The following is a 60948-nucleotide window of genomic DNA, read 5'->3' on the forward strand; positions in this document are numbered from 1 at the left end:
ATAGTGCAACCAGACGAAAATGGCAGAACTAGCTAATATTACGGAAGATGAGAACCAGAAAACATTCGAAGAACAGTCCTGCTCGTCAGAATTTACTGAAGGGGTACATGGTGAGCTGATCTTTCTTTCAGCTATAAATGTCTTTTTTTCTGTTGCTGCATTTCTTGGGAACACTCTGATCCTAGTTGCCCTACACAAAGAATCTTCACTTCATCCGCCGTCCAAACTCCTGTATCGTAACTTAGCGGTCACTGATCTCTGTGTTGGCATCATTGTGGAGCCTCTGAAAGTCGCTTCTTGGATTTCGATGGTGAACAAAAAATGGAGGATTTGCTATTACGTAAGCTTAACAAATTCTCTCTCAGCCTTACTTCTGTGTACGGTGTCTTTATTTACACTAACTGCGTTAAGCTTGGACAGACTTCTCGCTCTTTTTCTTGGACTTAGATACAGACAGGTTGTAACTTTGAGGAGTATCTATATAACTGAAGTTATTCTGTGGATTTTGGCCATTATCTTCACATTTATCTACGTTTGGATTCCTTTTTTTCGCTTATGGCTTTTTAGAACAGTACTGCCTATCTGTCTGGTTACCTCGGTGTTTTCTTACACAATTATTTTAGTTACTCTTCGTCATAACCAAAATCAAGTACAAAACCACATTGGTCAAAGGCAACCGAGCCAAGCCGTTGCCCTTAACACAGCTCGATACAGAAAGGCAGTGTACAGTGCACTGTGGGTGCAGGTGGCATTAGTTGTTTGTTATTTGCCGTCCTTTATAACCGCTGTAGTTCTAGCATCTCAAAGAGGAAAAAGGATGTCTTCATCGGTCTGGCTTGCTTGGCAATTTACGGCTACTTTAATTTATCTAAACTCGCCGTTAAACCCGTTGCTATACTACTGGGAGATCAGAGAGGTAAGGCAAGCTGTGAAAGAAACATTAGGGCAATTTTTTCGCTTATCGAGTTAGTTTGCCATGCTTTTACCTAAATCAATGCTACATTATTACATTTCGCTTGTATTTTCAAGCGCTTTCTGGGACATTTTTTCTCAAAGTTTCCTTAGAATAAGATTGTAATGGGAAAAAAGATCCTTGTACCGTGTTTGGATGTAATAATGATCGCCTTTTTATAGTTAAGTATTAGAAATATGGTCTTTCACTGTATATTTCTCGGCATAAAAGGCGATCATTATTACTCCTGAGTAGGAAATGTCGGAATCTGGCTCAGACCTATTCAAAGCCAGCTGAGAGTCCGATCCAGGGCGATGATCCTACGGGATCAGTCTCAGTTTGAGACGAAAACGAACTCGCTTTCGGCCAGAAGTCTGCTAATGTGGCGCGTAAACTACCCAGGGTTGTTCAAAACTCCCTAAGGGGAGCTAATAAACAAAACGTCTCTGAGACACCACCACCAAAGAGGCCTAGTAATGGTTCGTCGAACGAAGCTCTTGACCTTCATGAAACTTCCGCCGCGAAAGAGTCGGAAAACTTGGGCTCTGTTCGGCTTGCATTGCATAGGAGGCTTTCCAGTCGCGCGCTCTCAGAACTACACGAGCTGTGCTTTGAGCGTTCACGCTGCCCGATGAAGTTTCTTTGAGACATTCGAAACTACAGCCTCTTTCTATGACTGAGGATCGTGCAAATCCCTTTCAGGCAGCTCTGCAGGATGCGAAAAAGGAATCTTCCCGAGCTTGTAAAGTAACGGTTTCAAACGAAGTTTTTCTCCGCTGCCGCGTCCAACTGGAAGTACTCTTTGTCGACATGCGGTCAACAGCTTGAAGATATTTTAGCTATCTACTTCCGAACTCCACTGGAGGAGAAGAACCATAAGGAACTTTTTAAACAGTTTCCAAAACCTAATGTGCCAACTGTGTCAGTCCCAGAGGTTGATAACTGACTCATTTTGGTTGGGGGTTGGGGGGGGGCTGTAAAACGGTCACGATTATCTTCAGTTCAGACTGTCTTCAGTCTGTCTTCAGTTGTAGCTTTTCAACAGTCCTGCAAATGATAGCGCTTAATCTTTTATTTTCCGTTTTTCATCATCAAAAATGCAAAATAGCTTTGCTTTTTTTTCTGCTATTAGTTTTAAAAAACCAATCAGTCAATTACTCAAGAGGATATTTAAAAATAAATCTGTCTTAGTGGTCAGATCAAGATTGAGCTAATAATTCATCAACTGTGAAAAATGTCTTCTAAAATAGCCAGTCCGTACATGATACTTTTTCACTGCCAAAAATGATTGGCGACCAAATTAAAGACATCCAGACTTCAACCATTAAAACCAACTTGTCCACTGAGAAAACAAACAACTTTGAGAGCAAAGAAGAATAGTCAATTTTAGCAAGAGAGGATAAAGGGGACAGAGAAGGCATCCCCCATACACACCCTATTCCATAGGTAATTCGTCTCGAGTTATTTTTGAGACCACAGATCCCAAGGGGGATTAGACCCATCACATAGCGCCAATGTGTTCCGCGTGGATGACCCACGCTCAGAGCCACGCGTCCTTCACGAATTGACGCAGAAAAAAATGGCGGAAGACGCGGAGAGCGATATTTCCATTCGTTTTGTTGACGAAAATGACTAAAGAGAGATTTCTGCTAAAGCTGTCTCAGCGAAACGGAAATTAAAAAAGAATCACCCTTCCTCTCTTGTATAGAGCTAACAGTACAGCAGAGAAATCCTTAACACACTGAACATTCTCTCAGGATCATTTATAATTTACAGTTTGAAGAGAGCGATTTCTGGTTTGATATTTATTCTTTTATTAGCCTTTTATCATTCAACAAAAACAACACTTGGCGTCCTACTTGCTTTATTGAACAAACGACCGGTTTCAATAGACCGGCGAAATTTCTCATTTTATTAAAGCACTGAGGTTACGACAACTTCGAGTTAAACTAATTTCTCGGGTTGTCAAAGAGTCCAGCAACTCCCTTTTCCCAGGTGAGCGCTGACCCATTTCGCTTCAATATTCAGAAATGCTCTCGATCTCTTTACGCTTTCATTGCCTTTCGCCCGACATGTTTTGCACGGCTTTAGTCATGCGAAACCTCCACGAAAAATCCACGCAGCGCGCGAGGTAACTTTGTCCCGCTTCTAAAAATAACTCGAGACGAATTACCTATGGAATAGGGTGTGTATGAGGTATGCCTTCTCTGTCCCCTTTATCCTCTCTTGATTTTAAGTATCAAACTGAATGAGAACACTTTGTAGAAGGTTTCTTTTCGACTAACTCTCCCAGTCTTTCGCTTCCACGCTAGCGCGAGTGGATGCCCTTTGTTTCCGCACTGGTACCAGTGCTATAATATGAACTGTTCGTGATAAGCTAGGATAAGACTTTTAGCTTATAATGATACATGACGATTTTGTATGTTTGCAAATTGGAAAGAGAAGGATTATTTCAAAGTGTTGTGATAACGTGTCCTATGGCCTTTCTTCAAGATATAAATAGCATTGTTGTTCGTACAGGGAAATATCCTTCCTCTTTAGATAACAAAACTGTCTCAATATTAAATTAAAGTAAGCTGTGTCCGAAAACAGATTGGCTTTATTTGAGCAGTATTATTGGATAAGGCAAAACGACGTTGCCTTATTTCAATTGTTTTATTAAATTATATTTCTCCAGGTTGGTACTGACAACTAAATTAAATTTGCCCAGTGTGCGCGTGCCAGTGGTAGGAACTACATGTAACCAATTTAGCAATTTAATTACTACTGTAGGTAAAATTGTTTAAGTTATATACATGTATTAGCTGAGTCTAAAATGAGTTTCAAGTACAAAGAAAACCTTTTTAAAAAAAAACAACAAGAAGTTACTCAGATAGATGGATTATTCAGTCTTGTTAACTAAAGAAAGAAACACCCATTTGTGAATAGAAGAGATTTCATTACCTTGGCTGGTTACGTTCGCTAAACACGGGGATCATTTCGAGAAATATCTGTGCAAATTCTAAAATCGTTCTTTCTACTATCAATACAGACATTGCCGGAAAGGATGACAGGCACACAGAGTTTCTAAATTGTCATTTCTTCGGAAATAACGGATAAATTCTTGATTACAACAACAGCAAACCGTTAAGCTTAGTTTGCCAAAGGAGAAGAGCACTGATCTCAGGCTCTTCAGACTAAATTTTTCCAGCGTCTGAGAATAAGAGACCGCACAGACGGTGGTGGCTGCAAAAAAGCACGCATAACTCTATACTGACACAAATTATGTTTCAGAGATTGTTATACAAGGCAGTTTATCAACACGGTACATACTAAAGGGAACGTTTTTTGCCGATTGTCGGTCGTACTGACTTCTTGATGCACTGAGTGAGTCACTAGTAGAAAAAATTGTGGCTTGTCTTAGTTTCAACTAGTCTTCAGATTCTTATGTAATAAAAGTAAAGTTTGAAATGTTTAACCTTTCTATAGTTATTAATTAGTTGATAGTTTTTGGACTTTTCTGCTAAATATGACTAAACAATGAGTGAGATACTTGATTTGACAGCATGACATGATTTGGCCCGCAAAGAAACATACAAAGTGAGGAAATTAAAGCTTCTTTCCGACGGCGCCATAAATTATATCAAGAGCTTTATCTGTCTGACTAGAAATTTTTTAAAAGAAACGGCAATGAAAATGACAGGAAGTTCTCCTCGAAGGAGATAACTAATGATTTTTTTTCCTTATCCAAGCTAAAACTTTTTTCACCCATCTGGAGGCAGTCACATTCATTTCGCATTCATTTCTTTCCATTCAGTCTACGCCGACTGAATGGAAAGAAACTCCTGGTACCGAGAAATATACATGTAGCCTGCGAATGGCAGACGTTTTTCCTCGCTTATCGCCGCTGAGGGAAGTTTCGCGAGGAGGAAGGTCTGCGACTCAGCGACAGAAATTCCATACTGATGACCCAAATCTGTCCCGAATCAGGTCAAAAGCGCTAATTGGTCGACGGAGTAGATTCATTGTTCTAGCTATTGCTTACAAATGGCAGACAAAAGGCAAAGGGCCACAAAGGTCAAATGTAAACGCGACGAATCTCTAACAAAACCGTCAATATTTGTGGAGAATGGTCCAGTCTCTAGAAGAAGCATTTGAGTTTTACTGGAGCTCATTCGCAGATGAACACAACACTTTTCCAAAATCAACCAGGAGAAACGTAAAATTGAACAAATTTGCATTTGGAACCCCATGACTACCGGATTTATTGTGTAAACATTGATTTACGTCATCAGTGTGGAATTTCTGTCGCTGAGTCGCAGACGTTCCTCCTCGCGAAACGTCCCTCAGCGGCGATGAACGAGAAGAAACGTCTGCCGTTCGCAGGCTACGAGAAATACAAAGGTAAGTAAAAAACGTAATAGCAGCATTAAGTTGCCATGGCTACTGACTCCAATGTTAATAAAGCATGGATCATAACAAATTTTCCTCTTTATATAGCAGCCAGGTGTTTATATATAAGGGCCGTTTTGTTATATCAAAAAAGACACTCTTTATTGCCCAAGAAGGGATTTCGCCCAGAAGGCGAAATCCCGAAGAGGCACTCTAGTAACTCGCGCGTATATTAAGGAAGATACTTACACTTGAAATGTATATATACACTCATACAGTCAATATAGAAAAAATCTCGATTTGCTTGAAGAGGGGCCGCAAGGAATCGGTAGGTAATGATGACGTTTCTATTGTTTGCGCCCGCAAGTACGAAATGGTTAGGATGACGTAAAGACAGAAAAACCCGAAGGGACCGCTCAGGTAGATTTTGTGACATTTATTGTGCAGTCATACTTCGATACTCTTTTGCATTACGCAGTGACATTCTATGGAGCAGTTGTTTTGAAAGTTATGGACAAAAAGACACTCCTTAAGCGCAGATGAGGTTGTAAGGTGCGTTTAACTGTGTGTATATAGAAACACTTGGAGAGTGCCAGACACGAGTTCACAAATCTTTGATTTACCGTATTTATTCGATTAACCGCCCTGGGCGCTTATTAAATTTTTGGACCTTCAGAGTGGGCGCTTATTCGAGTCTGGGCGCTTATTAAATTTTCACCATTTTCAGCAAGTGAAGTATGTTTATTTTGCAACAAAACAATAAATGCTAATAACAAAACGCGAAGAAGTAACATAGCAAGGTTTCTGTAAAATACTCTGAAGAAAACTCCGCCCTCTGGGAAATCTCTTATTAGAATTTATTCTCTCAAGTGGGTGGGGTGGAGGTGAGCACTTATTTGAGTTTAATTGGGAGGAGGAGGGGTTGGGCGCTAATTCGAGGTTGGGCGATTATTCGAATAAATACGGTATGTTGGAAACCTTGGCAGACACTCTTTTTCTCTCTTTGACCGGAATAAGACTCAGCCCCAAACAAGCAAGACGAGTGAACAACGGCTAGCTTATCACCAGCAGAACGATGGAAGATTACAGAAATTTGCCAGCAATCAAATTCTGTGCTGACTTATCACGCCCTGCTCACAGATGTCCTTCTGTTATAAAGTTTCAAATAAGACTAGAATGCGCGCGCGTGAATCGATCAAACGTCTTTTTAATTTCTAAGGCTTACTTTCCGGCAAATAAAATGAACTGAATGTAAAAAGTGAAAGACAAATGGCGAAAAATTCAACTTCTAATTAAACTGAGAATGTTTTGATCAAAGCTATGTAAATCGAGCTGAAACTGTGCATGGCACCTTGCGTTTCCTGTATTTATCTCACCTATTGTATGGAATATGTGTGCAAATCTTCATTATGAATTGGTATATTTCAAAGAGCTACACAGCAAGCAAGAATACTATTAATTTTACCGACAATATACAGAACGGGGGCAGCTGTAGTGTCAACTATTACTAGTATTTCAGAAAAAATAATGGTGAAACTTTTGAACGTGGATACGTAACAACATAACCCTTTCCTTCTCGCAAAACTTACATGATTTTACAAATTTTTAAGCTCTGCTCTGTTCTTCAACGTTGCCACTCCAGCTGTTAGTGGAACAGTGCAGAATTCAGCTCTTTTGTTTTGTTAAACAGGTTGATCGGTATAAAAACAATTTGAATCAGTAAACAAAGAAACATTTATCACTTAGCAGGTTAGTTGATTGACAAACTTACCTATAACAAAATTAATAAATACACACAGGGGAAAAGTGCGAACTCGCAGGTGGTTAGTTCATCGTGCAACCAGACGAAAATGGCAGAACTAACTAATTTTACAGAAGATGAGAACCAGAAAACGTTCGAAGAACAGTCCTGCTCGTCAGAATTTACTGAAGGGGTACATGGTGAGCTGATCTTTCTTTCAGCTATAAATGTCTTTTTTTCTGTTGCTGCATTTCTTGGGAACACTCTGATCCTAGTTGCCCTACACAAAGAATCTTCACTTCATCCGCCGTCCAAACTCCTATATCGTAACCTAGCGGTCACTGATCTCTGTGTTGCTATCGTTGTGGAGCCTCTGAAAGTCGCTTCTTTGATTTCGATGGTGAACAAAAAATGGAGGATTTGCTATTACGTAAGCTTAACAGATTCTCTCTTAGCCTTACTTCTGTGTACGGTGTCTTTATTTACACTAACTGCGTTAAGCTTGGACAGACTTCTCGCTCTTTTGCTTGGACTCAGATACAGACAAGTTGTAACTTTGAGGAGTATATATATAACTGAAGTTGTTGTGTGGATTTTTTCCATCATCTTCACATTTATCAACGTTTGGATTCCTTTTGTTCGCTTATGGCTTTTTAGAACAGTACTGCCTATCTGTCTGGTTACCTCGGTGTTTTCTTACACAATTATTTTAGTTACTCTTCGTCATAGCCAAAATCAAGTACAAAACCACATTGGTCAAAGGCAACCGAGCCAAGCCGTTGCCCTTAACACAGCTCGATACAGAAAGGCAGTGTACAGTGCACTGTGGGTGCAGGTGGCATTAGTTGTTTGTTATTTGCCGTTCTTTATAACCGCTGTAGTTCTAGCATCTCAAAGAGGAAGAAGGATGTCTTCATCGGACTGGCTTACTTGGCAATTTACGGGTGCTTTAATATATCTAAACTCGTCGTTAAACCCGTTGTTATACTACTGGAAGATCAGAGAGGTAAGGCAAGCTGTGAAAGAAACATTAAGGCAATTTTTTCGCTCATCGAGTTAGTTTGCCATGATTTTGCCTGTAAATTAATGCTACATTAAAAGTATTGATTTGTGCTTCCCTTGACGAATGAACACTCCCAAAGTCTTAAAGTGACTTACAACATATTCATTTTTTGGTGATTTTCGTCTTCCATGAATGAATTGTGGAATTTGATAAAGTAAATTGGTTAAATAGAAAGCAGAGTGAAAAAAAAACCGTTCATAAAAAGGAGATTTTTCATTCCTTTTGCATGTTCTTAATTAGTCCACAGAATGATAGTAGGTGTTATTTGTAAGTTAAAGACACGTTGTTTTAACAATAATAGAAAATGATTTTTTTTGTCTGACAATGTAGTCACTTGTGATAAAAATTCCATTGCAGGTTGCTCTCCGAATTCACTAATCGGTCTGGCCTAGATAATAACATAAAATAAAGCCATTTTAAAAGCATTTCCTAAAAAGGAAAACATCGTCCCAAATAAGAAATATGACCCCATAAGCCCATAGGTGGTCACATCCACGCCCGTCATATTTCGCTTTGTAAAGCGGTGGAGGACGTGTTGCTTTGTTCTCGGGCTATTTCTTGTCATTAGACGGGCTTACTCCTGAGCAGAAAATGTCGGAATCTGGCTCAGACTATTCAGAACCAGCTGAGAGTCCGATCCAGGGCGATGATCCGACGGGATCAGTGTCAGTTTGAAACGAAAACGACCTCGCTTTCGGCAACGAAGAAGAGTCTGCTGATGTGGCGCGTAAACGACCCGGGGCTGTCCAAACTCCCTAAGGGGAGCTAATGAACAAAATGTCTCTGAGACACCACCACCAAAGAGACCTAGTAATGGTTCTTCGAACGAAGCACTTGCCCTTCATGAAACTTCCGCCGCGAAAGAGTCGGAAAACTTGGGCTCTGTTCGGCTTGCATTGCATAGGAGGCTTTCCAGTCGCGCGCTCTCAGAACTACACGAGCTGTGCTTTGAGCGTTCACGCTGCCCGATGAAGTTTCTTTGAGACATTCGAAACTACAGCCTCTTTCTATTACTGAGGATCGTGCAAATCCGTTTCAGGCAGCTCTGCAGGATGCGAAAAAGGAATCTTACCGAGCTTGTAAAGTAACGGTTTCAAACGAAGTTCCTCCACTGCCGCGTCCAACTCGAAGTACTCTTTGTCGACACGCGGTCAACAGCTTGAAGATATTTTAGATATCTACTTCCGAACTTCACTAGAGGACAAGAACCATAAAGAACTTTTTAAATAGTTTCCAAAACCTAATGTGCCAGCTGTGTCAGTCCCAGAGGTTGATCACTGACTCATTTTGGTTGGGGGGGGCTGTAAAACGGTCACGATTATCTTCAGTTCAGACTGTCTTCAGTCTGTCTGCAATTATAGCTTTTCAACAGTCCTGCAAATGATCGCGCTTAATCTTTTATTTTCCGTTTTTCATCATCAAAAATGATGTTTCCGCACTGGTACCAGTGCTATAATATGAACTGTTCGTGATAAGCTAGGATAAGACTTTTAGCTTATAATGATACATGACGTTTTAGTATGTTTGCAAATTGGAAAGAGAAGGATTATTTCAAAGTGTTGTGATAACGTGTCCTATGGCCTTTCTTCAAGATATAAATAGCATTGTTGTTCCTAAAGAGAAATATCCTTCCTCTATAGATAACAAAACTGTCTCAATATTAAATTAAAGTAAGCTGTGTCCGAAAACAGATTGGCTTTATTTGAGCAATATTATTGGATGAGGCAAAACAACGTCGTCTTATTTTAACTGTTTTATTAAATTATATTTCTCTAGGTTGGTACCGACAACTAAATTAAACTTTGCTTAGCGTGCGCGTGCCAGTGGTAGGAAATGAGTAACTATAGCCACATGTAACCAATTTAGCAATTTAATTATTACTGTAAGTAAAATTGTTTAAGTTATATACATGTATTAGCTGAGTCTAAAATGAGTTTCAAGAACAAAGAAAACCTTAGAAAAAACAACAACAACAAGAACTTACTCAGATAGATGGATTATTCAGTCTTGTTAACTAAAGAAAGAAACAGATGTTACCCCATTTGTGAATAGAAGAGATTTCATCACCTTGGCTGGTTACGTTTGCTAAACACGGGGATCATTTTGAGAAATATCTGTGCAAATTCTAAAATCGTTCTTTCTACTATCAATACAGACATTGCCGGAAAGGATGACAGGCACACAGAGTTTCTAAATTGTCATTTCTTCGGAAGTAACGGATAAATTCTTGATTACAACAACAGGAAAGGACTATTAATAATCTTCGTCCGATGTTTCAGAGATTGTTATACAAGGCAGTTTATCAACACGGTACTTAAGAGAAAGTTTTTTTGCCGATTGTCGGTCGTACTGACTTCTTGATGCACTGAGTGAGTCACTTGTAGAAAAAATTGTGGCCTGTCTCAGTTTCAACTAACCTTCAGATTGTTATGTAATAAAAGTAAAGTTTGAAATGTTAATCTTTCTGTAGTTATCAGTTAGTTGATAGATTTGGACTTTTCTGCTAAGTATGACTAAACAGTGAGTGAGATACTCGATTTGAAAGCATGACATGATTTGGCCTGCAAAGAAACATAAAAGTGACAAAATTAAAGTTTCTTTCCGGCGGCGCCATAAATTATATCAAGAGCTTTATCTGTCTGACAAGAAATTTTTTAAAAGAAACGGCAATTACAATGACAGGAAGTCTTCCTCGAAGGAGATATTTAAATATTTTTTTCCTTTTAAATCCACCCTAAAACTTTGTTCACCCATCTGGAGGCAGTCGCCGGTGGAATTGATCCTCTAGATCAAGGTGTCTGCCTTGAAAGGTGAACATAACCACTCGACGCCTTCTAAAAACATTTCAGCGTTTAGAAATTAAATGAATCATATCTTTGACGTACGTAAATTCAAGAGACATTTGCAGTACCAAACACAAGTGTTCCATTTAAGAAAAAAATACCGGGTAAGTCCTTTTAAAATCATCTAGCTAAAAGCACTTGCAAAAAAAAACTTGCGTGTCTGTCCGTGAAACTTTCTTGTCAGTGAATCCAAATCCAAAGAAACGGTGCATTCGTTTATATAAGGGCCGTCCTGTTATGAAAAAAGGCATTCCTTATATTTTGGCAAAAATAATGGTGAAACTTTGGACGTGGATTCCTTTGAGTATATACCTAATTCATATAGCTTCATCTCGTTTTAATTTGGTTCTTATTTCTCTTAATCGAAACGAAGTTTCATGACACTTACCTTTTATAACAGTCCCAAATTATACAACCAACACACCTTGACGCGTTGCCCTGAACACAGCTCGATACAGAAAGGCAGTGTTCAGTGCACTGTGGGTGCAGCTATTATATTGTTTGTTTGTAATGTACCTTATTATCGCCGTAGTTCCAGAACATTATTTTTATATAGGCAATTGCTTCCGTGTCACGTGGTAGGCTCTCGGCCAATGAAAAGAAAAATTTGCTTCGAATGATAATGATGAAAGATCAGCTAGCAAGATGACAACAAATATGGTGAAAAAGCGTGTGCGTGAAAGAAGTAAATTGCAACCTTATCCCCTAGGGCTTTCCCTTAAAAAATGGAAGGGACCTTGCCTAGTCCCTAGGCCTCATTATTCCGCGCGGCCAAAGCGTTTCGGTTCACGTGCATACGTTACCGAAGTGAATTGACCGAGAAGGCCTGAGAAAACGCCATACAAGGACTAGGCAAGTAGAGGCCATGGTTTGAAAGTCCTGCATTGGGTTGAGGTTGGGTTAATTGATATCAAACTGAGGTTTGGTGCCGAGCCTTGTGCCGCACATTTATATATAAGTAACAAGGCTACAAATTGACGTCATTTAATTTGCTGCCTCGTACACTGCAGTTGTCGTCGGTACTTTAGTCATCTAAAATCTCCAAAAATGAAAGTAAAAATACGAATAAAAAACTGCGCTTTATGAATTTTTATTTACTTGCCAAAAAAAATATTAACATAAATAACAGTTAGGTGTTTATAAGGGCCGTTCTATTATGAGAAAAAAATGACACCCCTTATAATTTAATATTAAAAGTCGACATCAAGTCCAAGTTCTGAGAACTAGCCTTTCTTCCTCGGAAAACTTACTTATGATTGTAAAACTTATTCTGCAGCTCTACTCTGTTCTTCAATGCTGCTCCAGCTTCTAAGAACTGGCTCTTCTGTTGTCGTTCACCAGGTTGATCGATGGTCTATTCCTTGTGGATGAACGAAAATACGATGATGTCATACATTATAAAGCAGGGGCACCCAACGGCAAGTTTCGGGAAATATCTGTTCGGAAGACGATTCGAGATCTAGAATTTTCGGAGCATTTGTTGTAAAATTTCTTGCTTGCCTGCCTCTCCTAGGATTTTCGTACATCTACGAAATGGTATAATTACCCACTTTTAACGATTTTTGACCCTAAAAAAGACCACCTAGAATTTTCGGGAGCCTTTTCCTAGCTGAAATTTTCGAAAAGGTAAGTTTTTATCCCTATAATTTTCGGATCACAAAACTTTCATCTAGGAAATCTGAACAGATGAAAAGTTTTTAGGGTATAAAAATATGCCTATATCTACCGTTTGAATACTAAAATACGTTCAATAATGCTATGTTAAGTGGTTTTCAACTATATCCTCGTTGGGTGCCCCTGATAAAGCGCACGCTTTGTAAGCAACGCCATTTGAAAAGCGATTTGAACACACTACGTTTGGCTGTTTAATTTTTCGAACGGAGGAAAACATTTCCGTTTTCCAAAATATTCGGATACGTGTAGACTAGGCCAATATTTGCACTAAGAAAAGCACGCTTGGGTAATTGATGGAAATTAAATTATTGAAAAAATGCGTCGATTCGTTCTGTCACGCTGATTTTGTCCCAGTTTGGAGTATGTTTAAAAGTCATGATGATTGATCAAATAGACTACATGCTCTTTGGAAAGAGATTAATTTTGAAAGATGAACAGTTAAGCTACTTGTAACTCTTGAAATGCAAAAAAAAAAACAGTTGCACCAACAGAAAAACACAACCAATTTTACTGACTTACGGGACAGCTGAACGGTAAATCTCCTCTTACTAGTTTAGATATTATCAAATCTAGCTCAGTTGTTCTCTGATGTTCGTGTACCATTACTAGCGGTATCTATTTTAGTTACCCTTTCAAGAATTTGCAAGTCACTTCAAGCCCACAAAATATTACTGTCTTCACTTACGTCTGCAGAATCCGCAAAGCTTAACGAATCCTCCAACCACGAGTATAAGCCTATTATTGAAAACATACGGCGGTATTCAAATGCGTACTTGACTGATCATCCTTGATATTTTAACAAGACTTTACCACAGTTGATCCAATTTAAGGAATCACAAACGATTCGTCCATCACGTACGCACAATTTTGTGGTATGCTCTTCCCAAATTATTTTATTCATAATAGCCTTCATAGAGGGATAAACTTCAACCACGGGCGCGACAGTGGTACATAGGTGCGGGTCCTTATACGGATTCCTCACTAAAGCACAGACCTACGTATCCGCATTACAGAGGTGTTTGTATTATGTTGGTACAGGTGCGGATGTAGGAATGGTATAAGGTTTCGTATCCTCTCTACCGACGGAGCCGTCAGAGAGAGGTTTCGGTAAGCACGAGTCGATTAGTGTTGCAGTCCGTTGTTATTGTAAAACGAGGATATTTTTCATTAATAAAGGATTAAATTAACTGCAAAAACCATGGACGAAGATCCTGCTAGTTGCAAACGTTGGATCTCTAGAAAAGAGATCAAATCGGCCAAAATATAACGAACCAAGAACGAGAAGTCCAAAGACTACTGCAAAGCTGATTTAAAACAACGTGTATTGTTTTTTATAACAGTATTTCGGTATGGCCAGCCGAAATATTGTTATAAAAAACAATACACGTTGTTTTAAATCAGCTTTGCAGTAGTCTTTGGACTTCTCGTTCTTGATATTTTTCATCCCTTTTTTGCTATTCATTCCTGTGCCTTTGGCCATAGCAACAATCAATGCAACCGCCAAAAGAGTGGTTTCGTCAACCATCGACACCACTACGTGCACGTGCAATTTGTTACCGTCCCGTTCTGTGTCAGCTCCTGAGAGTGGGGGTTGCTCCCATATGAAAGTAATGGGGATGCAAATTTTGATCTCACTTAGAGTGATAATTTTAACCCCTAAACGCATCGCTCAAGGTTGTGTGTAGAGAAAGAACTCAACTTTTAAAAATAAATGCCTTCATATTGTGTAGGAGTATCGTCACGTCAAGCTGGTCTCCTTTGGGATCTAACTCAAAATCTCTGATGAGCATCCCCGGCTCATCCAAATGGGAGTGCCCCCCTCCCCCCTCCCACCCCGGCCTCAGCTCACCTTCTCACAAAAAAAAAGACAGTTAAAGTACAGACAAACACGTGAAGGTTTGTCCTGACTGAGAAAACAAAAACTTGCATATTTATCAAAAACCTCCAACTTTAACTTTAAACTACGATTGAAGCATTTTCATCGTAGTTCAGGTTTTCCATCTTTAAAAGCATCAGCTAAAGAGACCAGACTTCATTCAAGACTTCTAATTCTATCATTCTAATGACCCATGAATGTTTAAAAATAAAAGGTCATTCAATTTCAAGTCTTTTGTTTTCACTTTCTGGCGTAAGATTCAATCATTTGGTTTCAATCGTCTTTCATATTTGAAATTTAAAGGTTGAGAATGACATTTTGAATGGAAGACCTTTAAGTATAATATTGGGTTTTCTTGCATTGCTGTATCATTTCCGTGTGACGTTTAGGTAGAGGGACTTCACTTTATTACGCACAGATTGCGTCTAATCGAGTTTAAAACGACCCTGCTTCCGGAGAAAGAAGCGAGATTTGTTCCTTTATTTTTTGATTGACCTCGTATCCTCTAATTATAGCAAGCGCTAATCATTTGTGATCTCGGCACAAACTTCTAACAGACTATAATGAAGCTTTCATAATCATAGACTTGAACTGAAGACTGATCATGCTTTAACTTCATCATCAGTCAAAAAGCACCATCTAACGGAATCGGGTTTGTATAACCAAGAAAACGTTACGAAAGTTCAGCAAGTTACGCTGCTACGCTAGCCGTCTCTTGAAAAGCATGGACGCTGTTTTTGTAGATGCGTGAAAAAAATCGACGATAATCGGGACTCCCACGGATATCACATTAAGGGTACGGGTAAGGGCACTGTGCCTACTGACGGTTAACTATCAAGATCGAACTAGGAGTCAGCAGGCGTCAGACACGCCGCTATCTCACAAAAATAGTTATGAAATACGTTTTTTATGTTTTCAACGATACAAATTAAGACATAAAGACTATGGTATGGTGATGGCTGTTCAAAGAAATCAGTGTTTTTGAGTGGCACTTCCCAAGAAAGTACACACGTGTGTGGAAAGAAGTTTTATAGAAGTAATTTTTTAACTCTGGAAATCTGCATTTTGCTTTATCTTCGTGCAGAAATGAATTATTATCCATTGCCCTATCTATCTTTCCGTGACAAAGGATCTGTATAATTTCTAATTTTACACCTCGATGCCACTGAGAGGAAACATTGGATGTTATGTAAAATTTTGTCATTCCCCATGGACGATGATTTTAAAATGCTCCCTGGAAAAAGCTCATAGAGTTTTAAAGAATAGGAAATCGATATTTTTTAGATAAGTAGGGCTTTGGTGAGTGTTTACAAGCTAAGGGGGTTTAGTCAAGTATGTAATAACATATGGGATATCAAATAAAAAACTCGAACTTATCGTCTAAAGAGGCAAGCAGCGAAAATTAGTGAATTTCCTTCTGCAAATGACGCATTGACGGAATGATAACACGTCAAAACCCTAAAATAGAAAAATTAAAATAACCCACGGGAAAAACGGTGATGCAAGAGAGGAAGGAAACGAAATACTTGAGAGACTACATAAAAATGTTCGCAAAAATTCAATTGACTTGTAAACATTGAAGTGTTCAGCAAGTCACGTGTTTAATTCAATTCAACCAATCTACACAGCGTATTAACCCTTAACCCCTCAAATACTGCAAACAGGACAAACAGGACAAACAACGTCTGGTGGCGAACTGGGAAATATTTGCAAAGCAAAAATCAGCTCAGTAAAGAATCTCATCACATAATATAATTTTAACTTTGTCGCTCAGCAGACACAAAGTACGGCAGGCAGTCTCTTAGGGTACGTCTCTTAAAGAATAGGAGTTTGCAGACTCGCAGGTTTTGCTTGGTGTTACGGTATGTGCTAATATGTATGCTGGGTGCAACCTACTCAAAAAAATCTAAGAATAAGAGTTTGCAGACTCGCAGGTTTTGCTCGGTGTTACGGTATGTGTTAATATGTATGCTGGTTGCAACCGACTGAAAAAAATGAAGTTTCATATCAGACAGAGACAGACACAATTCGTCTCACACATGCACTTCTCAGTTAGGGATGTAAAGGTTGTTTTTAAATGGTGAACAGATTGATGAAAGACCGGTAAATGTAAATGTTGATTGATCCAAGGTATAAAATGTCAGGAGTTGATTGCCTTAGGGTGATTCACATGACAGATGTGATTTTAATTTGACACAGAAAACCTGACTCCGTAGTAGTCTGGAAGTCAAATAAAATACAACTGTGATACGATGTCACTTGAACTCTTCTGTGGCCCAAGGCGGATTGTAAGACAAGGTTTTAAGAGATTACTTGATAGCGGTTTAAATTAGAAAAAGTACTGCTGTACAATGATATGTGATCAATGGTGATCAATTGATTGAGATACCAGTTAAGAAAATCCCGTTTTTAATATCGACTTGTAAATCCTCAAAAGTGAGTTTGTTTAGCCAGCGTTAAGACATGATAAATTCACGTTAGTACGTTTCTTCGGCGATGGCAATTCTTTTACCGTAGAAGAATGCAAATAGAACCGACACAGGTATACCAAGCTTAGTGCCAGCATGAGATATCACGTCCCGGGGATTTGTATGGCATCAATAAAAATCGATTTACTAAGACTCTAGATAGTCTATAATAAAGAATGTCGGATTATAAAAACTATCTACCTGTACCTAACCTCATATATCACTTTGGAGTCAATGATTTAAGCCGAAGCACTACCTCCTGGTTATATAAGGTATGGAGGGCTTAAGACTCACTTAATCATCAATTCCATATTACCCTTATATTCCAACATTAACCGTATACAGACTTTCTTTACTCCTATTGAAATTAACCAATTGCCTTCCTCATGGTGGATAAGAGCCTACGTATAAATCTTTTTAATTTGTGTTTTCGCAGGAGCCCATTTCGGTATTACTCTTGATTTGTGCGTGTCCTTTTCCTAGCTTGGGTATCCTGTGACACTGAATTCTTTTATAAGAAAAGGAATTCAATGTTTTCAGAGATCGTAGCTACCTTAATTTACCCTGCTTTATCTGTTATCTAGGTGCTTGGGTAAGATAACACCTCTCATCCAAATTTAGCTTGAACCAAAAGGAGATTCAGATTTATGCGTTGTTAATTTAAAAAAAAAACCGGTGGAGAGTAAATGGCAAATGTTTATCTGTTTCAATGAAGGCACGGTAATTAAGGAAAATTTCTAATTTGAGGCAATAATCTCAGAACTTTGCACACAGAGACGTAAACCTCCGAGCTCTATCCAAGCGTGTTACGCGGATAGTTAACAGTCGCTGGAAGTTTCGATGGCAAATCTTGCCAAATTTGTTTCGCAATACCTTGGTGATAAATCATTTGTTGATTAGTCAATGTGAAGTGTGCTCAAATGATCAAGCTACTTCCTGAATCCTGAAAGGGCGGAAGAAACCTGTCCGACCCGTTTTTTTCATATACCAGCAAACTCAGGCTTCCTTGTGTCAGGCGAACCTACGATTTCGCGTGCAGTTTTAACGAGGGTTGTTAAAATCTATCATCTCTTTCCTATAAATGAATTAAGCACCTGCCGTGTTCGATTGTAATTAATTCAACGCCTAATAAATAACGACCCAATGACCGTTTCTGCGCTTTTTACGATCCAAACAACGCATGGAGAAATTAAAGAGAAAACAAAGCATGACCTCACTTAGTTCAACTGACTCATCTGGAAATCACTTCCCATCTCATGCAAATCATTTAACAAGTTTTCAACACCGAAATAATTATATCTATTTAACAGAAGTAAAGTAAAAAAAACACATTGTTCGTAAATAGCTCCGGGCAGCCGTTGCTTTTATCTGACGGACAAGATTACTGCTAAAAGACTCACAGATTGTGTCACCGATTCATTTGTTTATCAGTCGTATTTTAGAGACTCCTTATAACAAAACACGATTAAAAAATAGTGATTTGAAGAAATGCATAAGATGTATGTTTAAACTAAACATCCTGGATTAAAAGACAGTTTTTTCCAGGTTATTTTGATAAAAGCTTAACGGGACACGCGCCGTGAGATAATCAAGAATAGCAATTATGCCTGCGGAAACCCAAGCCTTCACTGCTGTTGTTTTTCCATCCTGCCAGTGAGTGAGTGCTGTTGACCTTTTCCTGAGCTGGGAGGATATAAATACAAATCAAAAAGAAGCTCGCGACAGGTCAGCAATCCATTTAGCTCGCGCTGTCGTTGCGTCAAGAACGCGTGTGAAGATGATTTTCATCTTCCAAAAAGTGCGTTCTTTCGCACTATACTCTCTTCTGGTGATCGCCTTTCGGCTGGGAACGCTTTTAAGGGTGTTTCCATTTTTCAAGCGTTTAATTTCTAACGCAATTGACGCGATGTTTGGGCTCAAGATGCCACAAGAAGATTACTGGGACTCGATGTTTAGTCGACAGATGCTGACGGGTTTGTGGAGATTTATTCTCCTCGACATCAACAAGAAAACCAAACAGGGGAGCAAGGCTTACAACTCCCCTCTGGTTTCATTGGATGGTAAAAACTGTTTCCGTCTCCTGGACAGTTCAAAGCAAGGTCGCCCTCTAGTAGTCAACTTTGGAAGCTCGAGCTGACGTCCGTTTGTGGCGAAGTTACATGATTTCGGGGAAATTGTTCGAGATTTTTCCGACGTCGCAGACTTCGTAATTGTATACATAGAAGAGGCACATCCATCGGATGGCTGGGCTCTAAAGGTAAGCCTGTCTCTATGGGTTCAGTACAGGTTATTAAACATACAGTCCACCCTTTAGCTTATACATACTTCCGTTTCATAAAGTCGTAGTCACAAAGCAATTTGTCTGTGTTCAGTTCATCTCTTGTTGTTCAGCCCATGTCAACTTGTCTTTCCTTTTACGAAAGTATTTAGCTTTTAAAGAATAGACTATAGAATGAAGAATGACTATAAACCTCGCGAATATTTAAAAATTTAGCATTTTTCGACAAGTTATGAAGACTTATCTTTTAAAAAGTCATGCGCTTTTCCACTGATGTCATTTTTGTTTAATAAACTAATTTCATATGGACTCTGGAAGATATGTTCTTCCTCTAGGAGAATCTGTTTCCGCCGGATATATTAAGGAACATTGTTAAAACGCGTCGGCAAAACTAGTTCCAGTCTCTAGATAAAACTATTAAACAACACTTCGCATGTAGTCCTTTATCTTTCTTCAACGTGACTTTAGTTTAAATTTTTTTTTCTGCTAAATTATCTGGCCTATCTATTGATGTTCTTTCTTCATTCTTACATGTAATACTACTGCTTAACATTTCTCGGATGCTAATGTTATGAAAACGAACTTCCTATCAGAAAATCTTCTTCCACAAAGATACGATCTAAAGTTATTAAAGGCCACTGTATATCTTTTGACACAAAAACGGAAAATTTTCCTTTCTGAAGCCGACTCGCTGCCAATTAGCATTTACAAGCTATTATCCTGTCTTATAGGACAACTTAGAAGAAGTTTGTTTTCTCAGCTGATTGGCTTTTTAAGAGTGGCTTATTGACTTCAATTTTTATCCATTGTCGTTCCAACATTCTTTTTTCAGAAAAGTTCAAGGTAAGCATTTGAAAAATTAAATGCACTGCATATCCGTGACCTGGTTGTAATAACACGCTAGCCCCATGCTGAAATTGAGTGTTTAAAATGTTTAAGTTTTCCGGTATGTACGTGGAGATTAGCGGTTGAATGTCACGTGAAATTATGAAGCCTCTTGATATATAGTTTTGAGTGTTGTGGATTAGAAGAGACCACCGTGGTTAAGGAAGAAAAAATTCAAAACAATACTGTGAAAACTACTCAGTCAATTAACTGAAGCAATACAGGACTGCTACAATAATTTGTTCTTTTTTGTGGTACTAACGGGGAACAAAAAGGTTACCATTCCCGGGGTCATACTTTATTGTAACAGGGGCCAAGAGAATTGTTCGTAACACTGGCGTGTTCCTTTACACGGCCGTGACGTTCGTTATTATAAAGCGCTTCCTCTGTAGAACCACTCTCAATGCCAAGGAATTGAAAACACTACTCGTATAACAGATGTTATGGCAGTAGACTTTGATTGGGACCTGTGTCTCATGAGTTACTGAGAAGGCGTTCAGAGGTCTTAGCCTGCTACGAGTAACACTGCAGCTTCTCGCATAAACTCTGCTGCTAGTCCTTCGCGGCAGTGAATAGGCTAGAAATCGTGTATATTCTCTGTTTCTTGTATTGGATCATGAGAAAGAAGGACTTGGCGTAGATTATCTCTTTTTGACCAAAAATCCAGCTCGTGTTTTGTAGTTTATCTCCCAACGAATCATTAAATAAAAGACTACAAGAATTTATCCCACCTCCCCTTTTCGCAAAAGATAACTCTGTTGGATTTCGTGGTTCTTATCTCTGTCCAGTTGTTATTAAACATGCGTGCTGTTTATACAAAACTATTCCTGCCGTATCAATTTTCTTTTATCATGGCCACGAATTTTTTTTTTAAAAAATGTTGCTCCTTAGTTTTTTTCTATTTGTTTTAAGGCCCATTGTTTTCCTTTTTGAGTGCTTGATTGCTACCGACATCAAGGACATAAAGTGCTTTGTGAAACTCTCCAGTCAATCTATCTATTGTAGATCTACTGATATGATGAAATTGTTGAGCAGAACTTTCCTGCATTATTTTTGTAGCTGCTTTTTGTGTTTATTTAAATAAACATTTCCTTAACGGACATCGGTTGCGAAATAGTATTTTGTATACTTTAGCCATCTCCGGAGATTAGAGATAAACTATACTGTTCACTCGTCTCTTCGGACAAAGGTCGTTAAATGGATAAGAATTATCCGCATCAATTTTACCTATAAGTTATAAGACTTTTTAAGGAAATTCGTACCTTTAGAGACCACTATGGCCGTTCAGATCTTTATTTTAACCTTACTTAAAAGAAAACATTTAATATTTAACCCGGCAGCTCAGGGCCACGTACGCAGAGCAGAATGAGTGTGAACACAACCACCTACATGTATTGTACCTGATGTGTATGTCGACTGACCGTAAGAAGTATACATGTATGAAGACTAAGCCACATTGGTTCATACCTGGCTCCAAAAAGGGAACTTTTGGTCCGCCATAGGGTATAAATACATACCAAATTTTAATTTTGGGAGCCCAAACGGGGACAAAAATAAATGGGAGGTGTTTATTCTCATAACTGTAACAAACTCCTATAGGACAAGCTAATATGCTTGCAAATAGCAGTGAAAATACCCAGTCTATCCATTGATTTGTCTAGGCCGTTTAGAGCTGAGATCCACATCGTTTAAAGCTCAACTTCGATGTTAGAATCCCCACTTTGAACTTAAATGAATGATTTTTCTATATTTCGCTATTTCCTAGTATTTTGGAGTTATTTTCATAAATTATATTGCATGCAGGGGCGTCTATGACAGGGGGCGTTTAATAGCGAGTGGCGTCTAAAATACAAACTTCAAAAGCGTTGGAGGGGTGTTTATTAGACAAGAGGCGTGAGAGAGGACGTCTATTAGATCATGTCAAGTCTGCCTCTTTGTTGAAACTCTCCAGGGCCCAGTTGTTCGAACGCCTATTAGCACTAACCCCGCGGTTACCTTTTATCCCGTGTTTCTTTTTCTTTTTATCAAAAGCACTTTCTCTGAAAATTGTTTCTATTCTTTTTAGAGTATCCTATCATCAAATTGTAGGCAAAGAGAATTAAACTGAACTTGCTTTTTAAGCTCTGATATCCGAATTCAAATTTCACACTAACCCGTAGCTTCGAACAACCCGGCCCAGAGTGATAAATATGATGAAAGATTTTTCAGGTTTCAGCTTAAGACAAAGAAACTTTTCAGTTTTTAAATAGGAATAGATTAAAACGAATTTCCGCTCATCCCCGCCTTGAATCTAGCCTACGAGCAAGCACGGCTAAACTTAGAATAACGTGACTGCTCGCAACATTATCCAATGCATCGCCCATGTATCCGGGAAATCCGAAAGTTGGGGAAGCCTAGGCTTTGGAATCCGGAATTCAAGGATTCCGGAATCCTGAAGGAGATTGGAATCTGGAATCCAAGTTCCATTGACAAAGGATTCCAGGATCCAGTGCCTGGAATCCGTGATCCACAGCGTGGAATCCACAATCCACAACTGTCTTGGCTGAACATGCAGCAGAGCATAGCTTACTTAAAAGCATCCTATTCATCCTAGGATCGTTTCTCCTCCTCCGTTTCCTCTTTTATTAGACGCGCGGTGTCAAGAAGGAAGAAGCTCGAGGACAAGGTAAAATACGGGCGAGCGATTTAACTTCCCATTTCTGCTCTCATTTTTTAGTTGTCCTGTAAAAATTCCAAAACCAAATGTATTTATATTATCAATCGACTCGTCATAACGCCGGCTTGCTGTTGTTTAACCTCCCTTGATGTTGTAAGTGCCACAAGAGGCATCCGACATTTTAAAATAGTTATACCTTTTTCAAATTACAGCTCCGCAAACTACATCGTTGAAAAAAACCATCTCTTCTTGAACTGAAATTCAATCATTGATAACAGATCTTCTAAGCTGTTCAGATAATTTGGGCATGCGTGGGTCAAGCAATTCATAAATAACCCTTTCAAATGATCTATCTTCAACGCTCGCCAGGTCACATGTTAGAATTTTCACCTTAAGCTAGGGTTTCTTCTTCGTGAAACACAACATCTTTTCTTTTAGGATCTTATTGGGTTTTCTAACTGCCTAATTAGCTAAAAATGAGCTGCCAAATGAAACCCAGGTCGGATACCCGGTAAGACAAAGTTTTGAAGTAGTAAGTAAGCTAAGCAAATAACATATTTGAATTTTTCAATGAAGAGTTTAATATAACCTGTGCCAGGCTCTCATCAGTTTTAGAGATCCCTGCTCATTTCTACCTTGCAGCCTGGAACAGGCTAGCGTAATAATTCTCTTGGATTTACACATTTGCGATGATTTAGGCGGACGAATGTGAACATGAGCTATTTCATGAATGTCTTTCTGTTGCGACTTTATCTGTGTCTCTAATAAAACTTAGCAAGTTAAGAATGTAGAAAAATATGGCACGGTAGCACTGCTGATGTGACGAAAACTTCGTTTCAACACTTTTACTAAAAGGTCTACCAAGGTCATTAATGACGAAATCTTATGTTAAAGAGCGTGGGAGAAAGAAAAAAATGTATGTTTCTCCGTGAGATTTTGAGCCCGTGATCTCGGGTGTATTAGCCAGCAGCTAGTCAAGCTCTCTGTCCACTGTCCAAGTTATTATTGTCTTAATCATGATGGATTAACTCTTGTGATAAATCAGTCATTTAGTGTTTGATTACATGAACGAGTGGCTCGATTCCCGCGATTCATTCATTCATTCATTCATTCATTATTCATTCTCCCGGGGGGGGGGGGGGGGGGGGAGGGGGACTCCCATATAAAAGTGACGGGCATGCTCGTCGTCTCGCTTAGGGGTGTAAATTGCAGATTTCGGTTTCACTTAGGGTGTTTGGGACGGAAAGTCACTATATTTGCCCCTTCAGGTATGGCTTAGGGCTGTGCATAAAGAAATTTTCAAAAAATGCCGAGATGTCTGTTTTAGTATGGTCTCCGTTAGGGGTCGTCAGTTCAAGCTTGAGCCACACCCACATTGATGTCCCTTGGGGGTTTAATTTTAGTTTTCCGACGTGCATCCCCGTCACTTTTATATGGGACTAAACCTGGGCCGGGTAGTTTAACTTAGACCACGATTAGCGCAAAATTGAATTCAAATGTGAACGAATACGAACCAATTTCTATAAATCCTTTTTGCCTTCTATTTGATATTTGGACGCCCTAAATTGGCTTACTAAGATTTTCAGGGAAATGCATTTGAACACAAGAAACAAGACTCTAGATTAAAACTTAGCCCTGGGTTAGCAGGGAAAAACCTTTGAACAACTGGGCCCAAGCGGACAGTGTCCATTCTCATTGATTTGAGAACAGGTCACTCAGCACTCTCTCGCCCACAGCGCGGGCCTAGTGCCGTGGGTTCTAAAGGCGGGGTCGTTGCGGAGAGGGGAAAAAGGACGTGGAGAACTAGAGGAAGTGGAACGATCAGTTATTCCATTCTCCCACCCCTGGGGCCTGCCGCGGAGGAAGGGGCGGGGGAGCACTCTAAGGAAGTTTTGGTGGAGGTGTCCTGCCCAGGCCTTGAAACCCTGACTCTGTTTAAGACAAAAATCGTTCATTTTGCTACCCTGTTTAAGACTAGAGACCTTAGATTGTGACCCTGATTAATTTCATTTCGCATAGAGAATTAACTAATTTTTAAAATTTGGGGGAAAAAACCTGGATACCACAAAATGTAGACCTTTCATAGCTAGCCCAGCTTTTACCTCTCTCCCCCACCCCCTCTTCGGTTAAAATATCCCCTCCCCTAATCTCTAAGGAGGGCCTGTTACTCAGGCTTCTGAAAACCATGGCCATACCGTGTTCCGCGGCGCACACATGCACACGTTTAAGCCAAATAAGGGATTGCCTCTGCATGGGGAGCTTGCCCATGCATACTTATTTCCAACGTATTTTTTTATGAATTTATTTGGTGACTAATAGGAGAATCTGTGATAGAGAAAGCATAGTTTTACAGTGCATTTGTTTTTAATTCCCGCTTTATTTCTGCGACACATACCATAAAATACTGTAAATCGTCTTCTTTACCTTCCAGAATAACTACAACATTCCTAAACATCGCACACTAGTGGAAAGGTGCTCGGCTGCTCAGCTTCTCCTGTCCCATAATCCACCATGCACCGTAAGAGTAGACAGCATGCTTGATGCTGCCAACCTGGCGTACGGCGCCAGCCCAGAAAGACTCTACATCATCCAGGACTCTACAATAGTGTATCAGGGAGGGCCTGGACCCATGTCATATAGCACCCATGAAGTGAGAGCTTGGTTAGAAAACTACGCCGCTAAAAAGAGATCGCGCTGAAAAAATACGAGGGAGATCATCATGAACTGAATGGCGAGCCACACAGTGGAGAAACTGTGGAGAAATCATGTGCCATTCCTGTGAGCCTTTAAAGGGTGCGCTCGATTGACCGCCGTATTCTGAAATAAATTACTAGAAAAGGAGTTGAACGCGATGTCGCGCGTTTTACCACCCACTTTCAAACCTGTGTTGCAACAAATCAGGTTTTTGCATGTTGTGTGAATACTGACTTTTGATTGGATAAAATTACGCGGGAGTCACGTCATACACCGGACTTGCTGCAAAACAAGTTTCCCTTGGCCGGTAAAAAGCGCAACATGTACAGATTTTGTTGCAAAAAGTAGAACTTCTCTCTAATTTCTGCAACAACTTTTTGCAACCTGCAAAAACCGAATTGTTGCAAGACAGGTTTGATTTGTTGGTGGTTAACGCGAAACATCGGTTTTCAACTAGTTTTGCAGCAATGTTGCTAAACAAGCTGCACGTTTTTGTTGCCCGTTTATCCTACCTGAAGAGAGGATTGTCACAAATTTCTGGCGTACCAAGTTATTGCGGAAAACGATCAATCGAAAGCACCCTAATACGGAACTTTATTTTATGGAGGTGATTTTTATATATAAGCATTTATTCAGACTTTACCGTTGTGTTATTTCAATGCTTAGTTCTTTAATGGTATATCTAGCTGTATTTTCCATTGGTGTAGATAGTTTAAATATTTATCGCCTCGTGGTTCTTGTTGAAAGTATGTCCACCAAGACGCGTTAGAATTGGAGCCTGGTTGTCATATCAACATGCGCAAGTTATTTAGATGAAACTGAACAGTTCTTTGTAACAAAAATAACTCAACATTTGAAAAATAACTCAACCTTTTGAAAAATAACTTTATAACGGAACAGAACAAGACGAGTATAGAGCGGTTTCACTTGTTGTCAAGCCAGCCATATTGGTCTTCCAAACAATGAAATGGCGCCCATGTTGGAGTACCAAGCCAAGCCTGTGGGAGTTACTGACTTTTTTCATATGTAGACGCTTCCTTTGGCATAATTGCTAGCCACGTGGTCAAAACGCTCTATATAAGAAAACTTTCTCTGTTAGTCCGAAAATGCCCGCGATTTTTTTTTTTTTTTCGCAATCTGGTCATATCAAGAGATTGGTCAGATTCACTCTCTAAAGCTGATTATCATTTTATATATATATATCTGACCAGGTGGGGTAATAGTTTTCCAGTTTAAGGAAAATCTCTCTTTCACTACCGTAATTACTCTAATAGAGTGGTTTTCGTTTGAGTGTCGTAAAACCAAAACCAAAGTAATTACTCTGGCCAATCACATAGGACACAGACAATACACTGAACCAATCAAAACTCGAAGTAATTACATGTGGCTGACGCAAAGCGCGGGAAAATGCATGCGAGCGCGTCACAATTGGCTTTGGTTTTACTTCTGATTGGAGGAAAAGGTGGCGCGAATCTTTTAAGCCAATCGCATCGTGTAGAAAGTGCAAAACCAATTACTTTTCGACACTCAAATGAAAACCGCTCTAAGCATCGTGCCGTTAACTGAATTTTCGACGGACTTTTCAGTGAGGCGCTGATATAAACGTTTTCCAGGCTCACTCACGAATAACAATACGTATTTTCCTTTCTTTTCTTTCTTTCTAACAAAAGATATGAAGTCTCTGGTTTTTAATGTTTATTTCCTGTTCTCATACTTCATATCAGCATTGTTTAAAATAATGAAAATCAAAGAGCGCTACATTGGGTGCCGGAAGGGCGCAGGGCTTGTTCGGGGTGGCGCTTATTCGAGTAATACGGTACTTCGTAAATCGAAAGCATCCCGTTTCTTAACTTTACTTCCAACTGGCATAACCGAATAAAAACGCTTAGGGCCTGTTGCCCTTTTTAAAATATCAAAGGGGTGGAAAACTAAAAAACGTAACAGTACTAACACCCGACCGCCCTCTTCAAAAAACCTTATCCCATCGTCAGAATGCAAACTTCGTTTTACGTTATTACGTTTAGATGGTTATACAGAAGCTAGTTCCACTATATTTAAAGAGTTTTGAAAGGAAAAAGTTATATTGTTATCTAGACAAAAAGTAGGTGGTTTCCTTTATCTTTTGAGCAAATTGGATCAATTACATCGGTTGACTATATGAAGGCTAAGAGACCAAACTGCTTTAACGCGAGAGTCCTTAGCCAGATGCTGGTCGACTTGACGTCTTAGATACGAGTTATGCTTGTTAAGACTGTAAAGGAAAACAATTAAAATCACAAATCACAACGTTCCCTAATTGCCTGAGTCACTGTAAAGCCTACCAATTGGAGATAGAATGGGTGAAGATGCATACTAGAGGAACAGGTCCACTGAGTATCGTTGTCCCTTCTAGGCAACCAATAGAGCTGAGTCTATGCATAATTGCGTGTAATATTACAGATCTACAAGCTTTATTGAACTGGCTCCAGTTGTTCAAAGGATGAATAACGCTATCCAGTGGATAAATCTTTATCCAGTGGATAGTGCAATGGGTTATCCTAATACTTTTCCGCCGGATAATGTTTTTTCCGATGGATAGCGCTATCCGACGTTTGAATAACCTGGGCCTGGAAGTAAATGTCCCGAGAAAAACAGGCATTCTGCGTGATAAACACGGCTGCGTTGCACACTGAAATTGTCCCTATATGTAAGCTGTATTTAAGGCTACGTCCGCACGGCACTGGACGAATTTTTGACCGGCTGAAAATTTGTCCGTTCAGGCGTTCGGTTCACACGGAAGCACCTTAACAGTGCAAACATTTAGACGCCTGGTCATTCAAAGTTCCATGGGAACAGAGCGCAAATATTGAACGGTCCCGTGTGAACGTAGTGTCCGTCAGATTTTTCAGTCGGGGTCGAAAATTCGTCGGATCAATTTATGTTTTTGTGAAACTGCCCACCTACCCCTCCCCTAACTCAACGTTAAGATTTGCGTCTCACTTGGGGCAAAACGTTGGGTTAGGGAAGGGGTAGGTGGGCAGTTTTCCAGAAAACTAAATTGACCAAGCTCGTCTGGTGCCATGTGAACATAGTCACCCTTACTTTTGGTTCTCGTCTTTTTTCCCCTAATTTGCTGAGGTTTGTAGAGCTGCCCGCAGATCAATCTTGTTGACCGGCATTGACAACAGCTCCGGGATATACTGTCTGTTCGTTTTAATTTGTTTGTTTGTTGTTGTTTTTTCGGAAAACTGACAGATTTCCCCTGATTTGTTGCAAGCAATTGGAGTTACCACTACACGGGCATCAAAGTATGATAAATTAAGAATAGGGGAAGGAGTTTTTTTAGATGGCTAAGACACATGTAACAGCTGACTGTGAGAGAAGAATTTGTAAATTTGTAGTGCAGATGCGAAAACAATGCGAACCTCTGGAAAATGTCTAAGTACGCTTCTGGACCAGCGGTGAATGGGTGGTAGCCGGGTGACACCGTACATGACCATTCGCCACAAGTGAAGGGAACTGGAACTGAAATGCATCCCGCACTTGTTTCTGGGATGGTTTCTAGGGATTCGCAGGTCAGCTATTGGCCTATTTTTGTGGTCTCGTCCCCAGTAACAGACCCAGAAGTCTTTGCGAAAGTTAACTCGGTCCAGTTTCCATCTCGTTTCTCGATGCCATAGGCCACTTGCACATCTCCCATAATGCACCTTATTGCCCGCCAAAATTTTTCATAACCAGGAGCCCATGGGCTCCTGGCATAACCTTTGTTTGTCATTTCCCCGGGGAATCACAGCCGTCCCAAGAGAAATTAAAAACAATGCTTATGCAAAATTTGCGGGGCAAATAAGGCGCATTATGGGATATGTGCAAGTGCCATATCTACAGCTAGCAGAGATTCAATTCAAAAAGTGTACTTCATTTTATTACGTTCGTCTATTAGTCCAGTCCTCGTTTATTCATTTACTGATAAGGAAAGATGTATGGTCCTAAGTTTGTTCATACTTGCAAATTATTACAGGAAACGGAAATCGCATGTATACAATAATGCCTGCAAAAAGCAGGTACAGTATTACAATATACAAAAATTGATAGTTGCAAAACCAAAGAATAGCAGACATCGAAGTAAAAAATGTTACTAGAACAACTCAGCTTTCTTGTCGTCCCAACTCTAAAGTAATCGGTATTCTTCATATAAACTTTTGCACAAAACGTGCCAGCTACCCATTCTGTCATTGAACATTTTTAGATAGTAACGCAACCGTTAAGTCACAACTTCATTTATTTATATAAAGTGCAATAGCTCTATGTACAATATTGATTATTGCAAATTCCAGGAATAGTTCGTGAATTCTTTTGATTCTGATACTAGGCTTCATCCCATGTTTGGGGTACAGAATTTACAATACTGATAGTAAATAGGTTTACTAAAATCGCCTGAGTGAATGTACTGAGTCCTTAATAGGAATAATAACGATTCAATAACCAATGTAGAAATGCCCTTGACGTGAGTTTGAACGGAACAGAAGGAGACAAGAATTGAGGTCGCATCTTTTGCGTTTTCGTGGGATAAAAAGTCATAAAAAAGGCCAAATACGTCTTTAATGACGACTGCCGGGCAATCATTTCTCAACCTTACCTTCTGCAAAACCACTTACAAAGAATTTATTAAACCCTATTTATCAAATGCCTCCCCCAGCCCCTGTTATTCAACAGATGTAACAACTCTATTGCCAGAACATACTTCACTCGAGCAAGAAAACTACACGCTACTCTGCTCGCAGAGCCTTTTTTTTTTTCTTTGCTTCGCTCAATTTTGGTGTACCGAAGAAAGAATGCATGAACTGAGTAAGATCTTTGCTGGGCATGTGCTTCTTGTTGCTAAGATAAAAGTTTCCGCACAGGCCTGAAATGCGTAGAAGGCACTTGGAAGTAGTATGCGAGAAACAACGGGGCGCGTGACTTTCTCGCGCGCCCCCTTCTTTCTTATGCCAGTTATTTCCAAGTGCGTGCTACGCCCGGGGGGCGGGGGGGCTACTTTAGGAATTTCTGGGTGGGGATGTGCCGCTGGGACCCTGGGACCCTTAACCTATACCAGAGCTAGTTCAGCTGAATTTTGCTACCCTATACTAGAGTAAACTCCCCAAATCCCCCCTATCCTAGAGTAGCTGTTTACCTAGTCTAGATAAAATCTTCAACCAACTGATCAGTTTCCTGAAAAATGATACCCTATTCTAGACCCAAAAGCTCTGATTTATATACCCTATCCTAGAGTAAACTGCTTGAAAACCATACCCTTTACAGCGGCACATACCTATATAGCCCATATATGGCAGTACCCTCCCCCCCGGGGGTGCTATGCAGGCTAACCCAGGTCTAATAGCCACACGATTTGCACAGCCAGCTCAGTTATGACCATAAACGGATCAGTAAACGGATGCTCGGCTCAAAAAACCAGTTTGATGACAAAGAACAAGATTGACTTACCCAGAAATTTAGGATTCGGCGACTTCAAAAGCTTGACGCAATTAAGGCAAAGCCTCGTTTTCTTCTCCTCAATCAAGAAGACAAGAGGAGACTCTTCTCGCAGGGTGAGTAACTGCAAACTTCAGTTACCCTCAACTTTGAAGACAGCTTATGTGCTGTCTTCAAAGCTCAACACTGGTAATGGAGAAATTAAGCATCGCGTTTATGGCAAACGTGAGATTCAAGTTGATAAATTTCCAAATGAGAAATAAGCAGATAAAAACAGCTTAAAACGATTGTTCTGGATAGAAATGGCTTGAATCTACCGATTTTCATGTAGTTTTAATGAACAGTAACAATAAATTAAGTAAATGGAAAACTTGGTCATGTGGTACAAATTCACGCGTTTGCTGTTTGCTGTAAACGCGATGCTTAATCTCTCTACTGCTACAGTCAACTATAAGTAGACCTGCAGGTACCAGTAGCCAGCACAGAAAGTGTTCTCATGAGAGCAACCTCCACGAGTTCAGCAAAAGAACAAAAATTGGGACAAGAAAAAAGTGATGAGTCTCTTCTCAAACTTGGGTGCCCTGCTTGCAAACACTTTGTTTGCAGTCTAGCTCATAAGCTTTACGCATACCCCCACCTTAACCCTTTCAGAACCAAGATCAACATATAAATTCTCCTGATTGGCCTCCATATATTTCCTTGAAAAAGTGGTTGAAAAGATTTGTTTAAAGATCAAAGCATTTTTCTTTAGTGATCACTCTGTTAATTCTCGTAACCTTTCTACTTGATTATACATCGAAATTGTTAGGAGAAAATTTATTTTGGTAACTCTTGGGACAGAAAGGGTTAAACCCAACTGCTTACTAGCTAATGCAGTCATTATCTATGTCCAGATGCAAACAGGTCACCAGCAGATGGCAGAGGGGCTAGGCCTCCTCCAACATCAGGGAGCTTGCTAAGGTCTGGTAAATTTTCTAAATGAGACTTAAGTTCTTGTCTCACTAACTGAACTTTCTCTTGTTTTGCTTTGTATTCCTGTAATAAAAGCAGTAACAGTCACATTAGTACAACTATAAATTATTCTGATTTATAGAGAGCTGCATTAGCAATTTTTTTCTCTAATTTCCACTTCACTCAGTACGAATCAAACTGCCAAACTGTAACAGGTATACTGTACTTATAATGGCTAATCTGATATTTTCTGTCAAAATCGACTCTTCCACAGTTTTTTTGTGCTCCCACAATATATAATATAACAAACATCTGTAAAATTTTGTGACTTTGAGGAGTTACACCTTAGTTTTCAACAAATCACCTTCAAACTAGGCAAAGGCGCTCTTTCCAGCAGAGTTGACGGATTTTCCATACTTTGTCCATGTCAAAAGTTGAACAAAACCATCGAAAGGTCTATTCAGGTTTGTAAGCAGCACTTCAATTTATCTTGCTATTATTACCTCCCCCACTGTCTTAACGTTAAAGCATTATCAAAGGTATTAAACATATCGCTTCTATGCTGTGTAAGTTACAGAATCTGTCATAATGATAATTATAGCAACATACAATACAGTTCTGACTATTCAGTCTATGAAGAAATTCTGCGATGTTGCTATTCAAATTAACACCTTCAGCAGCAGTAGTTTTAAATAGTGCTTCCATTTCATTATGATTTGACAAAATGTTAAATTTGTGAAATTTGCAATTTTGGAAGAATTCTGACTTAGAAAACCCGTGGTATAGAAAATCCTTCAAAAACTAAATGGCCACACAACTTTGAGTCTATTTTCTACAAAACAACAGACCTCAAGTTTTTTCTCGGACTCCGCAAGTTTGTCCCTCTGGAGTTGTATAAAAGCAGCAAGCATTTTGGATATTGTAGCTCTGTCTTCTAACTCAGCAGCAAGTCTTCCATTGTAGTCAGCAAGCAACAGACAAGCTTCATCAACAATCTTTGACAAGCGATCACCAGTTTCTTTATCTACAATTTCAACAAAGCACATTGTGTTAACTACAAATTTAATAAAACGGTCTTCAAAACACAAGAATTACAGCAGTGCTGTGTGCATTGTCAAATAATATAATACAGCTCTTTGACTAATTATTTTGGGGGAAACAAATAATTTGTTACCGTGAAGAACTGAAATCAATCCTCCTCATCAAAAATGTTTTTTAGGCTCGTTAAAGTGACTCTTTGGCTTGTACATGCTGGTTACAGCTCGCCCTAAGGACAAGCTGTAAAACTGACTTTCTTTGCACCCTGTTTTATGATGTGTCTTGCAGAACCTAGGAAATCTCAAAGTTATTAATCCCTGATGGGTGGGGGTTAAAAAGTGGACAGGCGACTAGCTGTGGAATATCCTGTTACATATAGAATCCTATTTCTACTTTTCTTTTTTGAAAAAGTATACTTTAAAGAATTATTTTAGCTGCCAGATAAAAAAAAACAAATGGCAAGTTCAGGTGCAAACTCACTTAGTAGTACTGAGCAACAATATTATAGAGAACAAAGTAAGTAAATGTCAGTATTCAAGTATCATTTCAAGAAATTCTTCAGAGATATGCTGTTTCCTAATAGTGACTTTTATGGTTAAAAGCAAGTTTTTTTAAATGCATCAGGCATAAGAAGGACTGGTAAGTCCTCAACCAAGGGGGAGCAACTTTGGACAGAAATTGCCCAATCCACTCATCTGTGATGTATATAAATACCTTTCTTGGGCTAGCAGATGAGGGACAACTCTTGTATGTACATGTACTCACAGGTACAGCTGTACATACGGTACATGCAAGCTTTTAAAAAGAGGTGAGATTTAATTGCATAAGCTGGGTACCTTCAATTTTTTCAAGGAGAGACACATCTTGCACTTCTGCGGGTAAATTAGCAATCTTTTCCCGAACAACAGCATCTTGTGAAGCAGAGTTTTCAAGTTCCATCAATGCCTTAATTAAATCCTCTGGCTGCAAGTGACAAAAATCTCAATTTCTTCCTCAACAAAAGGATAGAGTGCAGTCTGAAATGTTGGTCAAGACTCTGCTCCCCTCGTGAAGGGTTCGGAGACAGAGTGAGACATGTGTGCTGTTAAATTAAGGTTTTTTTTCATTTGACAAATTTTTAAGTACTTTGATTTTCATCTTTGAGACACTTTTTATGCTGCGTAAACACCACTGCCAAACATAAGTATCAGTTGATACAAGTAACTGAATAGTGAACTATACTAACAATGGCCAGAAAATTATCTGACCTTTCTCATATCTCTTACTGGTTAAACTTTTGGGAATGGCCAACAATCTTCAAACTTTACCATAAATGTTTGTCAAAGAAAATAGACAAAAAGTAATGAATAACTAAGGTAAATTATTTCATATGTTTAAACATAAAGCTTACATCTGGTGGCTCCATTGTTGACGCTTGTTTTTCATCATCAAGTTTTTGTTTCTTTTCAGGTGGCGGGGAGTCAGATTCTTGACCTGCAAAATATTAGAACTCTAAGCTATTTTTAATTATCTTACAATCTATATCGCTTTAAATGTACGTCTTTTTTATTACACAAATGACTATAATGATACTTGAGGTGACAACAACCATGACAGTAAAGATAGTGATGATGATGGTGGTGGTGGAGAAGGGGAGATGATGGGAAGTAAAAGCAACGGCAGGCAATAGCCAAAGGTCTCAGAAAGAACAAATTACATCATGTACTTAATGCGCAGTCTTCTTTGCCAAGCTCAACGTACTGGGTCAGTGATTATCTATCTGGCACACACATGATGATAATAATGATAATGATGGCAATGGTGGTAGCAGTGATAGTCATAATCATAATAATGATTATGACTATTACATTCCAAGTCTTCATAGCCAATAAAATTAATAACATCATGGCTTAACCGACAGACGACCAATAACATTGCAACGTTATTGACCAATGCAATAAAATCAACAACCAGAGTATAGTACCATCAACTGACATGATACAACTCACTTTGACCTGAAAATGACTACCGCACAGGTTGTCAAAACATCAGTCACTGTCAACAACAACAGTGTTATAAAGGGCTAAGTTCACCCCGACTATCAAACTCAACCTACTTTTGAAATGACTCCTGGGTTCAAACCTTTCACAAAAATTATTTAGTTCTATTACATTACATTAAAGTCTCAATGCTCTTACAATATTAAGTAGAGGTTACAAAAAAGAAAAAATTCAAAATAAAAATATATTGCAGTAATTCTAAACTGGTTCTAAATTTTTGACAATGAGAAAATCCAGACTTGTCTAAAGTGCAGTTTGTAGGACTGGCTGCAACTTTTCACCAGTGAATCAGTGAGCCATGATATTTCTTTCCAAGATATGAATATCAGTAACCATCTTGTACAACACCACCTTACAAATTGCTATGCACTAAAGAAAATAGGAATAATTATTTTTTAATTAGCAACCTGTCTCATGAACAATCAATCTACTTACCTAAACACTTATGAAGTTTAACAAGGAAAGATGCATCATAAACGTTTCTTTCTGTCCAAATGGATATAAGTCTTTCAAGGCCCTTTATGTCATCTACTCTTCCACCCCTCGAGGAAACAAACAAAAATTAAAATAGGTAACCAAATGCATAAACCTGTACCTATTTTTAAGCTCACGACAACCATGTCTACTTTAAAAACTAGTGGAAATATGACAGTTTACAAATATTGCTCATTACAAAAATAAGATATGACAAAAGTATGAACTCATATAGTAGGTATAAAAATACATATTTATTTACTTACTGCGCACAGGTCTGAAATGCAGATGGAAGTATTTGTTTAAATTCATTTAAGAATTCTGTCCCTTTTCTTTTTCCATTTTGAAGGACATCATTAGCTAGATACATGAATGTAAGTCTCTTACTCTGCCTTGCTGCAAACAAACAAAAGCAAAAATAATAGGTTTCAGAATGTTGTCCAGCACTCCGTCACATTAAACTAATGAAACATAAGACAATGATTGAAAGAAACATAAACATGTAGAATCTAATGAGATGGTTATGCGACGTTTCTGCAACCTCATGACGCCATTTTCAAGGATTTGGACATATATAAATGTGAGTTTGAAAAGAGTTGAAGTACTCTAACTTTGCATAAAGAGAGCAGCGTGCAAAGAAAGTAGTGTCCGATTGCCCGGGGCTAGTGGATTTTGCTATCGGGCTAGCGAATTCTGTTCTCAACTTGCCCAACGGGCAAGTGATGTTTTATGAGGAATTTGAATAACAGAAGAACAAAAAGTTTTTGGGGCTAGCTGAAATGACGTCTGGGCTAGTAAATGCTAGCTTCAGCTTGCCCGAATGGCAAGCTGTAAAAATGATTTTCTTTGCACCCTGGAGAGTAGGGCTTAGAGACAAATACTTTAGCATGGGTTGAATCCGTTTGCATGTTCAAGCACGGTCTTAATTGTTTGATGTACAGCATTTTGTTAACAAGACAGTCATATTTGTGCCTGCATTTTTTCAACACTTCAAAGAAACTTGGGAGGTCCTCAGCACTGTCCCTGAAGTTAGAGATGTATCCCATGCCCCTTTAACTATTTGACAGCAGTGAACAGATTATCAATAAAGTCACAAGACACCCAACTCTCCATTTGGATCAAAAATGGTTTCTTTGATGGCAGGACATTGATTACCGTAGGGAGGGTTGCTTATTGAACCCAAATGCTCATTGGTTTTGCAGATTTATCAGACCAACTATTCTAATGACAAGATATTTCAAGCAGAAAGTTATTACAACAACTGTGCCAAGACCTAACTTTCTGCTTTTAAGTGTCTGCTCTGAGAATTAAAAAACATAGCTGATAATTTTAATTTATGAGCCATCTCCAACTTCAAGCAAAAAGGCCAAGCAGAAGCTTATTAACTCGATTAAATAAATTAAAATATACAAGTAACCCAATATGCGTTGTGGCTTAATCATATCCGTGGTTTAAATTTAGTTTTACTTTCGTATTTGGTTATATTAATGCAAGATAAGGAGCTTGAAACAAAAAAGAATATAATTTAAACCAAGGATATAACTGAACGACAACAATGAACGACCGTCAAGCTGATTTTTGCTGACATTAAGCTTATAATTGGCACCTTGAATCGGAATAACAGTCAACAAGACGGCTCAGGAGTTATATTATAACTGATGCATTAACGTGACTGAAAGCATGCATGAAAAAGAAAGGGAAATTTTCAGCAATTTGCGAAGAAAAGCTCCATTCTCCCGCTAAAGGTCTTAACATCAAAAGAAACACGAGGTGACCCAAACAGAAAACGGTTTCAACATGAGCTTACGTACCCTTGGAAAGCTCCTTGTACCACGCTTGCACTACGGCTTTAGCGTGCTTTCTGTGATGAATCAACCACAGTGAAAGTGTCTGGACACTGTGTTGAGTGTTTGAAAGATCGCTTAACTTTTTCTCCAGCGTTGATGTTGAAAAAGAAGTCATTTTTAACACTATTTAAATAAACAACAAACAAAAACAACGAAAATTTACAAGCAATGGAGGCCAAAGAACCTGGGAACTAAACTGCCTCGACCTGACACAAAGTCCGCTGACACAGTACTGACATCGCAGCCTCGTTTAAAGAAACCACGTTACTCTTGTTCAGCGGAACCTTTTCTCAGCGCGCGTTACGCATATATTTTCTGTAAAACCGCTGTGTTGAAGCTTGAAGACTCAGTTAGATTGACAAAATGGCGGATAACGCGGTTTATAGAGCTTTGAAGCTGTACGTATGCGATTCAATCTAACCACCCGTTCTTTCGGAAAACAGTTTAACTTTCAGAATTGTATGGGGCTTATTTTTCTTTAAATTTGTTTATTCAATGATTTCTCTAGGCATATCGCACCAGACAAGTTTTATATAGAGCCGCGAGACCAGCATTCTGTGGGAGACAAGATTCTCGAGATAGACCGGGTGACACAAGAATTAATCCTAGCAGGTTGGTGAGACGATCTCAAATCATTTTTGTTCTGTACTACTGGCAAAATTTTGATTCAAAGTCTTTAAAACTTTCATTTTATTTTCATTTTCCAATGGATTCTAAAAATTCGGCTTTGGTCACCTTTTTCGTGCGTCGAGGCTCAATTTACAGTCTATTTACATAATGAATCACCGTTTAGTCAGCTGTTTAGTAACGTAGATTGGTCTAAAATTATTTGTGTCTATCCAAAAAAAAGAAGATGAATGCGTCATTATCTCAATTAAGCTTATCGCTTTTAAACTAGTAATACAGTCGACTCCCGATAACTCGAACCCTCGTTAACTCGAACCTCGCGCTAACTCGAACCCAAATCGGTTTCCCCTGGATTTCCGTCATGCATTCACTGTAATTTTACCCTCGGTAATTCGAACCCTCGATAACTCGAACTCCCGCTAACTCGAACCAATTTTCGTTTCCCTTCAGGTCATTTTCCATATATTTTTACCCTCAATAACTCGAACCATCTTTTGGAGCCCTTAAAAAGTCGGGAAGAAAGCCGTCTACTGGGGTCCGAAACATTGAATTTTGGATTTCCTATTGACTTGTTGTAGGAGTATAGTTTACTAGTGGAGGCTAATGTTGATTGTCTCAGGCTAACGTGAAGCAGCTTTTCTTCTCAAAACAGTAAAACGCATGCTCTATAGGCTATGTTTTGTTAAGTTACGTTCTGATTTATAATCTAAAAGTATCTTTTAATTTTCACTTGACATTTCTACAATTAAATGTGATTAAAATGTTCACTGTGCAGTAAACACTGTTTTTTACCTTACTCTCGGTTATTTTCTTCAAACCCCCAATAACTCCAACCTTTTTTCGATTTCCCTTGAAGGTTCGAGTTATCGGTAGTCAACTGTAGTTGACACTACAGCTGCCCCCACTCTGTATATTGTCGGTCAATAGTATTCTTGCTGATTGTATAGCTCTTTGAAATATACCAATTCATAATGAAGATTTTCACACATATTCCATACAATAGGTGAGATAAATACAGGAAACACATGGTTCCATGCACAGTTTCAGTATGATGTACACAGCTTTGATCAAAACATTCTCAGTTTCGAGAATAGTTTATTCTAAACCATAAGAAAAGATTTAATTAGAAGTCGAATTTTTTGCTATTTCTCTTTCACTTTTTACATTCAGTTCATTTTACTTGCCGGAAAGTAAGCCTTAGAACAGAAGGACATCTGTGAGCAGGGAATAAGTCAGCACAGAAGTTAATTGTCAGCGAATTTCTGTAACTGTCTATCGTTCTGCTAGTGATAAGCTAGCCGTTATTCACTCATCTGCTTGTTTGTAGCCTCTCCCGCAGGCATTCTCAGGCGTGCGTCAGACGTTCCTTCCCCACGAACGTCTGCTGACTTGAGCGGCAAAAAGACGTAGACCAATCACAGCAGACTTCCAGATCTAGGAAGTGCACTTTGGACCTTGAGAAATTTTGCGCTTGACTTTATAGCTCCAGAAAAGATCAGAAAGGTCTCATGAAAAATGAAGACCTTACAGTTTTAGAACAAACTACTTGGTTAACTCACAAACGTTCGTACTAATGGCTACCCTCAGAATCTCGTTGACAAAAATTACCTCAGAGGTTAAATTTGCTGAAAGGAAGTCGGCTTTACTAAAAAACGATAGCATGTGAAAAAAAATCTGCCTTTTGTTCAGTCTTACAAGGTAACCCCACTGTTACATCACTCAAAGAACAAATTTATGAGCAAATGACACCTAATCCAGCTGTTACAGAGATAAATATACAAAAAGCCAACAGTTATCTCCTATAATTTATTCTCATCAGGAACAAAAATCTTTTGTCACCTATCACACTCTGTAGAGCTTGTACGTATGTGTTTGGCTTGTCAACACTTTGACCTCAACAGCGCTGACTGGATCTCTGATAATCTGCATGTGATCTCCAGCCAATATTTGCAAACAATGGGAAAGGAATTTATCTTTCAGTTCAGCAGACGTTCGTGGGGAAGGAACACGTGACGCACGCCTAAGAATGTCTGCAGGGGAGGCTAGCTTGTTTGGGGCTAAGTCTTATTCTGGTCAAAGAGAGAGAAAGAGTGTCTGGCAAGGTTTCCAATCAAAGATTTGTGAACTCGTGTCTGGCAAACTCTCCAAGTGTTTATATATACACAGTTATACACACCTTATAACTTCATCTGCCGTTAATGAGTGTCTTTTGGTCCATAACTTTCAAAACAACTGCTCCACAGAATGTCACTGATAGCACGTAACACAAAAGAGTATCAAAGTATGACTGCACAATAAATGTCACAAAATCTACCTATAAAGCGGTCCCTTCGGGATTTTCTGTCTTTACATCATCCTAACCATTTCATACTTGCGGGTGCAAACAATAGAAACGTCATCATTACCTACAAATTCCTTGCGGCCCCTGTTCAAGCAAATCAAGAGTTTTTCTGGCATACTGACTGTATATTTCAACTGTAAGTACTTTCCTTAATATACACCCGAGTTACTAGATTTCCTCCTCGGGATTTTGCCTTCTGGGCAAAATCCCTGCAAGGGCAATTATTTGTTGTATTTTTTAATTCTGGGAAGATTTTTTTGGTGCTGAAGGCTAACAGTCTATTTTTTTTCCTTTGAAAAGCTGCAATTACAATTTCAGAAGGATTTTATTATAAATGCCACTGGCTTAGATCTGATAATTATTGGTATAGGGGTTGGTAAGGGAAGGGAATGATATACTGTGCAGGAGATTGTGTGAATAGCGAATTTAGAAATTATGTCCTGCTTCTTTTGACTATTATGGTTGTCTTTGTATGTATAAAAGATACTTTGCAGTCCATTCAGCCAACATTATCTTGCCCAAAGATCTGTTTTGAAGCTTTTGCTCCAGATGGCAACACAGTGAATGCCTCCCCACGCTTATTTCTTCTTGCTTTAGGTGACAATAAATATGCATTTTATAGGGTTCAGGGAATACACAACTTTGGACAAGATTGCCTTCGGTCAACTCCACTGGTTACCACAGGGATACAATGAGATAGAGACTTATGTCCTTAGTGACATGCAAATGAACATGAGGGTATATCAAGAGTCATCTGAACAAAGTGAAGATGACTCCATAGAAATCTGACTCAGTGTTCATGTAAAAAAGGGGCTACACCTGAGTCCTTCTTTTTTAGGAATGAAAATTCATCACTTGGAGATTGCTAAATTAAAGCTGTTTTGTGTTATATACGCTTAAGTTTACATGTAAAAGCAAAAGACTTAGTCAGGGCTCAAAATTAACGGTAACCCGTTAACCAATGGTTAGTAGTTTCTTACGTTTGGTCACTAAAAATGAGCGTTACTATCCTGACACGGTTAGTAAAAATCTCTGTCATTGAAAATCTTACACCAGTTTCTTTTTGTGCATAACACTGTGTTCTATTTCGTTCAATTTATTGTTCTAAAAGATATGCTTACAGTATAGTCGAACAACAGGGAAAACGCACATTTCACAGAAATCAAGGTAACCAGGCTTTTGTTGGATGGGGAGATCTGGACACAGCCTGAAGCTTAACATATCTTTTGCAAGTGGCTTGTTTGCATCGTTCAACCCAATTTGTTATATAGGTTAGATACAGAGATGCTTGATAGGTTTTTCAGAAAAAGGTCGCCGCCCAAAATATGTGAAGAGTAAAAGGAAGATGGAGAATAACGACTAAAAAATACAGTTTCAAACACTACAGAAGGCTCCCGCGCAGAGGGCGTATGAAGAAAGAAAGAACTTTCCACCAAGAATCGAAAAAGGCATTCACCTGGCTGCAGTTTGATGAGTCTAAACAAACAACAAGTTGCAGTGTCTATGGTGAATTTCCCACCCTCTCGTAACGTAATTGAAAGGAAAATGTAAAGATGCATTAAATCGTCTAGTATATTATTTCATTTTGCAGATCATCATGTAATTTGAACCAATCCATCCATACATAAGTTTGCCCCATTTATTAGCACTACTTTCAATAGTTGAAATGTTGTTATTTCAAGAACTGATTCTTGGATAATTAACTTTATCATTTGTTTAGTAAAACTTATGCCCACTAACCCAAATGGTCAGTTATCCAAAAAATCAATTTCGAGCCCTGCTTATACTGTAGGAAGAATGCCACTCCGGTTGGGCTCTGAAAACCTTACATTCAGGTTGTCAAAATGCCAGTTTAAAAGTAATGGAAGTTCTTTTTGGGACTTAGTAACTTTTGTAGCTCAAGAAGAAACAGTCAACAGATAACCTGTATCACAAACCTCAATTAAGCAGCCACCCTCAGGGTGTCGGCAAGTGGCTTCTTAATGGAGGTTGGCTGCTCAATAGAGGTTCATCATAAATAAACATAATTTTTAAAGCAGAAACATCACTGTTTTGAAACAAACGTGTGATGGGGGCAGCATTACCAGTCCACAATTGGTTGTCACCTTTTATGTTGGTCTGTATTTTCCTTCATGATATTCTCAGCTTGCAAAGAAAGTAGTGTCGAATAGCCCTGGGCCAGTGGATTTTGCTATCGGACTAGTGAATTCTGTTATAAACTTGCCCGATGGGCAAGTGAAGTTTTTTGGGGGAATTCAAATTCAGAACTGTAACCAATGCTGATCAAAAAAATTGTTGAAGCTGTAAAACTGACTTTCTGTGTACCCTCATTTTTGAAATAAAGCCAAACAACCTGTTAACCCTTTGAGCCCTAAGAGTGATCAGCATCAAATTTCTCCTTGTAATATCAATGCTTTGTAAAACAGAGTGGTCATGAGAATTACAGAATTGATCACACATGATGAATTTGCTTGATATTTTATCAACTTCTCCCCCCTCCTTCTGTAGGAAGCGAATAGGGACAACAAATGAGAATTCAAATTTTGATCTTAGGGTTTAAAGGGTTAAGTATATCAAACACTTGGTGACCGCTTAATAGAGGCAGCGTGCAAAGAAAGTAGTGTCCGATAGCCCGGGGTTAGCGGATTTTGCTATCGGGCTAGTAAATTCTGTTCTTCACTTGCCCGACGGTCAAGTACAATGTAGTTTGAGGAATTAAACTTACAGAAGAACTGCTAAATCAAAAATTTTGGGGGCTAGTTGAAATGATGTTTGGGCTAGTAAATGTTAGCTTCAGCTTGCCCGAATGGCAAGCTGTAAAAATAACTTTCTTTGCACCCTGATAGAGGTGACAGTAGTGGGAACACTCTCATCCAGAACGGCTAAACTGTGACCCCCGCTTTTTAATAGAGGTTTAAGTTCCCATTCTTTAATACAACAATTTTGGGACTTTAAATACTGGTTACTTTAAATTAAGAGGGGTGCCACTTGATGGAGATTCAACTGTAAAAAGATTTCTATTTTGAACTTTATTTGTAGACAATGAAGGTCAGATTCCACCATCAGCTGAAAGTAGAGACATCTTTGGAATACTAGGAATTATTAATTTGTTAGCAGGTATTAATAATAATTATGCCCTTTGTTTAGCACCACAAAGACATTGACTGAAAGAAAGCCACCTTAGGTGTTTTTGTTTATCTTCACTTAATATTAGACTGCTTTCTTTGGTCATTTTACTTCTAAAGGATCAGTGAAATGAAGAGAATTAGGTTACAAGGAAAACAACAAAATCTCTTATTATTACGTGATTATAGGTTCCTGAACAGTTGCTGTGTTTTTAAGGACCACATCAGTAGTACACTGCTTCTTATTATACACCATTCAACACCAATAACAGCTATGAACATTTAACTCTAAAATTTGTTTTGAGCCACCATGTTGAATATTACACATCATGATAAGCACAGAAAAAGATAGTATTACAGGTGTACAATGTACATGTACATGTTTGTTGATTCTGAACTATAGTGGAAATTCTTTTATTATTATTTCCAGGGGCAGATCCAGAAAATTCAGAAAGGGGTGGCTGGAACACTTGCCCACTTGACAGCTATATAGATACCTTTTATTTTTCTGAGAATTTTATAACAATACCAGTAATACAAAATTTCAAAGAAAAAGGGGTGGCCACAGCCCCCGTGGCCCACCCCTAAATCCGCCCTTGATTTCTTTTATATATACAACATTGTCAAGCTCAATTTACAGTGTACATGGTATGGCTTTGTTGCATGTGATGTGCTTACAAAAACCCTACGACGTGAGCTGTTTAATGAAAATCAAACCGAGAACATACTGTCTTGTGTCTGATTTGTACACAACACAACTTGTGTGACGAACATCTGGTAAATACTTCCCGTGCTACAAAGTTATAACATGAAATTAGCGTTCAGCTTTGCACTATTTTCAAGAATCTTCACAGTAATATTTCTATTTATGTATTCTTACCATGTGTACCATAGTTGGCTGTAATAAATAAATAAATTATCTTTACATGTGTATGTTTAGTTAACTAAAACCATGTTGTAACATTCTAGGACCATACTTGGTTGTTATAACCAAGAAGAGCCTTGTGGGTCACATCAAGGGACATGAAATATGGAAAGTAAAAGGAACAGATGTGTTGGCATTTCCAAGAGCAACTTTACATTTGACAGAAAGCCAGGTTTGCTAATTGAACGTGTCTGTTTGAGGCATCAGCAACACCTGGATTGGATCAGACCAGATCAGCCCATGTAGCTCATTAAATGACAAAAGTTCAGAGATGGGTTACAGAGCTGATCCAATCTGGTCTGATCCAGGTTTTGTCAACAGCCTTATGTTTGGTGTTGTTGGTAGTATATTGATCTTAACTTTGTGAACAATGTCATTTGAACACAATAAAAGGAACTGGTATTCAAAAAATTATGAAGAAAACTGGCTTAACTGTGCACCTGAAGGGCAAAATGTTGAGAACCATAATGACATAATTCACAATAATAAAACCCTGAAAATTTTTGTTAGTATTTCATATAATTTATTTATTATGTGTCACAGTGCAGAGAAAAATTGAAAAATGAAATGTTATGAAGGGGTGTGTGGAGTAAGGGCTAATGTTACTTCTGATCCAATATCACACAGCCCCTGTCATTCAAAGGTATATACAAGGTTTAATAATGGAATGAAAATCTAGATATTTATCAGAAGTCATTTGTGGACTTAATCCAGGCACCCAATAAATTCATTAAGGTTTTTTCTCATAAAATAATGTGTGAGGTTTTCCATGACACAATTTTGAATGAAAAGATAGGCCTGAAGTACAGTTAGGTGTATCTATGATTTCTTTGTCTGTAATTTGACCTGATCTGATAATAATTAACAATATTATTCCAAGAGTGCACGTTGGATATGAAATGGTAGGTTAAGCCAACGAGGTGCATAGTGCCGAGTTGGCTATAATCATCTCATACCCAACAAGCACGAGTGGAATAATCGTTTTATTAAAAATGCCCACAAAATATCGAGAATTCTTCCCGAATTTTGTAATATCAATCAAATTTCATCTTGTTTTTTATTTTGAGCAGACGCGTACAGTTACCATAATAGGAGAGCATGGTATAATGGCTTGTATACCATGATGGCTAAGTGAATCAGAGCTCTAGAATTGTATTATCCAATGATTCAGTTTTGATAATGAATGTTGTTATTTCTTCTTGAAACAGCAACGGAACAACAATGTGTATTTGTCAATGGTGCGATCAGTTCTTCAAACTGACAGTTTCTACTTCTCCTGTACATATGATCTAACACATACACTGCAGCGACTTTCCCATACTAGTCCAGATTTTCTTCAGATGCCTTTGTTTGAAAGGGTATGTACTATGTAACTGCTTTATTAAGTTCATTGAAAGAGGTGGTGTTCTTGGTGATGCAGAGACTATTTTTGGTTAACTATTGTCTTGTGGTGTTGGTTTTTTTTTTGCGTGTTTGTACCATGTCGCTTAGTTATTGCACCATCCAAAACAAAATAGACTGTCATATTAGAGTTTGTATGATACTGTAGTGTGCTAACCATTTTCATCAGTTTCATCATGTGGTACGAACACATGCCAACATCATAAATTATTATTAAACGGTTATGTGACAACATATATGCCAACTCTCCCCGATTATCCAGGAATCTCCCAGGTACAGCACAAATCTCCCACTCTCCTGAACGGGTCACCAAATCCCACTCAGATAAAATTGAATGTTTAGCTTTTCTGTGTTTTAGTTGAAATTAAGCCCGTTTCCCTCAAATTCAAACAAATTTTTCAATCATGGTCTGGTTCTGTGTCAATTTTGCACATACTAACATTCATTGACAAGACTATTTCATCAATAAAGTGAATTTTGACTCTTTCATAGGCTGATCCTAGATTTGTTTGGAATGGTCATCTTTTGAGACCACTTGTGGTGCAACCAGAGGTAAAGGCTGTCATTATTAGCCATGTTTGTAGTTAAAAAATACTCAGAAGGTAAAAGTGAATTAAATAAGACAAAAGCATTGAAACATTTTCAACTTAGTAAGTCATTGTCAGAGTATATATCTATCTTTCAAAATGAAATTCAGGTAAAATTTTTTGCACCCTAGTTTGATTCCATTTTTCTTTGAGAGATATTATCAATGACAAGGGTTAGAAGAAAAAGGAAATTGAGAATCAAACTAAGTTGAAACCATTTTAACCTGAATTTCATTCAACACAGTCACCACACTGAGGAGGTTTGAATTTAAGTGCACGGATCTAGTGGAGGCAGATCTAGGCAACATTTTCATTTTTTTTTTCTTTTTTCTTTACTTTAATTTTGGTTTTTGTCTAAGGTAGCTTAAACATTAAATTAATTTATTTTTGATTTCTTGTTTCATCAGCTTCACAGGTTTATACTTCCAGTGATGCATGGATGTATCCTTAAAAATCAGCATTTCATTGCATGTCCAACAGCCCAGAAATTAAAGTTATTGTTCCATCAGTAAATTTTCCTTAATATTGTTTAATTTACGTGTTTTACATATGTGTTTCCTGTCTTAAGTTAGCTGTTACCAATAATAGGGTAAATGACTTGTACTCCTGAAAGGCTTAAGAGTACCAAAACATTGCAGAGAGTGGTTTGGTTTTAATGCAAAATGTCATGAATCTTGACAAAGGTTTCACTGGTTTTGCTTGATTTGTGAAGGCCAATCATACCTAAAATCATCCAAAAAGGATGGTCATTGTGCTTGTCTCTGTTAACGTAAAGCATGTTACAGATGGCAGTGTTTCTTGTAAGGTGAGACATTGCTACTGCTTTTTGTTATATACAGTGGAAGCTTTCATGAATGAACACCCTCGATGTATCCGTTACTGCAGCTGGCTGCTTACAGGAATGGTTCTCATTATATAAGTGGCCACTAGACATGTAAAGGTTAATTGGCCGCTTATGGTAGCTTGCCAAACTACAAATAAACGTTGGAAATGCAAAAAAACTGTTTTTCAGTGTTTGGCTATTCTGTTGTTCGGACAATGTTGTAGTTCAGTCACAAGCATAAAATTCAAGTTGTGTTTTGAAGTGTAACCGGACATGTAAATGTACTAAACACTAAAACTGATAATATATATTCACTGTGATGACAGAACAGCAATATGAAGTTGATATGTCAAATACAAGATTCAGAGGCGAATGAGATTTTATTTCAGTCCACTTATGGGAGCTTACAAACAAAGCTAAAACCTAACTCATAAACCACAAAAGTGTCTGCAGCCGCCTACGGGAATTGTCCACTTACGTAAATGTAACAATACAGAGTTTGTATGGGAGTTGAAATAGGGTTTCATGAAGGTGGCCGTAAGTGGAGCTGTTGGCTTACGAGAGTGTCTGGACAGCTTGCACTGTATCAGCAAACAAAAGAATGAACAAATAATCATGGTAGCAAGAATTACACGTGCAGTACAGTGTAAGTACATGTATGTATAAAAACAACATTGTAAAGGTCCTTAAGACAGACTTTATTATTATCCTTTCACAAGTAACATAAATTAAACTGCATCATTACTGACTTTAAGTGTTTTCCTTGACTTTGTGAAGTTGTTTCAATAACATCCTGTATTATAAAACAAAGTACTTTTGATTTTATCCTTATTTCAAGAAGGAGTTGTTTTCGGGCAGGTATGTCAAAAATCTGGTTTATTTAAAGATAAAGTTAAAGAAAGGTGTAAACATCATGGTTTGTGTTTGATAGGTTCCTGTATAGTTTGCCTCTAATATTTTAGTAAGATCATGTTCCTCTCTATCATGCTAAGGTACTCGTTATTATATAAGAGGAGTGGATACTGAAGGAAATGCAGCTAACAATGTGGAAACAGAGCAGATTGTACAGTTTGAGTCTGGAGTATGCTCCTTTGTGCAGGTATGCTTCTTCACATATTTTGGTCCATCTGTCCGGGGATACATACATAAATACATACATAACCTTTATTTCAACTCAAATTTTAGAGTAGCTACACTATATAGCTAATATCTTCGAGAAACAAATTATGATATCTAACAACTGAAAAATAAGACAAAAATTAGTGAAAATGACAAGGCAGTCCAGACTTGCGCATAACATTAAAACTTCCCTTAGAGTTATTATTTTCATGTTTCTTTACCGCTGGATATACTTTGTTGCTACAAATACTTTCCTTCACAAATTAAAGTAATAACTTTTTTCTCAAAGTACCTCGTGATTTTATACCGATCTGATGAGTGTAGTTCAGGGTCTGAACAGCTGGACTCTTCCACTTGATCTGCTGCCAAGGATGTGTTCCTTTACTATGATTTTCCTGTTACTGCAATATTGCAAAAAATACACACACTTTACTCTTAAAATTACTGAGCATTTGAAAGTTGTTTTTTGTTTTTGTGGTAACGTTTTTTTTGTTAAATTGCAGACAAGAGGTTCCATTCCATTGTTCTGGTCACAGAGACCAAATCTCAAATACAAACCTACTCCTGTTCTAAACTCTGGAGCCGATCATGTGAGTACATCATGTCACCTTTATCATGTCCTCTCATTTGCCACTGACATTTCTAGAACAATACCAAAAAGTACATGTTTTATGCATCCTTGACCGAGCTTGTTACAGTAGGTCCAGATGGCTTGGATATAAGTCAAGTCCTTTTTTATGTAATTTTATGGACAGAGAGGAAGTCAAGGCCCATAAAGAAGAACAAGGGAATACATGTCCAGCCATCTGGACCAACCAAGCTTAGTCGATAAAGGATTAATTAAATGGGCCAAAAGAGTTGTCTGTTAACAGGGCGGAGGGGGTGGGGGGTGGTTGGTGGGACTACGAACCATGAAGATCCATCTTGACTGCCTGCGCACATTGTAGCTGCTGATGGAACCAACCATACTTTTATGATAAAATGACATGTTGGGTTTCATCATTCTCTTTATTTTTTTATGTGGTTCAATGCAAAAATCAACTCCTTCTGATGTAATTCACATTATGGAAGTTAATACTATAACTGTAGGCCCTTTTTACTGAATGGCGAGGTGGTACGAAAAACACCTTGGCAAACAATGCGGTGGAATCTTGAAGTGAAAGGATATTAGTTTTTGAATGATGTTTTAAACTCTTTGTTTTCTTGCCCTACTGCATCGTTTGCCATCCAGTTTGTTGTTTCTGTGCATGTCCCATGTGGCCATTTCATGCAAATTAAGGGTCCATTAAAAACCAACTTTTTTGAAACATTTTATTTATTTACGGTTTTTGCATTTTTCAGAGAGTAGGATTTTGTCTCCACCTAGACAAAGAGAGGGTTTATTATGGAGAGCATGTATTAATAAACTTGGTAAGTTTTTAACTTCTGCAATTTTGAAAAGTACTTAAATAATTAACTGTTTTTGGTTTTTGTCTCCCCTACTGGAATGTCTGAATACAAACTATGGCAGCCATGGTACTGCTAAATCAATAGTCCTGTACAGCTGACCAACACTATTGCATGATCAAAGACCAGCAATACACAGTCAGCGACTTTCCAGGCTGAAATTTGGCCATACATAAGCAGGGCTGTCAGAAAAGTTTTTAAGCAGCAGGCTGATAGTGAATAGTCCGTGGCTTTGGAACTCGCACCAAAGGCACAAATTCTTGAGGGCCGAGGCTTCTGGGGACATTTTGAAAATTAGAGTCTCAGAAATGGCGTTTCCAGAGGTTTTCAAGAGGTATTTTCCACCACAGACACGATCGTTCTTAGACATCGTACGGTTAGAATGTTTCACAGATCTAAACCTGTTAGAATATGTGTTCAGTGTCATTCAAAACTGGGAAACGGATGCTTTACAATTTTATTCAATGGTGCTTATTTTTTGTTAGCAGTTATGGTAGAAGGAGATGAAAGTAGCCTGCTAAAGAGGGCTAACTAGCAGGCAGTTTTGGCCAGCTACCAGCCCTTATTGACAGCCCTGAATAAGCACCAAGTATAATAATATGAGAACCATTTCAACCTGTGACCAAAAATTAGCAGTTCTCATCAAGTTTCACTGCTGTTAGGTCATCAAAATTGCCACTGACAGTTTAATTTGTGATCACAGGGCAAGTGATCCAACCATATGATGCGCGTTCTAGGATATGCGTTTCCTTCTTCTTTCCTTATTACTTTGTAATAGCATAATAGGTTTTTTTTCTCTTTTTTTGTTTGATAACTTCCTTCTTTTCTTCTTTGCCTCTTTCCCTTGTTGTTTCTCCTATAGGTAGAGATAATCTTGCCACAATAATGAACAAAAGAAAAATAATATTGATTCAGCTAGTTAAAATTGAAATTCACTGATTGGCTCTATTGCCCTGCATATGATAAAGATCTGCTGCCTAATTTGGCCTAAATCTTAAATATCATACCCAGTGTGAAAAATGCTCCCAGTTAGAGAAAGTTTACGCAATAATGTAATATTGAGAAATGTCCATTAAGCTTAAAACCACTTTCCACAAAATTAATGTAGCACCACTACGGAGTCCTTGCAGTTGTGGTAGATACTTACTTGTATTTATTATACTTATTTCATATTATGTATTACTTTTTGCCTCTTTAATAGATTGATCAAAAAGGGCCAGAGAAGATTTTGGGAGATAGATATACAGAAACTGTTAGGATGGCAGGATACACTGACAATTTCTTAAGGTAATAAAAGAATTTACAGTCAACTCTGTTTTAAGGCACACCTCTGTAAGACATGCACTTTCCTCTCTAAAATAAAGTGAACACATAAAGTTGGTCTTTGCAATTATTTTGTCTCTTCATAAGGCAGACACAACACCACTTTGAGACTACTGACACAGTGCTAGTCGCGGTGGAGTTGACTGTACGTATAAACATGGGCAATTTAACACACATGAACTATTTTGAATATTTCAATCTAATTGTACCAAGAATCTACCCTTTTCATCCTAAATATAGACTGGTATTTTGTGTATTACTTGCTTTACATGAATGAAAATCGGAAATGCTGCACACAGCTGAGTCAATCCTCGTGCTATAGATGCACTTTTCTTTGTCTTTCCTTCAGACATGTGGTGCAAAAATTAAGGTGGCTTACTATAGTTTTCAGATGGAAACTATCAAAGTTTCCCAACTGGAATAGTTTTAGCAACTTAAGGCCTCTACTGAACTGTTTATCACTGCAATTGATGTAAATTATCATTTTACCTTCTAAAAGCCTTTAATTGCGTAGTATAAAGTGAAATATAGTGACTTAGCATCCAAAAAGGGGACTGGTAACCAGACCTTTAAGGACTTTTTCCCTAAAAACTAGCGGTACGACCTGGGTTCAAATTTTGAGGATTGTTAGGGAACATAAAGATGAAACTGTAAACATTTGTTCAGACTTGAAACCTCTTTCAAGACCTCTTTTCCTGCAATGTTACACCTTTCTCCTGCTACTAGAATTCTTAGTGAAAACCCTGCACAAAGCCACAAAGATACGTACGCTCAGACCACTGAAATATGAGCTATTTTTTCAAAATAGCCCAATTATATATGGTAATCTCATTTTAAAAAACAATGGGCAATTCATTCAGAAACAAACTTAAGGTTGTGTTGTTGAGAATGCCTTTATTATATAGAGAGTTTAAGTAGAACAAGAGCAATAATAAGTCTAAAAGGTACGTAAGGGCCATTGGTTTTATTGCTTTGCCAAGGGCCCCTCGCTTTGGTTAAATTCTAGCTTGTTGTTTTGACAAACAACTCTGACATTTTGCTTGCCCATTGTCAATGTTTCCTTGACTTAGTTAATGATGATGTTTCAAGATGACTTCCGTGGACCCTTGCCTATTCTGCAAGTGATCTCAAAAAGTTACCCTTGGCCAGTACAAAATTTGCTTGGCTAGAGTACAGGACAAAACGTTTTTTGAACCCTGCAAACAGGATCAACTTCTCACAAGAGCTTACTTAGGAGAGAATTTTCCTCCTCGCAGAGGGTCCTCCTTTCTGGGCATCAGTCTTAAGAGGTTTTTACTTGAGAATAAGGGTAGTGTAGACCTCAGTTAATGAGGGTTTATTGGGAAGATTACTGTTACAAACCACAGCTCTCAAACTACTTACCTTGATTATTTTTAATGTGTTGTTTATTAGATATGAACCATTTGATTTCCATAAAGAGTGCAGTAAAATGAGATGGGAGAGACTATCCATTTTAACTGATAAATTAAAAGCAGACCAAGATAAATTTGGGTAAGTATTTCATACATGTATACTGCCAGTGTAAACTTTAGCATCATCTAATATTATACAGTGATTTTGTTACCTCCGGGTCCTGTGTCCCTGATGCATAAACATCCCCAAAGACGCAAAATAATTCATTGCATGCACCCCATAGGATGCAAAGATCGATATATACACATTAACATGTGTATTTGTATAGAAATAAATCTTTGTGGGGCTTTAAAATTTTTAAAGGACTATATTTTAATTTTCCCAGTACACTGTAATGCAGAGTTTTGGAGTCTGTCGTCAAATTAACTGTCCCAATAGTGACCAACAGCAATTTTCTCCTAACGATATCCATACATCGTCATGAGATTAGGTTATGAGAATTAATTAAATGATCACCTAAGAGTAAATACTTTGATCTTTTATCAAATTCTCTCAACTCATTCTTTAAGGAAATGTATAGATATCAGTTTGGAGAATTTGTATGTGGATATTGGGGCTTAAAGGGTTAACTAGGACTCATTGGTACCAGACTGGGACTCATGATTTTTCACAAGATGAGTCCGAGGACTCACCATAACTATTTGTAACAAAAACACTGTACATATACTGTAAGCTGACTTCATGTAGTGCAAGAAAGAAATTGCTTTATAGAGGGACATACAGCGGTATTTCTGTTAGAGCTGTTTTTAAGGGCCTTAACCCAAAACACCTGTTTACAGCTAAGCTCACGTTGTTGTTACAGGTGATCAAAGTGGGATTTTTTTTTTCCATGAATCATGAATTTTATTGACAAATTTTTCTTCATGTTCTGTGACCAAAAAAACCCTGAAGGATTGCCTGTAGGGGGGTGCACTAATAGTTATTGGAAGGCAGGTGCTTATTTGGAACTGGGTGCTAATTCCAGCACATAAATGTCACCATTGTTGTCTCTTTTGTTATTGTGTTTACAGGTATTTTAGTTTAAGAGAAAAAGATAATCAGATTGAATCAGAACAGAAAGGAGTTTTCAGAACAAACTGCATAGATTCTCTGGACAGGTAACTATTAGAAGAAGTATTGTATTCAAAACATGGTCCATAATATTCTTTAGGAATTATGGCAAAATAGGATGATGATGACCAATGGAATATGTCCCTCTCAGAAAATTGTTTTTGTTATTGTTTTTAAGTTGAAGAAGTAGAGCCTGTGGATAATGGAACATTCTTTTATTATTGTTGTTGTAAAAAAGTCTGGATATGGATCAAGTAAAAGAAAATTAAAGGGGTACATAGAGTAAGGCCCTAAAAAGCTCTTGGTGCGATCTTTAATTCTTCTTTTGTCTGACAAGTACAATGCAATTCCATAGGAGATACAACCTTGTTACCAGGGTTCTCTCCTACTTGTCCCTACTGAACGAGATGAGTAGCAGAGAACACTGGGAACAAGATTGAAAGAGAGACTAACATTTTATCAGGTGTTAGGACTTTTTTCCTAATGCACCCCATCAATCAAGTTAATCAATGGCATACTTGCCGTAGCAGTAATTGTTTCTAATAACCATCTGTAATAATACTTAATTTATTATAACTTGTTTCTCATCAGAACAAATGTGGTTCAAGGCTTACTGGCAAGGAGAAGTCTCCAGGCCCAGTGTCAGGTATGGCAAAATATGGCCAGAGCTATTAACAGTTCTGCTATAGTTAGGTCGAGTAATAAGAGAATAAAATTTCCTTCATAATGTGCCTTTACTCAGCAGCAGTTGTGGGTATGTAATGTTGTTTAATACCACAAATACTTCAGTTACCCAGGACCAGGCTCTTTGGTGGGGAAAAGGCAAATAACATGCGGAGCATGGTCAAAGAAAATCAGCGAGCCATTCTGCTGCATGGCTTGTTTTGCATACAATATTTTTTAATGCTTTCAATGCATTATTTGTGTTTTTTTCCCACCAAGGAGCCTGGTTCCAGGCTAATACTGTAGTAGAAACTCTAGAGAAAGGAATACAAGTCATGTCCATTTGAAGCTCATAATGTGTATAACAAATTAAGAGGAAAATGGCAGACAACGAGAAAGTAATAGTCAGTGGTAGTGTGTAAAAACATGACTTGGCCCCTTCAAAACAATGAGAAGGTTGGCCTAAAGACTGTCCATAAAGTCTTGAAATTTGTTGGCTGTGACTCACAGGAAGCCAACAAAAGCTGCCAGATTATGTAGGTTACTCATTCCCCTTCATCAAACAGAATTGCATGGTACATACACAAAAGGCTATAGTTGTACAGTTGAACCCTCTTCACAAAGCCACCTAAATTCATAATGTTAAGGTAAAGAGTTGTAATATAATAATCTCCTTTAATGAAATAATTAAAAGAGTGAATCTTTGGTGTCTGCTATGGTGGTGCTCTAAATGATTATTACAGGAACGGTGTTATTGGGTTTTACCCCTGCCATTTGTTGTTGTTGTTGTTGTTGTTGTTGTTGTCACTTTCCAACAAAATCTCTTAATATGCTGAGAAGTGAACGGTTTTTAGAAGTCGTTGAACAAGTTCAGTTTTCCATAATAAATAAAACAATGTTATTATTCTGAACCCTGATTCTTGATGTATCAATAATTTTATTGCTTCATTGCAGGAGTATGAAGTTTTATCTATGGGAGAGAGAATAGAAGATCATTTAGAAATGGAGAAGGTCTTCAAGAATGGTATGATTAATAAGCATTAAGTGCAAGTTACAGTATCGGACTGATCAATCAAGTCATTATTATATGGTGACCATGAATCCTTTATTTAAAGTAAGATATAATATTATTGGTATACTATCACTCTAATCCTAGACATCACGTTAGAGTACCATAACTCCATACTGGTTTTTTCTGTGCTTCCCCCACCCTACCCCCCCCCCCCCCCCCTTCCCCACATGAAGTCCCCTTCTCCTCAAACATGCTTGAAAATATAAGCCACCGGGGGCCTAATAAAGATATTTAAGGTGGGGATGACTCTTCAGCCTTTCAACTTGCAATCAGACTATCAAACTCTCTATTTAAGATAGAAGATTGAGCAAAGGATGAGATTACCACAATCCTTCCTAAGCGTCTTGTTAGTGGCTGCATCATTCTCGAAAATATTCATACACTTTGATACCTGTAAATTGATTCCATCTTTTTTAGTATGGGCAGACAATGCTGATGCTTGCTCTGTGCAGTATGCTGGAACAGGAGCCCTCAAGACAGACTTCACAAGGTACCTTAACATACAGACAAGCCTACATTTTATTATTGAGCTATTATGAACACAGTTTACGTCTGTTGTATTCCATTTGTGGCTGATTGGCAACATCTCTTCAGTTTTAGTTTATTGTCTCCCAACAAGCCAGTAGCGACTGATAATATTTTGTTGTTGTTTTTTTTTTAACAGGACAGGAAAGCGATCAACGTTTGGACTAGTAAAAGATGGTCTTAACTCTGCAATTCGGTATTACAAGAACAACTTTGCTGATGGATTTAGACAAGTAAGTCACTAAAGACCTTTTTTTTCAATTCCTGTATCTGATCGCTTTATTTACTGGTTTAATATCTTTTTAAAGATTCCCTCCAACTACCATCTTTGACAACAGTAGATATGTTTTAAGCCCATTTTTTTCTAGTGACACAAGCTCAAGTTCATTCCCAGGGGTGTACTCCAGTTTTCAGGTGACAGGGATGATCGAATGGGGGCTAAAATTAAAACCCAAAAAAATCTCTGGACCAAAAATTAACCCTCAAAAAATCTCATGCCAAATTTCTGAGCCTTAATTTCGGGGATACATTGGCACTACCGCAAATATTCAGATTGTTTGAATTAATACCCAAAAAAATCCTTTGTAAAGTCAATCCACTCAAAAAAATTCTTCCCAATCCTACCCAAAATAATCCCGGAATCAAAAATTTCAAACCCAGAAAAATCCTTTGATCATCCCCACCGCTTGAAATCTGGAGTACCCCCCCCCCCTCCCAACCCTCCAACCTGGGAGTGCACTCCTAAGGACTGGCTCACCATGAAGGTGACCTAGACATGATCCATAAGGACAATGTACTGTAAAGAACAGTTCCCAAAAACTCTGTGGGCCAGAATCAGAGGACTCTTGGGTGACAGTTCATCATCATTATTTTTACATTCCACTTTTGGTGGTGACTGCTCAGTGATCAGTTTGTTAACTGTTGGAAAAAGTTAGCTGACAGTCAGCCAACATATATTCTGGGCAGCTGTTCTTTGTAATTAGCAAGAGCAGCAATTCCTAAATCTTTCCTTAATTTTCTTTGTGGTAATTTGTACATTACTTGTTTTACTTTGTCTTCTGTGCTTGTCTATTCACTCGACTCAACACTTGTACATTTTTTTTATTGCGCTGCATGAAATATGCTTGCATCTCTAGTGAAAACCAGGATTTAATTATAACCAGGGTGTGTTTAGAAACATGGTAGGCATTATTGAGTGAACACTACATACTGAAAATGTCTTCTATTGTTCAGGACTCAATTGACTTGTTTCTTGGAAACTACGTTGTTGATACCAACGAAGGGATATCCAAGCCATCGCCTCTGGAAACTCACAGAGATTGGAGGTTCATGGCTGTAAGTTTATTTTCAGTTTTGTGTTGCAATTTATATTTTTTTTGCAATCATAAATGTTTTGTATTGAGTTTTGACATTCCTTTCTATTATTTTTTTTTCAATTCTTAATTTAAAGGGAGTTAAAAATCTTTTATTAATTTTAAGCAATAGACCACTTAAAAGAGGAATACCTGAAGTCAAGTTCACCAGAAACAGAATATTAACCTGTTATAAACTAAAACATGTAAACAAGAAATATTTTAAGTCAGAGTTGTACGTTCATCAGACTTCATTTACATACATTTGTGGATTTTACAAAATGAAAAACAAAAATTAGAAAAAGACATGCATCTGCACTTTTCTTGAGTATTTTCCTTTTGAAATTAATTTCGTAAAATATAACAAAAAGGTTTATGTTATTAAAATTTTGTTCTATTTCCTCGCACTTGTGCTTATGCTTGCATTGATGAGAAACGCTGTTCCTAAGAAACAAGTTAATAGACCCTTGCTTGGTTTTTCAACTTTTGTTAATCATCAGTAAGGCAAAATCCATTGACACCGCTGTAAAGAGGGCCCTAAAATTAGCGAACTTGCCAAGTTTGAAAGTGACACGTCTTAAACGAGTGAAGAAAAAGCTCTGCAAAGTTGCAAAAATTTACAGAAGTTTGTATGGTGGGGGGCAAGTTTCTACCCCCCACCATACAAACATCTGGCAAGTCAGCACCTCATTGATTTTTTTTTTCCTTTACCTTTTAGCTTCCAATGATTCTGTTACTAGGATTCTCCATGTTTGTGATCAGTGTTTTAATTCCATCAAGTGAGTACTAGTTAAGTGATGGCATTATTACTAATATACATATATATTGAAGGGTTGAGAGTCAGGTTGATCATTGACCTTACAGGCATTTTGAGCAAGTTTTAAGAAAGTTCCAATTAAGCCAGAGGTTTCAGTCTGAAACAAGCACAAATTCATAGTAAATCTGTACATTCAGAGATCATTATAATTAGTAATCAAGGGCAACAAATTCATGACTTTTCCAAGTCAGTACAGGTTTCAAATGCCCCATAGTATTCCACACTGTAAAAGCATCTCTATACAAATTTAACTATCCACAATGTGAGAGAGGGTCAAAAAGCCCAGTATAATTTTACTGCCTACCCATTACAAAAAGTATGTTCAACCCTTTACCCTGGTAGTTCATCAAATATGTTGGATAGCACTATCCACTGGTTACATCTCTATCCAGAGGGCCAGTTCTCCCTCCCTCCACCCCATACAAAGTTGAAACTCGTAAAAAATTCTGGATGCACGTGTCTAACATTGTTTGTGGGGTGAGGGGAGGGGTTGGGCATGCATGAATTTGAAAATGCCCAAGAAATGCAAAAGTGTCCGAAGAGTTTTTTCCATGATTGTAGACTGCAAGAACAGATGATTCAAGTTTTTTTGCAAACATTTAAGACCCAGTCAAACAGCTAGTTGGGTCTAGTGGCAGGCCATCGCTAGGAAAAAGCATACCGTAAATCCAGATGAGACAAGTGCCTCTTCTTGCCTAATGCTTGCAAGCCCATAGTGAACATGTAGATGCAAATAATAATGGTTTGTATTTTTGACCAAATGACTGTAGCAATCAATTCCAAATCTCTAATGAATCTTTATTCCTTTTGTTTGCAGCTGATTATGGTGTGCAGTTTCTTTATGTATTGTTCTGGGGTGCAGCCGTCATGGTCACTCTCTATGTAGTATTGTACTTTGGTAATGAGTATGTCGACCAGCCAAGACTTGTACATGTCCAGGCAAAAGATAAAAATGTCTGACTAGAAAATCAATCCAAGTTCTATAGTTGGGTGTAAATGATAATATTGTTGGGATACCTGTGTAGTAAAGGACAATATACTGGGTCGAGCCATCATAAAGCTCTCATCAGCATAATTTGAAAACATCCCTGTTATTTTCATCCCAGTGGCTATTCATATGGGACCCGTACACTGACTTGTGTATGCTATTCATACGGGATTTTTTTGAAAATATTGATCAGGTTTAAACCCTGAGAATAGTGATTAGGGTTAAGCACTGACTGGAATCGAAATGGTTTGGTTCATTTTGGGTTAGGGTTGTTGTTATGCAGTTGCAAATAAACCCTTCATCAGCAGCAAGCCCTCAGTGGTCTGGTGGTTTAGGTAGACTTCAGATCCTATGCCTTGGGTTTGAGTCCCACTCGAACTTTAATATATAATAACAAATTCTAATTTTTTTACTTTTAAAATTAAAGGACTTACTCTTTTATGAACATTTGTTGAGCAGAAATTTTAAGAGGCTTATTAAGACAATAGAATACATTACTGCTGACAACAGAAGGAAACCAACCAGTAAATACAGCCGAAAATTGACATCTGTAGAAAGAATCCCGTGTGCATAGCAAGTACAAGTCAGTTTAGGGGTACCGTATGAAAAGCCACTGGGTATTTTAATTGTTTCATTCATCTATTGTTTAGACAATCGTTCTGAGAGCTTCATGGCTCTCCAAATTATAAATAATGTTATTTTACATTAATTTTGTTTGAGAATGCATTCAGCTCACCCAAAATCCTTAAATCCTTTTTTTATGCAAAACATGGGTAATGTAAACAAAAATAAATAATTATAATGAATATAAATAGCCTTGGCCAGCAAATCTTAGTGTCATCATGTGAGGAGTGTGAGGACCATTGCATAACAACAAAAAACAGCAGTAAGGGAGACTGGATTGGTTGTGCCTGCCAAATACAATACTTGATCAGTATAACAACCAAATATCAAAAATTAAATTGTTGTCGGAAACATGATATGTATGTTCTCCATGCTAATTTTAACATTTTATTCCCATTCCTTGTTCAGGCAGGAATGTCCAGAATTTAAGACTTTTGAGATGTAATCAAGGTTCATACAGAGTCTGGAAAAATGATAAAAATTAGTCTTGAGTTGTTTTCAAAGCTACAACAAGTGCTTTTAGAAGTGAAATTTTTTTCATTTTGGTCAAATGTTATTCAATCTTGCCCATACGTTTGCAGTGCATCATGAAAAAAAGCTCTGTTCCTGTGATTTTTAAGGTCTCTTTTGATCACCTATTTGATAACCTTGAGTCTGGAAAAATAAATTCTTGTTTTGGAAAAAAGTCTGGAAAAAGTCTTGAATTTTGGATCCAAAAACCCTGTGTAATTTACGATCCATATAATAAGTCACCAAGAAGAGCTACGATCACAAATAATAGTTAACCAAAATACAATAGCTCTCTTTAAAAATATGAATACAAAAAGTAAAATAGCAAAAAAACACTCAGTCAAATATGAAGTACTAACAACACTTCATTCATTTAATCCTGGTGACAAGTGTGTTTCATAAATTTGTCAGGTGCCAAAAGCTGTTTTTTTCTTTTTTAACTAAGATCAGGGTTTCAATAATGGTGAATAGTTTTGCAGATAATATTATGGACCCATGCTTTTACATTGTAGTCTTTAGATTTTAATTTCAATATTTGGCTTAAATTTGGGTCTTTCAAAAAACGGGCATCAGGGTACAAGTGTCTTCAGTAGAATTCTATAGCAGCGCACTGCTGAATTATTATTTATGTTTGATGAAAGAGAAGAAATAAATAAAATAATGAAAAACAAAAGATAAATATGGACTAACATTGTTCACTATATTTTGTATCCAACGGTCTGTTCCATTTACACCACATATTCATTGTTTACGAATTCAGAAAAATTGAAGAACAGCTCATCAAAAGATCTGTCAGTGGACTGTTGGTGGACAGTCAGCTGACAAGCGGCCAACAGTCAGCTGACAGTCAGCCAACAAACGGCCAACAGTTGTCCTGTTGTAACTTGACTGTACT

At 38.1% G+C, this 60948-nt stretch overlaps 2 protein-coding genes and 1 pseudogene across 3 annotated transcripts; 2 read left to right on the plus strand and 1 right to left on the minus strand.

Annotated features, from left to right (window-relative positions):
- The first annotated feature begins 18708 nt into the window (after nt 1-18708).
- LOC140928435 (thyroxine 5-deiodinase-like) lies at nt 18709-25568 on the plus strand (annotated as a pseudogene).
- A 4493-nt stretch (nt 25569-30061) lies between these two features.
- On the minus strand, nt 30062-37472 carry LOC140928436 (regulation of nuclear pre-mRNA domain-containing protein 1B-like). Its single transcript, XM_073378187.1, has 7 exons — nt 37266-37472; nt 35721-35850; nt 35416-35522; nt 34332-34414; nt 33778-33904; nt 32752-32927; nt 30062-31987 (listed from the first exon to the last, which is right to left on the minus strand). Exons 1-7 carry the CDS (start codon nt 37414-37416, stop codon nt 31832-31834), a joined length of 930 nt encoding a protein of 309 aa, XP_073234288.1. The 5' UTR covers nt 37417-37472; the 3' UTR covers nt 30062-31831.
- Nucleotides 37473-37638: 166 nt separating this feature from the next.
- LOC140928437 (phosphatidylinositol-3-phosphatase SAC1-like) lies at nt 37639-60693 on the plus strand. Of its 2 annotated transcripts, XM_073378188.1 has the most exons (21): nt 37639-37699; nt 37810-37913; nt 43309-43386; nt 44364-44491; nt 45528-45677; nt 46213-46272; nt 46715-46748; nt 47908-47988; nt 48123-48229; nt 48753-48839; nt 49591-49659; nt 50897-50982; nt 52432-52530; nt 53463-53549; nt 54094-54148; nt 55120-55189; nt 55655-55727; nt 55902-55995; nt 56996-57097; nt 57833-57893; nt 58749-60693. In XM_073378188.1, exons 1-21 carry the CDS (start codon nt 37665-37667, stop codon nt 58889-58891), a joined length of 1803 nt encoding a protein of 600 aa, XP_073234289.1. In that variant the 5' UTR covers nt 37639-37664; the 3' UTR covers nt 58892-60693. The 2 variants fall into 2 exon arrangements, with proteins under 2 accessions (XP_073234289.1, XP_073234290.1); XM_073378189.1 differs by lacking the exon at nt 46213-46272.
- Nucleotides 60694-60948: the final 255 nt, after the last annotated feature.

Source organism: Porites lutea, chromosome 2 (genome assembly GCF_958299795.1).
Source record: "Porites lutea chromosome 2, jaPorLute2.1, whole genome shotgun sequence".
Taxonomy (NCBI): domain Eukaryota; kingdom Metazoa; phylum Cnidaria; class Anthozoa; order Scleractinia; family Poritidae; genus Porites; species Porites lutea.

Excerpts from the sequence above, each read along its gene's own strand:
- LOC140928436 (XM_073378187.1), bottom strand. The coding sequence starts at position 37,416 with ATGACTTCTTTTTCAACATCAACGCTGGAGAAAAAGTTAAGCGATCTT. Across the intron at positions 35,851-37,265 it reads GTACAAGGAGCTTTCCAAGG|CAAGGCAGAGTAAGAGACTT; the intron begins GTACGTAAGCTC and ends GTTTGTTTGCAG. Across the intron at positions 33,905-34,331 it reads CAACAATGGAGCCACCAGAT|CCAGAGGATTTAATTAAGGC; the intron begins GTAAGCTTTATG and ends TGTCACTTGCAG.
- LOC140928437 (XM_073378188.1), top strand. The coding sequence starts at position 37,665 with ATGGCGGATAACGCGGTTTATAGAGCTTTGAAGCT. Across the intron at positions 53,550-54,093 it reads TGCATAGATTCTCTGGACAG|AACAAATGTGGTTCAAGGCT; the intron begins GTAACTATTAGA and ends GTTTCTCATCAG. Across the intron at positions 57,098-57,832 it reads GAGATTGGAGGTTCATGGCT|CTTCCAATGATTCTGTTACT; the intron begins GTAAGTTTATTT and ends TTTACCTTTTAG.